At 37.1% G+C, this 72,089-nt stretch overlaps 1 long non-coding RNA gene and 2 pseudogenes across 1 annotated transcript; all 3 read right to left on the reverse strand.

Annotated features, from left to right (window-relative positions):
• Window positions 1–18,001: 18,001 nt before the first annotated feature.
• LOC118656637 lies at window positions 18,002–54,694 on the reverse strand. Its single transcript, XR_004967648.1, has 2 exons — window positions 54,487–54,694; window positions 18,002–18,097 (listed from the first exon to the last, which is right to left on the reverse strand). It is a non-coding gene; the product is annotated as an uncharacterized LOC118656637 (long non-coding RNA).
• LOC118657263 lies at window positions 24,359–24,526 on the reverse strand (annotated as a pseudogene).
• On the reverse strand, window positions 49,048–49,263 carry LOC118656636 (annotated as a pseudogene).
• Window positions 54,695–72,089: the final 17,395 nt, after the last annotated feature.

Here is a 72,089-nt window from a genome sequence, read left to right on the forward strand (position 1 = left end):
GGAGACTGGTGTGCAAACCCAGCCAGGAAGTTTAAGGCCCACAGTGAACTTTCATTCTGTAGTGGCAATAATTGCAAGATGCAAGAAGTATCCAGGTCAAGCTGTAAAATGTAGTGATTCTCAATAGTAGTGGTTCTCAGCCAACAAGTGTTATGTTATAATTTTTGCCACTGTTTTTTACTGCTTGAGACCCCTTCCCTCTGCCAAGAACAACAACAACAAACAAACAAACAACAAACCTTGTTCTCCGGTTCATGGTAGTATCTTCCCCAAAGAACCTTCTTGCCTCCATCAGACTTGTCTAGTAAAAGTAATTTGCTCTTTGCAGGCAAGTACACGCAGGTTCTGACCTCATCTTGCCCAGTTCTCTAAGCTCTATTATTAGGTTCTAATCAATCCAAGGACAAGTTTTCTATTTGTAAAACTGGATTCGTAATACAAGTCAGATTAGTTTACATACATAAAATACCTAGCATGTGTCAGGATAATATATTGAGATATTAACAGCTATTTTGTTATTAACTGCAGTTGAAGAATTACATTGCTATATTCATTCTGTGCTGTTTCTTTTTTCTTCCCTCTCCATTCGGTGATGATAGCCAGGCCTTTGTGCTTTCTTATCTCAAAGGAATCATTCAGGCTAAGGAGTAGAGGTTGCCTGAAGATGTTTCCCAATTGCCTTTACTCTTTGGAAGGTTGAGTTCATTAAAAGGGTTATTGCAAAAGAAGAGAATGAAGCAAGTGAAAGCAGGAAAAGAGAAGAAGGCTTCCCAAATAGGCAAAGAAGCCTGCCTCTGAGTTTCCTAGATTGGGGTGAACTCTCACCCACAGCCTGGGGAAATGGAATAGCTGCAGGGGGCAGTGCTTTCATTGCACACTGAGAGAAGGAAACCTATACCGGTCTCCACTTGGGAGCAGCAGAACTATTTGCCTGCAACGGACCATACAACTGTACTCAGTTTTGTTCCGTTGTGTTGCACAACCAGACCTCGCATATGTGTGCATACCCCAAGGAGGGGTAAAGACCTCACCGCTGATCATGAGTGAACTTGAGTTTCCTGGTAGCCCAACAGAATGAGCATTCAGTGTCACCTGCAGTTTGCTTTGAAAAAGATGACTTATGTTTTGCTTGCCTTTGTGGACTATGATCCTTTTGGCTGTAGACACTCAGCAGCACCTCAGAAAATGTCAGTTCTATTCCTTTTCGCCCTTTTTCCTCTTTCCTCCACCCCTTTCAATATTTTGAGGTATCTAGCCCACAGCCTGGCACACAAAAGAGTGTTAAGTAAATATTAGTTCTATGCTTCCCTTAAAGTTGCTAATTCTTAAACTTTTGCGATCATTTATAAACCTAATACATTAGGCATAGGCTTGGAAATGTAGTGCCTTGAAGGTAAATAAGCATTAAAATATGCTTTAGCATTTAAAAAAATTTTCACTGATTGTTTTAGGAGGAAGACGGGGCAGGCATTCCCATCACAGGCCCCACCGCTCCTTGTGGCCTTACACTGGGACCAGTTTATTAAGTTTTATTTCCTGCTACAAACTAAACTTATTTTATTTTATCCATCCTCTTTTATTCTGGGTAATAAGTAAATTCTTCTCAATTGATTGAAAGGTTGGACAAGTGAATACCTTTGTGGACAAAATAATCCAACAGACATGAAAAGAAGATGGGATAGAAACATCAAGGGCAACAAAATGTAAAGACAGAAGAGATAAATTGGAAACAAAGGAAGAAACAATGAACTGAACTTATATAGAGGGTGGGGCAAAATAGGTTTCCAGTTGTTCCTATGGAAAAGAATACAATAATTGCCCTAACCGGTATGGCTTAGTGGATAGAGCATCAGCCTATGGACTGAAGGGTCCCAGGTTCGATTCGGGTCAAGGGCATGTCCCTTGGTTGCGGGCACATCCCCAGTAGGGGGAGTGCAGGAGGCAGCTGATTGATGTGTCTCTCTCATCGATGTTTCTAACTCTCTATTCCTCTCCTTTCCTTTCTGTAAAAAATCAATAAAATATATTTTTTTAAAAAAGAAAATAATACAATAATTAATAAATAATAACACAAGAATAAACTGTGTTTTGTGTACTCACACCTGTAAACATAAAATACCAAATTCTCAGCAATCAAGATTCATAATGTGGATGAAAGGGGCCACACGCTGACCTGACAAGCTCAGGGAAGGCCTGCGTGGCAGCCTAGCAGACTCAGAGACCTAAAATAACCACAAAGGATGGTCTGAAATTAAACTTCAACTAAAAGCAGTTATGGTGGGCAGTTATGTCCTAGGCCGGTATCTTCACTGACAAGATCAACTTTGATCCTTACTGAGCCCATTTGCCTTTTTGCCTCTAAGATAACATACCCTTGAAATGTCTGGGTAACTTGTAACTTCCCTTTTTCTGGAGCCCCTGGAGCACAACCAAATGTTCTGGGTGCCAGGACATATACTACAAATTCCTTCATTATCATGTTAATTGATCCTGCACCCACCTTAGTATGTGTCCATCATTTTACTTTTTATCCTATCACAGAGTTTTCCCTGCTTCGCTTAATCCCACCTCCTTAAATCTGTCACCAATGAATTTCATGTATAAATACGGATGTAACCCTGCCATTCTCCGGAGCACTATCTCAATTCATTGAGGTTCTGCTTCCCGGCATATGTCGACAGTTTGGCTCAAATAAACTCACAAAAATTCTTTACAGGTTTCAATGGTTTTTTTTACGTTAACAATAATAAAGTCCACTGTTAGGCCTTGAGGTCTGCATTCATTATACCTTTGCAGTATATGCTTGGCTTTGCTAGTGAAACAGGAATTTTTAGGGGTGAAAAAGACAGGTTTAGGAAATTTCAGAAATTAAGGGGACCATGGAAGAAGCACAGGGCTGCAGAGCAGCAGAAGGTATATTTCCATAGAATAGGGGAGATGAAAAGCTGCAATAGGTACATTTCCATAGAATGAGGGAGCTGGGAACAGCAGAAGGTCTATATTTACAAAATAAAGGGAAGGAAGCCCTTCATCCAGAAGGAGAAGAAGAAAGCCCAAAGGGAATAGGAAAACTATAAGGAAGGAGGAGAGGAAAACCTCACAAGTCCCTTGTGAGGCTCGACCTTTGAGCTCAGAAGTTACTATAGTAACCAGTCTAAGGGAATAGTGACCAATCAGAAGGAATGTCAAGGCACAAAGATCTGCAGCCTTTATAAACCATGAAAACAGGGACTCGGTGGGACTCTTTCCCCTCCCCACGTGGGAGTCTGTGCTTGTTCTTCAATAAATTTCCACCTTTGCTATATCACCATCTGTCCGTGGATTCATTCTTAGACTCCGCCAGACAAAGAGCCTGGGAATCATTCTGCCCAGGGGAACACCGTGTGTTGTAGTCAAAAAATCCTGCTTCATTAGGAAATTGGGTAAAAGAAGCAAGATAGAGCACTTCGGCAAATCGCTGCCCAGTTGTACATTTGATCTATGGAACACAATTGTATTTGATGTGGCATCTGTATTCATAGCTAGGAAACCCATAATAACAGTGAGAGCCCCACAATTAGACATGCAACAAAACAAAAAATGGAGTAAGGACTGTGCAAGCAAATGAATAGCTACAAACAATAGCCAGTCCTGTGACTGAAAGGGTTTCCACATTAGAAAGGACACATTTTGTGCCCTGGCCTATGTGGCTCAGTCATCCCATTCACACAAGGGTCAAGGGTTTGATTCCTGGTCAGGACATATATCCAGGTTGTTGCAGGTCTGACCTAAGGTGTGGCGTGTGCAGAAGCAACTGATAGATTTTCTCTCTCTCTCTCTCTCTCTCTCTCTCTCTCTCTCTCTCTCTCCCCTCTCCCACCCCCTATCCCCTCTCTCTAAAAATCAATGAAAACATATTCTTGGGTGAGGCCAAAAAAAAAAAGAAAAAGAAAGAAAAGAAAGAAAGGACAAATTTGTAATATTTTACTCATTTAAGCATGGCTCAAGATGTGGCTGAGTATTATGAAATTCATAATTCAGTTTTCGGAATGGCCTTGAGTGTTGTTTGGTTTTATCAATGCTGGAAGTAACTAGGTTGTAAAGGCATACTCCAAAGGTTATACAGATATGTCTAGATATGAGACAAAGTCAAATTTTTGAACAAAACGAAAATAAATGGTGTTTAACTTCTTTTTCAATTGTTTCTAATATTTTTCTTTCAATATATCTTACTTTTTAAAAAATTGACTTTCTGTACAATCCTATATAATAAAAGCCTAATATGCTAAGTGTCTGGTCATCTTTTTGTCCATTCAACCAATCAAAGTGTAATATGCTAATGGTATGTTAAGGCCACTCAACCACTTGATATGACATGCACTGACCACCAGGGAGCAGATGCTCTGACCCGTAGGTTAGCTTGCTGCTGGGGTCTGGCCAATTGGGACTGAGTGAGATGGATCAGATATGCCCTGGAGCCCTCCCACGGTCCTTCCCCGGCTGGCCAACCTCCCGTGTCCCTCCCCAACCCCATTCGTGCACCAGTGGGGTCCCTCAGGCTGGCCTGCACCCTCTCACAATCTGGGACCCCTCAGAAGATGTTGGAGAGCTGGTTTTGGTCCCATCCTGCAGGCCAGGCCGAGGGACCCCACTGGTGCATGAATTCATGCACCAGGCCTCTAGTATAGTTATAATTAACTCTAGGGTGGGACTAATTCCATGAGTCCCCATCCTTCTTTTTGTAACACTAGGCATTTACATTCTTAAGTGAGATATAGAATTTAGCAGTTGACTTAGAAGTTCACTTAAAATGAGAGTAGAAAATAACAATTCACTTCAAGTTAGTGTTTTGGATCATGACGCTTCCTAGAAAACACTGTTGTGAATGAACCCAAAGATATCCTGAGCCCAATATTATGCCATATCAAATAAAAGATAAAAATAACAAGACAAATGACAAACTGTACTAGAGAACATGAGAAAGTATGATATAATCCTGCCAGACAGTGTACTAAAAGGAATGTGTTTAAATACATCATGCCCATCCCAAGAAAGCAAGAAAGTATCGTATCTGTCAAGCATTCAAGCTAAATGGGACCTTCTTCATCTAAGATATAAGGGCATTCATTTTTGTATTGCCTGCAAAGCTTTGATAGCCCCCCTCCCATTGTGCTCCTGGATTAGAAATACAATTAAATTAATTATTAGATGAACATATTGTTTATAACTCCAGATCATTTTCTTTTTAAATTAGAAGTTACTCTAAGAACTATTTATGCTGGGGGAGGGAGGGGGGAGACATATAAATATAGAAATATAACTTGGAGAGAATTAACTCATGGCTAAGGACTGGAGGCAAGTATTTTTCTTATTCCTGCAGACATATACAAGTCATTTTCAATCCACAAGATTCAGGTGTTGCTCAGACATTGGCGAACACCCACACATTTACCTCTGAGGTTCCTGTAGTAATTATTGCTCAGGTTAGCCTCCAATATGGGTTGGAATCATGTTTTTCTTTTCCAACTTTTGACTTCACTTTGTCTCCTCTCCCTCTATGTACACTAACATTAAGTCACCAATCTATAATTATGCACATGATTAAACTTTTTTCCCAAATTGAGGTCCCCATCGTGGACTCCACAAAGCATCTCCTGTCAAGACCAATGGTTAAGCATTTGCAGTAGTTTTCATTTGAAGAGTTATAGGTTTTCATTAACGCTAATTGTTCATCTGGGCAGAAAGTGTGTTCAACCCAGTGCTCCTTTGAATGGGATTTTTAGATCTCATTCAAACACAGCTGCTTTCAAGGTCGAGTAAGGCAGACAGTTTCTGCCAAAGTACAGTTTCATACAACCTAAGGTGAGGCTCTTGAAGTACGGACACATTTTCCAAAACTAGATATATTATTTATTTTGCTTTTGTGCATGTAGTAATTGGTAGACAAAAAATGATGGAGATTTATTCAGTCATCTCTCTGCCTTCTGGCTTGGCACTCACTGCAGTAGCTAATGAATACGGTGACGGGAGTTTATCTGCCGTCTTGCAGCTACTGGGGCTACTTGGCATTAGTTTTCACAGATGCCTAATTGTTGTTGCTGTCTGCCTCCAGGGACAAATAGGATCTCATCAACTCATCTAGAGACATGATTAGTCCAATGGAGCCCTTTAATAGTAGTTGGATATGTTATAAATTCAGTTTTATTTCTGAGTATGATATCAGATAATAATGTTCCTGATGCAAAAGTTTAGAAACCATGGTAATAAGAAAACCTAACATATTTTTAGCTTTTATTAAAAAAATCATATGTCCTGTAGCTGGAATTAATTGGAATTTTAAAGTTTCAAGTTCAAAAATATATATTCAAACCATTTTAAGCACTGAGGAAACATTGGTTTATGTAACATAAAAGTGAAAAGGTAGAATTGACTTTATGCATGGCTGGATCTAGAGCCTTGAACAATGTTATCTAGGTTGATTTTTCTTCAACTCTTGACTCTGCCTTGCTTAACCTTAGCTCTATTCTCAAGAAAGCTCACCTTTGGGTAGAAGTATGGATCTCAATAGTTTAGGCTTATGCCTATACAGGTTCAAGTCCAAACACAGAACAACAAAAGGAAGGAAGGAAAATGGTTTTTTTCTTCAATAATCTTAGAAAATATTATAATACTTTGCATTACTGGCCCTAAGTAGCTCATGTATTCTGCCTTGAACCAAGCACTGTGAACAGAGGCAAGGATACTCTGATTGGTCAGCTACAAATCCCATGGTTACTACTAGATTGAGGATGGAGTTAATACCATCAGACTATTTGATCTAAGAGTGTGTAGGGAAATTTTTGATGAAAATCAACATGTTTTACCTGCAGAAGGATGAATGAATGAGTAAATCAATGACTGAATTTTGCGACCCTCAACCCAACCCCCATCTTATCAGAAGAAACAAAAGACTTTTACTATCTAGTCATTATTCATATACTTATTGGCATTAAACTGTAGTCATTTTTTTAACACATTAGGTAGCCTTTAGGTTTCATCTGAAAGTTAAGCCTGGCACCATGGACAAATATGAGGGTCAGAGGCACTCTGAGGAGCTCCAGAAATTCCCAACTTCTCTTGTTTTTTTTTTAGTATCATATAGTGGAAACATGGAACCTGTGGATGGAGCTGGAAAAGTCCCATGTGGGGATAGACTCCTAGAAGTGCTTATTCTAATTCCTGTCCCTGGAGAAGAGCCCAGGTCCCATGAGCTCCAGAGACTTTTCACACATTTTTTTCTTACACAGGAGCCTCTCTCTGGCTTTGCCTCACCTGTAGCTTAAACCTTGGGATGTGCCACTATAACTAAGAAGCATGATACCCATTGGAAAGATTATAGAAAAGAAAGGAAAGTAACTAGAGCTAGGTTAAGGAATCCTATATAATAAAAGGGTAATATGTAAATAGACCGAATGGCAGAACAACCAATCAGAAGGTAATATACTAATGATATGCTAAGGATGCTCAAGCACTTGCTATGACATGCACTGACCACCAGGGGGAAGATGCTCCGACTGGTGGCCCAATCTCTGCAGGCCACCCAGAGGGACTCCACCTGCGCACAAATTTGTACACTGGGCCTCTAGTAATTTTTATATAATTCTGAGTTAGAACTGGTAAATAAAAAAATTATCATATATAATTTCACAGTTGTTTTTGCAGGTGGACAGTAGGGCACAGTGAATATATATCATGGAACTGAGATATTTTATGGATAATATTTTTGAATGAGGAAATGACATGAAGGGTGTGAAATTCATTCCTGATGACTTCAAGAGATTCTGCTGAAGAAACCACTGAGGCTCTTAGAGAGGAGTCCCAAACAGACAATCACCCACCAGTTATGACTGCTGCAACAGCTAGAAGCGTGGCAGGTAGACATATCATGAGAATAATTTTGAAACTGCTCATGGTATCTGAGAGAGTCAGCCTGAAGAAATGCATTAAGAAGCAAAATAGTCCACCTACATTTTTTTCTACATCAAAAATCTCACAAGTTAATTTATCATACTAATTGATCAAATGTGGATGATTCTCATAGAAATGAAAATTTACTCTCTAAGAATGTAGGTAGCTAATAAAATTTCCTTGGCAATAATAAATCAGAAATATGAGAGTATGTTTTTCATCTAATGTTTTGAATACAAAACTATTGATTTTTTCTTTATTAAAAATTTATATTTTCCTCTCATGAAAGGATTTTATTTTGAATACCATATTGCTTCAGAATAAATATGCTATTGGAGCTCAAGATGGACAGTATTTTCAACTCTGTAGGAAGCCACAGTTGGTAAGAAAAGATTTCAAACTGGCAGGTCAATTAGGAGTACAGAACCCCTGCTTCTAGGCAAATTTCCATGCTGACTCAGAGCAGCATGTCAATGGCTCTTCTCTGTTGGCAAGGTATGTGACCTTACCAAATTTACATTTTCATTTCAAAAAAAAAAAAGAGTACTGGAGAATTTTCCAACTCATTTTCTGAATGTAATTGTGGCTTCATAGATTACAAGAGTACTCAAATTTTAAAAATGGATTAATTTAGTAAATTCAATAATGGTTATTTGGAAGTATCTTAATTATTTTCATCTAAAAGTATTTTAGAAATATTTTGTAAATTAGAAATAGATACATACTTATTCAATAATAAGTGGGTAAGCACATTAACATTCCTGTTTGACATGTTGGAAATAGTCATTTCAACTTTTCCTGAATTAACCAGGGAGAAAATCCACACATTAAATAAGAGTCACATATCTTAGTCCCATGTATCCAGCCTAGAGCTATTGCTGTCTAGCTTGTATCAGCAAGAGGCCAGTACATATGGGGGAAAGTGTTGGGAGCATTTTTCTTCTTCATAATTCTGGTAGGCAATCTTAAAGACCATATATATATATGAAGTTTAATTTAATTATGGTCTACCTCATTTTAAGTAGTTACTCCTGGACAAATTAAAAGGTAAACTTAAATATGACAGAGTAAAGCTATTTTTTTCAAAGAACCTCATAGTGAATTATTTGTTTAAACCAAGAATTCTTTCACATATGTTCTTCAGTTTGCTTCAATCATTTATATGGAACAGAAACTCATTTGAAATACCACATGTAAGGGGCAGGTGGTTATGGAAGAGCATATGGAGAGCAACAATAGCAGCCAGGATTTCAGAATGAGAAGTGGAGTTGGTCTCATAGAAACTAGCACTGAATGCCTTCAGGAATGGGAATCCCGCAGATGTGGCTGCTTTTTACGCCCCTTTCTCCTGCATTTGTGTCTTTCCTTTGTACCTTCTGTTCTCCTTTCATTAAGGCCAGACTTCCTGCCTTTCCAACCTGTATGACATTTGTCTTTCAAGCTTCTTATTACTCAAAACTTTGGCTTCCCGGGAGACCTCAGGGCTCCCACTCTAGCTCATTGTCATCTTCCTGTCTCAGCTCCTGCAGCAAACTGTATCTCAGCAGTTCAAGGATAGAGTCTGATTGGCTCTCTCCATCTTTTGTCATGTAGATTTGCTGCCTGAAGGCAAGAGACCCATCCTAAGACCAATCAACTGCACAGGGCATGTTCCAGGGTATAAAACAGAACTAATTAAGGGCTATATTTCTGCATATTCTGAGTGTGGTACAGATCACCTCCAAAGGGAACTTTTGAGTGTGATAGACATTCTGAGGCTTGGTTTGACCAGTGAAATGTTTATAATTCTCTTAGATTTATTTGTTTTTGTTTTTAATAAAATATGGATTTTTAAGTGTGTGTGTGTGTGTGTGTGTGTGTGTGTGTGTGTGTGAGGGAGAGAGAGAGAGGGAACATTCTGGTTGCCTCTGAAGCTCCTACTCCTGTTCACTTGTCCAATTGTAGACGCTGTGGACTATGGGAGAAACTCACCATGTGATTCAAATGGTATTGACCTTGTCTTAACTTTCAGCTGTATACCTATTCCAAACCATTTAGTCCAACCCTTTGTTAAACAATTAGTAGTTTGACACCTAAGGCATTCAGTATTTCATTTTTCTCTCCCTCCCTCTGAGAGAGTGAGAGAGAGAGAGAGAGAGAGAGAGAGAGAGAGAGAGAGAGAGAGAGAGAGAGAGAAACATGATTATAAGAGAGACACATCGATTGGTTGTCTCCCACAAGAGCCCTGACTGGGGCCATGGATCGAATTTACAATGAGGTACATGCTTTTCACCAGGAATCTAACTGGTGTCCCTTAGGTGTGCAGGCTGACGCTCTAACGATTGGGAAACACCAGCCAGGGCTAGTGTATTTTTCTTAAATTAAATTTTATTGAATAAGGGGATTAAAATTATAGTTAGTATTAACTATACATGAGATAGGATGTTTCATGTAGGTATATTCAGTAACCTGTGTCTTCTGGAAGAGTAGACGTGAGTGAGAAGGGATTCAAGGAAGGTTGAGAAAACAGCAGGATAGGATGGTAGAATAAAGTCAGTTGCCATGAGTTCTGTGCAGCCTGGGTCAGAGTGTGAGCTTTTTTCAGCGTGCGATAATAGATCCATTAGTAGCTATTGCACCAAATAGGAGGACTGATTATGGGTTACATTTTCAGTTATAGCTGTTCCTTTTGAAGCTGTTCTGCTTGTTTGCAGCTTAACCATGTACTGACCTGTGGAAAGTTACCAAAGAGCTGCCTTTTTATATCCCTTTAGAATGGGATGTTCTTTCTCTTGCAGAGCTCAGATTCAGCACTGGCTAGGTGCAGGGTGGTTATAGGGGAGGGTCCCAGGCTCTATGCTCCTCACCAGAGCTTGAGTGGAACTGTAGATGCTGTGGACTGTGGGAGAATGTGCTGGACTGGGGCATGGTGTGAGCCCTGAGTAGAGGACAGGGAGCACACTTCAGGGAGAAGACCAGAGCAGAGGCAAGAAGAATGACTGTGGCCCATCCCTCCGGATGTCTGGAGCAACTTCAAGGCAATGGCTTTTGCGCAGGGAAAATTAGAGAGGGAGTGCCACATAGGATAAACCCTTCAACCAGGACCTTGAAGGTCAGGAAATACACTTTTGAAGAGAGAAGAGTTTTCAGGGAAACATTTTAAAACTAGGGGAATTTAGAGGTTAACAACTCTCAATGTGTGTCTTCTTGTATCTTGTATAATATTTCTTTGGCATATTAATAGATGCCACCCAAAAAGAGAGTTTGGAAGGAATTTTCTGGTTAAATATACTCAGGAAAGAATTTTCAAAACAGTATAAGACTTTTTTTTTTTTTTTTTTTTTACTACCAAAGTGCTCAGGGTCTCATTAATGTGCACTGTGCATCTGTTGATTTCTGTGTACTTTCTCTATACATCCTCAGGTCCTTTTCCTTTTTCCTTATTTTTTCGAAAAAATTTTTTCAGCCCTAGCTGGTTTGGCTCAGTGGATAGAGCATTGACCTGTGAACCGAAGGGTCCCAAGTTCGATTCCAAACAAGGGCACATGCCTAGGTTGCAGGTTCAATCCCTGGCCCTGGTTAGGGCATGCGTGGGAAGCAACCAATCTGATGTGTCTCTCTCACATCAATGTTTCTCTCTCTTCCTCCTCCCTTCCACTCTCTTAAAACCAATGGAAGAACATACTTGGGTAAGGATTAAAAAAGAAATAAGAAAGAAAAAATTATTTCATGGTTCCAGAGCTTATGAAATAGATCTTCGCAATGTTATCTGAGTTGAATCACAGTAAGTTACAGACAAGTAAACTGAGACCTAGGGGGATAACTTGAATCAACCAGCTCACACCAAAGTGTCAGTTAGTGGCACTGTTACAATTCAGATCTATAGCCCCATGCTCTACTTTCTTTCTACCCCACAACAGTTTACCTCTTCTTTAACATCTAACATGCACTGGTTTTCATATATTTTTATAAATATTCCTCCTCATTCATGTTGCCTGGTGTGTTTTTAAATGGAGTTGTCAATAACTGATGACTGGGCGGACACACTTTAAATTTCTAGAAGGTGGGCCCAAGTCAATGGATGTTTGATCCCTGGAAAATTATGTGGCTCATTTGTGTCACAGGGATGTCTAGCACAGCACTTATAAATGCTTTACAAAAGCATAGCATCTTCATTAAATAGGCTGAATGCTGTATAAACAGGAGCTCATGAAGACATCTATTTTACAGGGTATCTCATGGAAATGGAAGTGCCCTGTGTTCACATTAGCTTAGCCATCATTAAGAATGAAGTGCAGCTAGCTAGGACATGAAAATTGGTTTCTTACATAAGATAGATTCCATTTTTATATGTTTTTCTAAATATAGTCTTGACTGTAGAAGAATGTTGAAATTATATGAGAAGATTTCCTTATATCGCAGCTTTAAAAAGGAGTGGTATCAAACACTCCATAAATCCTACACACCTATCTATCTTCTTATCTCTAAAACATTTATAGTTACATCATGGTGTGTTGGAAGATTGGAATCTCAGTTTATATCTTAGTAAATATTGTACAATCCGTTTCAAATATTGAGTAGTTTACAGAGTTCAGTGAAGTGTGAGGCAATAAAAGGATGGACTATATATAAGAAGAATTGTTTAGTTAGTCAAAAGGAGAATATGAAAATATCATTGTTGGCATGCATAATTATAAACTGTGATTTTAAAATGGAAACTACTTAAATGGAAACTAAATAAAGACAATGACAATCCTGAATTTAAATCGGAGTGTTTCATGTAAGTGTTTGAATATAAAGTAAGGATGCCAAACTAGATTAAAACCTTGATTTGTTATAAAGTTTTGAGAAACAAATAGAATGAAGTTCAATCAACTGGTTAAACATTTCTTGGTTATATATAAATAAGAAAATCAAGTGCCTCAGGCAAAGAGTTGAATAGTGGTTTATTCATAATAGATCATAATAGACTAGAGTCACAAAAGTTATTTTAGTATAGGTGTAAATGAAACAATATAATCTTTCTGTAGGAATGATGACGGCTAATGACAAATGACCCTATCCCATGGCAAAGAGCAGAAATAAACATTCAGCATATTAAGCTCAGCTCACAAACAAAGGTTATTATAAACACAATTTGGGAACTAGGAGCATGAAAAACTGAACAGAGCTTGAAGAAGAGGAATTCAGATAAGGGCCCATCAAAGTAGAACAAGAAACTTGACTATTGCACTAGGTCCTGATAATCCAAGGGAAATGTTGTGAAGAGGTGAGGAGAAATCTGGAATGCACATTAGAGACCCTTCTTGTTGAGCTAACATCATGTTTAGGTCTGAGAAGCTTAGAGAAAGGCAACCGGGTGGAGACCCAGCAGTGACCTCTACAAACTGCAAAGTATTCTAGGGCCTCTCTAGCCTGGGGCCTTCAGCCACCATATTTATATGGCTTCAGGGGTTTGTAGTCTTCAAAGCTTTTTTCAAGATATACTTAAGGCAATTTTCAGTCAAGACCTATAAAGTAATCATTTCTATTTAAACTCAGAAGAGAATTAAACAGTCTTTTTTTTCCCCCTGCAGGAGTATGTTCTGTTCTAAATTCTTTAATACCTTTGTTTTGCCACCTAATAGGTGCAAGGACTCCTTAACCCATTATAGAAACATTCCTGTTGAAAAAGAGAGAGGTAAAATGATGGTACACATATTTTTAAAAACCTACAGTATATATCTATAGAAGATTTACTGTGAAGCCAATGATGCTAAAGTTCTAGGTCCCTCACATGGATGAGCCCCTTCGGAGACCTTGGAAAGAGGCTATGCTAAGTGAAATATTTATAAAAGTAATATATTTTGTTTCATTTCTCTTGAATAGAGCCTCTACAATCAAGAACTTTCCCTTACTGCTTCTCTGATATGGAAAGAAAACCGGACTCTTTATACTTTATATATCTGAGCTAATCTTAACTCCCCAATCATTGGGTAATAGATTTTTTTTAAGTGGCCAAATTATAGTATCACAATCCCTTCTGATTATGGATCTCCTTTTTGGGTAACTTCGTTGTCTCTCTTGAGTAAATGTTCAGTTTTCAGTGTTCTGGTCCCAACTCCAATACTTCTCCAGTCCAAGATGGAAGTCTGTCTCCTCCTCAACATTTATGGGGTAGCATTCATGACCTGTGGCGGCAGGGGGAGGGGTGTGACAATAAAATGTGTATGCTAATCTTTTCATTCTTTGTTGGTCTCTAGTGTTTTAGCTGGTTTAGAGCCAGAGGTCATATAAATTTTTTTTTCACTCAGTCAGGGCCTGATAGTTCTTTAATTTCTTATTGATGGTGCAGACCAGTGGGTGGTGGGTAAGCAATATCATCTATGGGATTTTTATTCAGAATGTTTAGCCCCAACTTCTTTAGCTTTCTCTTTGTTTTACGACTGCATAGCAGGTCTTGATTCTCAACTCTGTTATCACTCCCTTATCTCCAATAGTAAAGGAAGAGCTGGATACTGGAATCAAAGCCCCTCTTCTTGGCACCTCCTCCAGGGCATGAGGGCATGGGAACCCTGTGGCAGTCACTATCCACATTACCAAATGAGAGTCAGGCCAAGTTATTTTGACTTTGTCTTTTCTACCACCATGTCTAACACCTCCATAGGTAGGCAGGGTAGATTGCAAAAATAACCTCGATTCTCGATTCCTCATATGCTCATGCTCACTGCAATGTAAATGCACAGTTGTGCCCATCAGGTCTGTTCTCCACTCTGAATTTGGGTTGCCTGTGGTTTTCTTTAACCAATAGAACGTGGTGGCAGAAGTGATGCTGTACAAATGTCCACGCCTAGGCCTCAAGATGTGTTTTATAGTTTAATTCTATTTGGTCTTTTACCTTCATCATGAAAGCAAGCCTGAGAATTAATTCATCCCAGCCAAGATCACCCTATATCCGCAGGCACTGAAGACATCCCAGTTAACTGCACACACATGACCATGAGATCAGTATGGCTTCATATCAATCTGTGGACTCATAATGAATTATAACTAGTAAGCCACTAAGTTTTGGTATTTTTAGATAGCAATAGTTAACTAATAGGTGTTTTTTTGTGTTTTTTTTATATATATTTTATTGACTTATTATAGAGAGGAAGGGAGAGGGATAGAGAGCTAGAAACATTGATGAGAGAGAAACATCAATCAGCTGCTTCCTGCACACCCCCTATTGGGGATGTGCCCACAACCAAGGTACATGCCCTTGACCAGAATTGAACCTGGGACCCTTCAGTCCGCAGGCCGACGCTCTATCCACTGAGCCAAACCAGTCAGGGCCTAATAGATGTTTTTATTTTACTTCCCCTACAGAATATGCTGAGTTTTCTATACCCATGACTTATATTTGATGTGCTGATACCCAAACGTTGTTTTGTATATGTAGTGGGAGATTTTTAGAATTTGGAAACCCTTCTATCCTTTGCCCAAATTCTTCCTTTCAATATTATTTTCTCACTAGGTTATCAAGAAATAACCTTTGAGATTAAAGTAGAACAATGATCCCTTTGTGCTAGTTGTGCCTGCACTCTCTTGCAGGAGATATATGGCATTCATAGATTGTGTGGTAAACCACAAGCAATCTGATTTATAACACATGAAGGGATAACTGATAATACTTCAATATGACTACTGCTATTACCTATCCATGCTCAGATGGTATTAAAATAGAAATATGAAGAACTTTTCAAGGTAATTTTTATCTCTGAGTATAGCCAATATTAAACAAAATTTTGCAAGCTTTGAAGCTTAATGATTAATAATAAAAGTGATATGTATGAAGCTTCACAGATTTACATAATAATAATACAATGAGCAACATATCTCATTTAGATACTTAAAAAAACACTCTATAAGGCAGACAAGGTGTGCACTATGAACATTATTTTATGTAAAAGCAAATTAAGCCTTAAAAATATTTTTAGGTGTAAAACCTGGAATCCATTTCAACTTCTCAGACTCCTAATATATCACTCTTTGAATCACAAGAAAGAATAAAGTAGGAGAGACACATGCACTTATCTAGATGTAAACACAAGGCAGACTGTGCTAAAGTATATAAGAAAGGTAATATAGTGCTGTAGCGATTTAGAGGAGGGAGGAAAACATTATTTTGGCCGACAGATCAAAAGTGGTATTTGAATTGGGATTTATAGAAATGAAGGTTAGCTCAGGAATGTAACAATGAATTAACATCATAGACATTTATTAATGTAACATACTGAGCTGACTGAATAATGGATTAAAAAGACAAACATTTCAAATGATGCAGAAAAAGCAACTGTTTAAATTCAATATTAATTTAAAAAGTGAATAGCAACCTAGAAATGCAAGGCATTTCTCTCTCTCTCTCTCTCTCTCTCTCTCTCTCTCTCATCTCTCTCTCTTGTTAATCCTCACCTGAGCATATTTTTCATTGACTTTTAGAAAGAGCAGAAGGGAGGAGGAGAGACAGAGAGAGAGAAACATCGGAGAGAGACACATCAATTGCTCCTGCATGGGGCCCAGGCATTGAGCCTGCCAACAAGATTATGTGCACTTGACTGGAATTTAACCTGGAACCCTTTAGCCCAGCAGTTCTCAACCTGTGGGTCGCAACCCCTTTGGGGGTTGAACAACCCTTTCACGGGGTCGCCTAAGATCATCGGAAAACACATATATAATTACATATTGGTTTTGTGATTAATCACTATGCTTTAATTATATTCAGTTTGTAACAATGAAATTGGGGTCACCAAAACATGAGGAATTGTATTAAAGGGTCACGGCATTAGGAAGGTTGAGAACCTCTGCTTTAGCCCATGGGCTGATGCTCTATCCACTGAGCAAAACTGGCTAGGGCAAGGTACCTTTCTTAACTGAATAATGAATACCTTTCAAAAACCTATAGCAAACAGCATACATAATGGTAAAATTTCAAAAGCATTCTAATTAAATCAGGAGCATGTCAAGAATGTCCTCCAATGCCAGGAGTGGGGTGAGGCCAGGAAAAATAGGGTCAACATTTGCACAACCTTCTGAGTGACTTCCTAAAATTCACACCTGAGGCCTTAAAGACATATGATTAATAATATGACTATGAATAAGGCACATGAATAGAAAAGGAGACAAAACTATTTTTGTTTACAAACTAAGCAATGCTCATTCCACAAATGTCAAGTGGATATCAGCCTAGGTTTTGAAAGACACCATTAGAACCGCAGACCCATCATCTTTTCTTTGTAAAAGTGAAAATAAACAGACACTTTTGGTTTTCTTCTAGGAAGGCTCTTAGAGTTTTCTAGTAAAGCTCTTATCATTTTCATGACCTGAATAACAAAGCAAACAGTATTTCCTGGTCCTACAACAACCCATTTTTATCAGAACTTTAGCTCTGTTCAAAATATCTCTTAATTTTAAGGGAAGTCTCTGGTTGGGGGTAGGGTTACCACATGAATGAGGAACAGCTTTTTTCATCACCCACGTTAGTGTATACCCTTTTCCTCTCCGTAGTCTTCTGCTCTGGCCCTGTTTTCTAAAACCCACTACTTAATAGTCAAGGAGCTGCCTCAATAGCACTACAATTGAGAGTGTCTGTGAGGGATCTGCTTTCTGTGCCAAAGGACCCTATGAGATTCCAAAGTAGTTGATATCACCTGTCACCACTGACATTAATTCCTGCTGCTAACAAATAAGTAACAAACACCCCAAGCCACTACTATTGAGGTCCCCCTTCATTGAGTGAGGAATCTGTCCTCACAACGGAGCAATGAGTTCTGTTGCTGGTTCCAAATATATGTCCCCCAGTATGGCAAACCAGAACTATACACCTGGACATAATTTGTAGCAGTGGCACACTAAAGGTATGTTTACAAGTGCATTGTACCCTTTTCATTATGTCTGATGTCTTGTATCCTCTATACCTTATTAAGCATTTAGGGAAAATATTTTCCCCGGCTTTTACTTTAGCGCTAATATTTCTGGGGTTTAGTCTTAGCCCCATGGCATTTGGGTCAGAGGACAAATTTGAGTACCAGGTACCAGATGGCTGGGCTTGGCAAACCAGCAGAGAATGTAAAACATACCTTTAAGGACAGTTGAAATCAAACCCCTTTATCAGCAGACATCCCATGGAAACATATTTCTGGAGCTGGGTTCCCTGGCTCAGAGATTGCTTCGCCTGTATTCAAAATAAAGACGGAGATCATGCACATCAATTTCACGTAATTAGCTTTTTACATGACTTTCATTTCTGTTAAGTTAGCTAATTAACAACATGCTTTCAAATCAACTCTCCTACTCCTTTCTCTTGAGTTCACGGGCATTTTCACACTCATGCTCACTAAAATCAGCTCTGTCAGCATCTCTTCCTCTGCAATGACTCAGGCTTGAGGGTACTTCCCCATTGACAGACAGTAGCTGTACTATTAATTTTGTTCTATACTTTTCTCTCACCAGGAAACAGGCTATTTAATTCCTGAGATTGCTCCGAGGCAGCCTGTTTATGTTGTTGAGCAGATTTATGAAGCGCCTGTATTGAATAACTGAACATGCTGGCTGGAAATTACTATACTTGCCCCAGATATGAATTTTAAATAAAATTTTTCCATAGCCTATTTAAGTAAATTAAAAGAGCCCTCTCCATTATAAAAATGAACGTTATCTCATTTCCATAATTTTTCTCTTAAAAAGAGGTGTGATTATATCTTCATGACAGATCTTCCATAATTGTTAAGTGTGTCAAATATATTTTGGTTGATTAGGATATTGGTGAGAAATGACTGATAGCATTGGGCTTCTTAACTCCTTCCAAAACAATGACTAGGAAAAGTTTAAATGACTCCCAGATCACATGGATGCTTTAAATCTGTTGACTCAGCCACATCCTTAAATTCTTTGTGGAAGGGAGTCTCATTTCTCTGTCAGTTAATGATTTTTAGTTCTACATAAACTGGCATAAATACATACATCTCCTTTTTTTTTTTTTTTTTTTTTTTTTAGCACAACTGAGATCTCTTTAAATTACCAATTTCACTTTCAGTTTTATATCCAACATATGAATGAAATCATATGATGCTTAACTTTTCTTGTCTGACATTTCACTTCATGTGATATTCTCAAAATCCATCCATGTTGTCCCAAATGGCAATATTTAATCTTTTCTTATGGCTGAGTAGTATTCCATTGTATATACTAGTATGTACCACATCTTCTTTATCCAGACACAGACAACAATATGGTAAATATATTGTGTTGGAGGATTTGACTTTGGATGGTGGGCACACATTGCAATATACAGATGATGTATCATAGAATTGTATACCTGAAACCTATATAATTTTATTAACAAATGCCACCCCAATAAATTTAATTAAGTGAATTAATGAATGAATGAATAAATAAATAAAAGCTTAAGACAGTGCAAAACAAAACTAAACTAAAACAATAAATTACTCATTTTGAATAGGAATGGGTAATGTAAACTCCAAATATCTGGTACTAATATAGTCCTCTTATTTTGAATCACCACACTGAGTCTGAAGGATTTAGTAAAAGTTTGGCATTTTATCACAAAGCAATTACAAACTATACAATTTTAAGTACTAAATATTACACTTGACAGAAAAATGCCAAACATAGTCAAGATACCGGCCAGTACTGCTATGATTTTAAAATAAGTGCAATAAAATTTTCTATTGTAATTTATCTAAACCTTTGTATATTCTATATTCATACAATTAAAATAATTTCTTTCCTGAAATTACTTTAGCAAAAGGTTGCAAATAACATATTAATGCCATTAAGAAATCTGAATATATAGCTCACCAGAAAAAAAGTCATTAAAAATTGTCTAATAAAGTTGACAATAGGAAGTGTATTGATTAGGGTCATATTGATAATTCCATACATAATAACTCATTTATAATATCCATATTATGGAGGCTTTTGTGGATGAAATTTTCGATGCAACAGGTAACGCCTTAGCTAACCTTGGTGGTGACAATGATGCATGAATTGAAAGAAATGTTGAAATAGTGTTGATTCAAAACTTGATAGCAAGAAATTGCCTTCCCAACTTAAAAAATAACTGGATGCCAGTTCAGAGCATATAACAAAAACTCAATGTGCAAATATATGGAGTTTAACAATTTGATATTAATTAATATTTTTATTATTTGAAATTCAATTAAGTCTATGTCTCTAACTAGAGAGAATTGAATTAACTCAAATAACATTCAAAAAAATATGCATTCTTTACAAATATGCAGCCATTTTAGCAAAGCAGAAATACTAATAAAGCCTTAAAGCATTATGCAGTAACTTCTGGTGGAATCCTGTCCAAATTGTCTGGAGAAGGTAGTTTAGCATCGTGTTAAAACCCATGATTTTGGAATCAGACAGAGTTTCAAATTCCAACTCTGCCACTTACTCAATATACCATCATAGGCAAGATACCTAACCTCTTGGAATTTGATGGCTTCATTTGTAAAATAGGAATATTAGTATGTATTTCAAGACATTATGAAGGACTAAATAAGGTAGTCATTGCAAAGTACTTAGTTCAGCTCCAGGAAGAGAAAAGTATTCAATAAACTGGTATCTCAGATGAATTGTAACCTCATAGAAGGCAAGTGTCATGCCTTAATATTTTTTTTCTATAGCCTCCATAGGGCTTATCATACTATATAGCAAACAGCAGGCCTTTCTCTGCATACTTACAACTTTTCTTATGTAGTGACTGATTTCTGATGTGCTATTGCGGGCCTGCTTTCACATTAACTGTTGACTACATGTAACTACACTAAAAATGAAGAGTTATCATTTAGAAAATTACTTCTGTGTAAGTTTTTTTCTTACAGAATTAAACATAAGTTTGGCTTGTAGAGAACCCAAGAAGTATTGATAAGATTTCTCTGTCCTCTTCATTCAAGGAAGGCCAACTGCGTAATGAAAAACAAAATTGGGTTCAGGGTAAGCTACTCAGATTCAATTTCCTTTTCTTGAGGATAATATCTATTCAGAGATGATGGCATTTAACAATGGTTACCTAATTTTCTTCTTCCTTCAGCAGGTTTGTAAATCAGCTATCTGTGGAAAACATTTTGAAGGTTGCTCTCAAATCTTCTTGCAACTCATATGGTCATTAAATAAAACATATCCTGCCCATGATTGAGAGAGCAGCCCTAGAACTTTATTGAGAGCTAAATTCTGGAAGGATATATTTTATGTTTTTATAAGATGCTCATACACATTGTTCACCTCTGTGCTTATAGCAATTTTCATTTTTCTTTTAAGTAGGCCAAGTTGTAGAGAAAAGAGGGACATGATTATTTTACTATGTACATCTCATTGATGAGAAGTGATAAATTTGAATTTAATAACAGTTAAATGATGTGAGAAATTAATAAAAATAAACAAAGATGTTATCCTTAAAAATTAAAAACAATAATAAATTGCCTTATCATAGATTACTCTGTAGTTACATTATGCTCTTTGTTTTCTGTTTCTAGAATTCTTATAATTATGGTCAATTGTGTTCATCCTTTATCTCTCACAGCCATAAAGGATGAGGCTATCTTATTTAAACCATTTTATAATTATGGGTCTAAATAGTCTATTGAAATTACATTACTCCAGTTGAACATGCTCTGACTATGCACAAACTTGGATATTAGAAATTGCCCAAGAAAGAGCCATCTTCTCACTAGATTTTGTCTTTGTTTTTTACCAGGTTCTGAATAGAGTGTAGAAGCTTCCAGTGGAAGGAATATTTCTTCTGTGCCCCCAAAACTGGAATCTAGTAAATTTCAGTTTGACAGTTCATTGGTTCTAAGACAGTTAAGGGCCACTGGTTTCTTATCTTTTCTGAACTTCAGTTTTTTGTTTTATTTTATAAAATAAACGCAGAATAATAGTCAAAATAAACAAACTTGTTTTGTGTTTTAAAATTAAAAAGACCATTGAAAATGATACAGAACTGTGCAATTATGAGATATTGTTTTTGGCAATAATACACACACACAAAGGAACACACACAACCATATATATTCTTAATTCTTACTTTCGATATTACTTTACTCTACATATGAAAGTAAATACTACAGGTCACAGACTAATTCACAAGACGTTATTTTTTTGAAAATTTTAACAGAGCAGCATCTGGTCTTCTGGCAGAAAATTCAAACCATTTTGTTGGCAGCCTCAGGATTATCCCTTGGTGAGCCTGTAAATGGGGTGTTTGAGTTAATTGTACTCTTAACCACCAGCACCCTGTAGTGGATGTTCTCCTTTCCAGATTTTTTTCTGTGTAGGCTATACAGACTGGATTTTTAAAAAATAGTTTTACTACAACAACAAAAAAACACAACAACAACAAAAAAACCTAGTGAATTACATTTCATGGCTAGCTAATGTAAGTTATTTTATTCCAGTTGTATAAATGCCTTTGTCTTTTTAAAATATATTTTTATTGATTTGAGAGAGGAAGGGAGAAGGAGAGGGGGAGAGAGAGAAACATCAATGATGAGAGAGAGTCATTGATTGGCTGCCTCCTGCACTGCCCCTACTGGGGATCAAGTCCACAACCCAGGCATGTGCCTTTGACTGGAATAGAACCCAGGACCCTTCAGTCTGCAGACTGATGTTCTATCCACTGAGCCAAACCAGCTAGGGCTAGATGCCTTTATCTTATCATTGACTTTGTTTTCAACTTTTGCAATTTTTTCTGCAATTTTACACCTCCATTTATTCTCATAATACTGTTTATCATTTCTCTGTTGGTTATATTTCTTAGTTTGTCTTTCTACAATATTTGTATTTTAACTGTGTAAAGCTATTCCTCATGAAATTTTTAGGAAAAAAAGTATTAAGAAAAAGTATTAAGGAGCAATAATGTAGGCTTTTATGTTTTCTGAGTTTCTTTTATTATCATCATCATTTTATAATACACAAAATTTCATTCATATGTATGCAGGAAACAAAATTAATTTGTTAATAACAAGGTCTTATATAAAAGTGCAAGTCAGCATGGGGGGAAGTAAGTGAAAACTGGGAAATTCCTAAACCTGAGTTGAAACCTATTTAGAAAAGGATAAGTAAATGAAATGACTACTTACTAGGGCTTTATTATGGGACCCAATTCTATGTCTGGATGTCTTGCCATTAAAATAATTCACACTAATTGGGTTGGTCAGATATTATAATGAATCACATAAATAAGAGCTAAATGGAATAAAATATATAACTATAATAATCATTTAAAGCATATATAATAGTAATACTAGATTTATTAACTACAGTAAACTTCTAGGACACAATCTTTTATGTGTCCTTGCATTTCTTTGCTTCTTGCTAGCAGAGGTAGTAACTGCCTTTTTTATCTTGATTATCTTCTCAAAAATGTTTGTATAGGAAAATAGCCTTAGAAAATAGATGTTGTGTCTCCCTCCAGGACAAAGATTAAGCAGGTTTACTTGCAGAGGATTTTAAAAAATTGAAGTGTATTCTGCTCAGGGGTACTCCGTTATAACACAACACCACTATATGTGTAGTATCTACCTGAGCCCCTCCATGCCACCTAGTGAGATTTTGGTACAGCAAAAAGTGCAGGCGCCATGGATAAGTGCTGTGTCTCTGACCCAGGCATTTCTTATCTTAAACGCATCCATAAAATGCAATAGGGTAATTTGTTAGATCTAGTTCTTTAACACAGCTTTGTAAAGCAGGTTCTATTATGATACACATTTTAAAAATGAATAAACTAAGGCACTTTGAGCTTAAGTAGCTTTCCCAAGGCCATACATGTAGCAAAGAGAAGAGCTAAGATTCAAATCCAGACAGTTTGGCTCCAGAATCCATACTTTCAAACATGTTACTACACTGCTGGTCACATTTACTTCTGGTTTCCTTAGAGTTACATGGTTCAGATGACCTGACTATTTACTTACCAAATAGTAATTATAACTGAGATTAATTTTGATCTGAAACTTCCTCACACAGAAGACTTGAAATATTCTTCCCAAGGAATGACAGTTAGATTTTCAACTCTATTTTCTTAATTTTTTAATCAACTCTACTCTTTAGTTCTCTTCTTTGGCATCTTACAAATATCTGGCAATAATCATTCTGTAAGGATCTAATATTCTAAAGTTCTGTAATTTTTTGGCTTTCCAAATTTAAAATATCTCTTAAGATTATTTCCTCTTGGAACAAGAAAACCAGCAAGAAATTTATGGTGTTTAACTATTTAATTTTCAATTACACTTGGTCACAATATATAATATTTCATAATGAAGTACAAGATGTAAGATTAATTATGCAGGATAGTGAACTAGTGGAAGAATAGTCCCTGGTTGAAGTATTAATGGATGTGGTAAATTCCCTTATGTATTCAGCATAGAACATTTTCCTTTAAATAATATACTCTTGATCTGATTGTTTAGAAAACAATATAATAGATGAATTGATTGCATACTCAATTTTGCATTAACAAACATACAATGCTAACATTTCAATGTATTGCTTATAGTCTTGTTTCTCCTATTCAATCTTATATGAAAAAAAAACAATTGTACTACACTTGATCTTAGCCAAAAGGCCGAGAAGCGATAGAAAAAAAAACAATTGTAATACTTCTTCTTATCAATCCTCATTTTTCCCCCCTAGTGCCCAGAAGTGTTCATGCAGGTTATGTGCTTCTTATTTATCCCCCCAAAATTTCTCACATTTGGGAGCATATGTGAAGTTTCAAAAAGACTGTGTACAATCTCTCTTTTGACTGATATAACATTCTGTAACATAGATGGCAAACACACTAAAATCTCATTTGGCATCTGAAATAAATGTCAAGTAGAATATAGACCTTTACTTGCTTAGTTCAACACACCTATAACTGCAATGCAAACAGAAAAATAGTTAGGAGTTAGTAGATCAAACATGAATTTCCTCACATAAACATTAAATCTAACCCATTCCATGTACATAATTGTATCTTCAAAACATACAGCTTAGGACAGGGTCAGAGCTGCTATATTGTATTACTGGACAGGAAACAAAAATGCAGAGGACTCATTCATTATTGACTCCTCAAATACAGAGAGCATATTACTGCTTTAGAATGAATTCTCAGTGGTAATCAAGACTGACTTTGTTTTTTAAAGATCATCTTCTTTTCTATTTCTCTACCCTTATTATATCAACTAAAAAGGATCTATTCTGTTATTCATTTGTTCCTGATAGATGAGCTTAACTCAAAGACTTAGTTAACTAAGAAATAAAAGGGATCATATAGTACCTTGGATATGCATATTAATGTGTTCTAGAGTAAAATAAAACTTATAAAAATAATGTGTAAAGAGTGGCTACAGCATTTGGACAGGTTCAAGCCTCGGACTAATGAGAGGGCATGGCTGTAAGCTTGACCTTATGGTCCAGCCCTGTGGTCCCAGGTGACTATGTGAGGCATTTTGTGGGAGGTGTAGCAAGTGCTGCCCAAACCAAGCTTGATAGTTCAAGTGCATGTAATTGAGTAGATTTGAAACCCGAGAGAACGTTGTAAACATCTTGACCATGCCCTTACTTTGCCTCGTGGAATCTGGCTATAAAATAAAGACTCAGGTTGCAGGCTGTGGTACTGTCTCTCCATCCGAGAGCAGTCTCCCACTTAGCCTCAGCTTTATTCTCTTGTCTGTCTTCTTTAATCCTTCACTGCCCCTCCCCTACGCCCCTCCCACCCCGACCTCAGGTTCACCCCTGGCCATGCTGAGCGTGGCACAATAATACATAGTCTTGTTTGTATCCAAAGTCATATCAGGAACAAATAAACATACACAAATACGCACAAAAAAGCACACCATTTTCAGTGTTGAGGGCTTCCCAGGTGAACGCAGAGTTAGCCTCTCAGTGACAGACACAGTTAACCTAGCTGTTGAAGATTTGAGGCTGCTTATAAAGGTGAGGTAGGCACCATCTTTGTGCTTAATAATCAGAATAGGAACGGAGCATACGTAAGTATAAGTAACATATTAAAACCAAAATTTTCAAAAAAAAAAAGGGTCAGTTTGGAACTACAAACAAAGACTTGCTCCAACTATAGGCACTCAACCTTCCAAACGATGCCAATTATGTTCATCCTCCCTGCTGTGCTCTGAAAAGGAGAAGCACCATGGGAATCAAAATTAAAACACGTAATTACTTTATGTTTTAAATGCAAACTATCTGTGGAAATCAGCAGGCCAATCTTTTCCCTACCCACTCAACAGAAGTCCCTCTGGTGCCTGGACAACTCCACTAATCATTTGGGTTTAAATACTTTTCAACGGCCCTGCATTCTCACTACAAACGTCTTTCCTGGTCTTGGAAAGACCTACATACTTGGTTACTATTTAACCACTTACTTATCTATTGAAGTGCCTGCCTGAGAATTAAAGCTCCCCAGAGCTGGCTGATGAGCTTTCACATAGAGTAAGTATTGTAACACATCTGGAAATTAAAGGCTCAGGGGAACAGGAGGCTAGAATAAATTTCCAAAGGCACTCCTCGGTATTTGCAGAATCGCCATTATAGAATGAAGTGTTTTCAGAGGAATAAAATTTGTATTTTATTAACAATATTAAGATCCTCCTGAAATCTTGATCATCTATCCCAATGTCATTAGCAGAGAACCAAGGCTTAAATTAGACATTATAACTGTGGAAAACAACTGAGATAAAGCCCCAAATATTTTTATGGATTTTAAATATGATTATTTCAGTTGTTCCTTATTCTTTCATCTTTTTTTGTTTGTTTAAAGTTAAACCACAAACTTTTTTGTTTCTTGAGCATTTTGCCATTTATTTTATATGTTTTTAATACTTTGCTTTAAGTTAGGAAATAACAATTACATCAATTGTGCAAAGAAAAATGCACAAAACTCATTTTGGCATTCACAGGGGTCACACAATTAAACAGTGCAGAACAGAACTAGAATGCAGATTTTTATAGGTCCTAGCCTTAGACTTTTCCATTAGAGGGTGTGGCTTTTTGTACATTTATTTATATAATTATTCTAATATATATGTGTATGTGTGTGTGTGTATATATATAATGAAAATATGTAAAATATGTCTAGTTGCTGGGACTGGGGAAGGTTATTGCATGATCTTATAAGAGTCTTATGGGGAAGAAAATTTGTTCTGATTAGGAAAACCATATATATAAAATATATTTCTTTATTGATTTCAGAGAGGAAGGGAGAAGGAGAGAGAGATGGAACCATCAATGATGAGAGAGAATCATTGATCGGCTGCCTCCTGCACGCCCCCTACTGGGGATCAAGCCTGCAACCCAGGCATGTGCCCTTGGCAGGAATCGAACCTGGGACCCCTCAGTCCACAGGCTGACGCTCTATCCACTGAGCCAAATCGCCTAGGGCGAAAACCATATATATAAAATAAAATACATCAGCTACTCATCACCTTCATCAAACATAGTACATAGATGGTAGGAGTCCAGATTAGTTGGAAAGGCAAGACAAAAATGGAATGGTAGGGAACCTGGAAGACAATGTGCTCTTCAAAATTCCCAGACTTACTTTCTTTTCCAAATTGTCTCTAATCACTGTAATTTGTGGTGACAGGTCAGCAACAAAGCATCAAAGATCACAGCAGAAAGGTGACGTGATTCACCTTGCTCTTAAAATCTTAATGCAGAACTCTGAGGTCTTCTAATTAAAGAACCAAGATAGGCATCTATTCGACCTTCACTTTGACATCTTCAAATTTAAAGCAATTCAACTCTTACTCCCACATTTAGGTTAATTTTCACTAGAAAAATGATTTTGACAGTTCCAGAAAGTCAGGTTAAGCTCATATAAAGAAAAAAGATAAAATTTCCTTCTTTTGCTGATAGATATATCCTCCAAGATAATATTTCCTGAGAGCTCAAGGATGGAGACCAAAAAAAGAGAGTTTGAAGAGATCAAGTGATCAAACATTTCATAAACAAATTATAGTGTTGGTAATTGGAGGCAGGAATTGGGTACAGGTAAATTTTATAGGATGTTAAAATAGGTTTGACACTGTGGCACACAAAATTCTAAGCTGGCCCCCAAGATTCCTGTCTCTTCTTGCACACACTTGTATAATCCCAGTATGGGCGGGGACTGCTAATATAGTGAGATGTCACTCTTATGATTAGGCTACCTGGTATGGCAAAGGTAAATGGAGCTTGAAGATGTAATTAAAGTCCCAAATCAGTTGATTTTTAGTTAATCAAAAGAAACTACCTTTGGTGGGCCTAATTAATCAGATAAAAGCCCTTAAAATGAGCAACTGATCCTTTCTGAGGTTAGAGATTCCCTTGCAGTTCTTTTATTTTTTTAAATATATTTTTATTGATCTCAGGTTGGAAGGGAGAGGGAGAGAGAGATAGAAAAATCAATGATGAGAGAGAATCATTGATGGGCTGTCTCTTGCACACCCCCGACTGGGGATTGAGCCTGAAACCTGGGCATTTGTCCTTGATCGTAATTGAATCCTTCCCTAGACCGGAATTAAACCCGGGACCCTTCAGTCTGCAGGCCGATGCTCTATCCACTGAGCCAAACCAGCTAGGGACCCCTGCAGTTGTTTAGATGCAGCCCTGTTGTAACTTGCCTTTGGGGAAGGCCGTCGGGCGTGGTATTTTGGGTGGCCTCTATGAGTTGAGCATCACCCTGGCCAACAGCCAGTTTTAAAACAGGTTCCTCAATCCTGCAAATGTAAGGAAATAAATCTTGCCAACAACCTGGATAAGCATGGAAAGAAATTCTTCCCTGATCAGGCTTAGTGATAGGAAAGCAGCCAGGCATACACTTTGAATGTCGCTTTGTGAGGCTCTGGGCAGAGGATGCATCTCAGCTGTGCCTGGCCTCCGGATGCTCAGCAACTGTTAGAGAACAAATGTGTGTTGCTTTAAGACAGTAAATGATGTGTGGTGATTTGTAATGCAGCAATGAAAAACTAATACAGACATCTCTCAAAACCAATTATTTGTTGGAATATATAATTTCTATGAAAGAAGTGAACGCTATGCTAGTCTAGACCTTGGGGGTCTTACTGATAGTGCTGCACACTTAGGTTTTGCCACTTCTATTTTGTTCTTAGAAAATATCCATCCCAGCCCTGACAGGTTTGGCTCAGTGGATAGAGTGTCGGCCTGCGGACTGAAGGGTCCCGGGTTCGACTCCAGTCAAGGGCATGTACCTTGGTTGTGGGCACATCTCCAGTAGGGGGTGTGCAGGAGGCAGCTGGTCGATGTTTCTCTCATCGATGTTTCTAACTCTCTATCCCTCTCCCTTCCTCTCTGTAAAAAGTCAATAAAATATATTTTTTTAAAAATGAAAAAAAAAAAGAAAATATTCATCCCCTGACTTCATACCTGCATACGTCCTTCCACTCACTGTCATAGCACCTTCAACTACGAGCCACGAAGTCTGGTTATCTTCACACACAAAAAAACACAAATGAGTACACACATGAACACACATAAATATCCAAGCACAGAGAGACATACATGAACTTAGCACATGCGTACAGAAACATATTGTCAGTTCAGTCCAATAACATGTATGATGCCTTTTTTTTACCCGCATGAAAAGTAAAAAAGAACATGGTAGTTCTTGTTTTATTTTTATTTCTCTTTAGTACTTAAAATATACTTATGGCCAAATGTAGCCCTGCAGTTGTATAGTAATATACATAAAATAGCATAGTGATGGTAGTTTAATGATCAACTGCTGCATTATTAATAGGAGAGGTTTTGGCTTTCCAGAAGCATCTCGAATTTGTCGCGATCCACAACATATAGCCCAATAAACATGAGGTGGGTCAGATCAGAAATGCCAAAAAATTTGGTGATCTCTAAATGTATTAAGTGCACTTTGAACTATTTACTTCCATAATTGCAATAATAGTATTTTTTTTTAAAAGCATCTTAGGTCTTGAAAGCAAATCTTTTTATCACCGTAAATGGTTATCCTATTTGCATGAATACCCAATCTTGCAGTAAAAATAACATGTTTGTTAGCAAATGTTGTAAATTGTTAATTTCACATTTTTATTTTCCCAGTTCTAGTAGCTGAATACAGAAAGATATGGTTTGAGCATAGACTAATGATTAAAAGTTTATCATGTAAATGTGATTCAAAGTTTATTTATTTATGGCTTAGATAAACAAACTTATCAAGTTGATATCAAAATACTTCTTTCCTCTGGATGAAATTAATATTTTTAATTTTTGTATATATTGGGCTTATGCATTGCTTAATAAAGATAAATTAGTTTTGATTTGCAAATATATTGTACAAAGTATATTCACAAAGTGATTAAACAAAAACGTACATAATGCAAATAAGAGTAATGCAAATATAATTGTATAAAATATTTTCTAATCAATACATAAAATAATTTTTAGAATTACTGTTTACAAACAAAAGAAACCCAAGTGGAAGTAACTGTAAGCTATTAGGCGCTTAGAATTAAATTAGGAAATATTTTAAAGGATTACAAATTTTGTCATGGGAGTAATGAAATGGACAAGATATGTAGAAAGCAACTATCAATCTGTTTCAAAAACCTGGAAAATATAGTATAAACTTTTGACTTAGTTGTTACAATTTTTCAAGTGTAATTATTTCTAGAAGACAATGCAGTAAAGTTACAAAATCTTAAAAGCCATAAAAGACAGGGATGTGACATTTCTATAGCCATTTAGGAAAAATATTAGTAAACTATTTTAAATAGAACATATTCTAATATATACTATGTCATTCTTGACAAAGATAATTAGGAGGTAATATGTAAATATGTATATGCTATATAATAAAGAACTAATATGCTAATTATACCGAACAGCCGAATGACTGTCTGGACAACATTCTGGACGACCATCTGGATGACCTTCCAGATGAAGCCAGGGCTGCAAGGGCTGAGCCCCTTGCAAGAATTTCATGCATTGGGCCTCTAGTATTTAAATATAAGCACATGACATTTTACTATATGATTTTATACTTGATTCAGTTCATTTTCCCTTTTTATTAACATTTATCTTTACTTTTTCAAAGTATAAATATATGTTCATTGTAGAAAACTTTGAAAATACAGCTTCAGAGAAAAAATGTACAAAAAATAAAGTTGTTTTAATTTTTTTTGTTATTCATTTTTTATCTATCCACCCAATGAGCATCTATTGAACACTTATTGTGGACAAGGCATAGCCCTTGTGTTAGATATAATGTTATTTTTTGTTTAAATAAAAAGCACATTTCTACTTTTATAATGAAAATCTTAGTTTTAAATTACATAGTGAGAATATTCATATTTAATATGAATATGGAAAGGTAAATGTATAATATACCATTCTTCTAGGTTTGTCCATAAGAGGAAAAACATTTCCATGGGAAGTATTATGACAGGGGTCTACAAACTATCTGGTCCACACTTGTTTTTATAAATAAAGCTTTCTTGGAACATAGCTACATCCACTTGCTTACATATTGTCTGTGGCTGCTTTTGTGCTACAACATCAGGTTGAGTAGTTATGAAAGAGACCGTATAACCTACAGAGCTTAAAATACTATCTTCCCTTGCAAAAGAAGTTTGCTAATTCCTGACTTAAGGCCAACAATTAAAAGTTGTACTTCATGAATTGCTAGACTAATAATTATTAAATACTTTCTTGATGATTACTTAGTGTTAAATTCAAGACTTCCCACCTGTCTACTTATATTTATTATCTATATGATAATAATAGCTACATTTATTTGAGCACCGACTGTGTGCCAGGAAATATGTTAAACAGACATACATACACAGATACCCCATTTATTCTTACAGCACTATGAGAAAATACTGTTTTACAGGAAACTGGATTAAATAATCCAGGATTGCAGTTTAGGTTTGTCCGGTTCCAAAGCCCAAATTTGTACTATATGGCTCCTCCATTTCTTAGTATTACTTTCCATGAATATTATATTTTATTCAAAATGAACTCTCTCTTATTCTACCAATGTGTCTAGCTCTTTCCAATCCCTCTGCTTTTTTCTCACCCTACTTCCAACCTCCCCACCCATTTATTTATATCTAAATTCTGAAAGTTGTTTTAATTTTAAATGACCTTTGCACAAAGAAATTCATAAATATTTTTCTACTAATTTTGAGATATTTCCTTTTAAATTCTAACATTGAGTATATTATACTCTAACATTGAGTATATTATATGGATATTTCTAAATATATTGCACAGAGTCTCCTTAGGTAGAAAACATTTTGAAATCTTCCTGCTACTTGGACTGCTCAGGTAAATATTTGACTGATAACTCTAGACATCTTTGGCTATGATTTAGTGACTCAATCTTTTTCAATCTTTTCAAAGGATGATAGTCCTGGCTAGTATTTGCTGATAGATTGAAAGTAGAATTAGATCTCATGTTTCTATGTGTCTCCAGTACCCATCCAAATATATTAAATTTGAGGTGAATGATGTATTTTTTTTCTGAATTACAGTTTCTTCTGATCTCTCAACTATTGTTTATTCTTAAACTTTTATGAAGAAAAATTGAGCAGTCTATCCAAAACTGACCTTGAGAGGTTCTCCATGTAAAATTAATCCCCTTTCTCCTTCCTTCCCTCCCTCCCTCCCTCCTTCCCTCCCTCCCTCCTTCCCTCCCTCCCTCCCTCCCTCCCTCCCTCCTTGTTTCCCTTCCCATTTCTCTCTCCTCTCTCTAGCTCCTTCCCAACCTCTTTTTTTTTCAACCAGTATGTATTAGACATACCATGTGCCAACCACTGTGTTAGGCACAAGGATCTGAACTGAACAAAACAGCTTTGTATCTGACCTCCCAAAGTTTAGAATCAAGGAGTCAGATTTAAATTTAAAAACAAGTATTTATAATAAAGTGTGGTAATACAAGAAAGAACACAGAGTTAAGTAAATGCTTAGCAGTGGCTTCCAATACAGTTGTGGGGAGGGAGTATTACTCAGAAAACAGTTTCTAGAAAAAAATGGCAGTTAGGTTGTAACCTAAAGAATCATTAAACATTAGACAGATGTTTCTAAGCTAAATAATGGAGGCACATGTTTACTGAGGTTTCTATCTCATTACATTGTTGTCTCCCCCTTGTGTCCAGTATCCACTAAAGTGCCTGCCATACCAATGGCATTTAATAAATGTTTAATTAATATATATATGTATATATATAATTAATATATATATATTTCTGTAAATTGACAAAGCATAATTTAGCATGTGTTTGTAAATTATACAATTAAAAAATAGCATGGATCTCAAGAATATTAATACATCTCCCATGTCTCCACTGCTAATCTTAGTCTCTATTTTCTGTTTTGTTTATACTTTATTTGTTCTATTTCTCTTTTTATTCATTTTTAAGTTTATTAGTGTACTCAGATCAATATACATTTAGCTTAACCTTCATATAATATAATTTATTACAGCTTCAATACTTATTCAGAGTTTAATAACTTATGTTAGGTATAATTTTACAAAAAATAGCAATTTAAAAACCTTCTGAGTTAATATTTGCCATTTTCTTGTGCCTGTAGGAAATTAGTTTAATAAAAGTCAGAAAAACAATATAAACAAATTGCCAAAAATTTTGAGTACGAAATAATTATCTTGCATACTGCTTTAAAAATCCTGCATATTAAGTTTTGTGTGCATATGGAATATGCACAAATTTATGCTGTTTTCAGGAGAGATCCTTTAATTAAATAAAAAAATTAAAACATACTCAAATTAATATTGTAATGTGAGCATATAAAACACAAAAGACAGTGGACTCATACATTCACAAATAAAGTAAGTTAGAACACAGCAATGCTAATTGATATGAAACACTAAGTTAATGGGGCATCTAAACATGTCATTCAAAATTGCTGGAATATAGTTAAGAAAATGAGCTAAGTAAGATTATTAAGAACTGAGCCTGCAAGGTCTTACAAGTATTTTGGTGTTTAGGGTGAGTATTGAAAATTTGTTTATATTAACTCAAATTGGTCTCAAGTATCTCATTTTCTTTTATTGCATAGTCTCAATTATCTGACAATTTAAATGCCAAAGGTGGAAATGGGTCATAATTTAATAAATACTAGTAATTTAATAGTACTAGTATATATTGTTATTGGAAACCAAGTTATTTTTGAAAACTTTAGAGGCAAGAATATATAACTTAGATGAAAATTTGAAAAAGGAAGAATTTCATTTAGTTTCCTCCAAAAATCAGGGCTGAGTTTTCAAGAGAAACAAATTTATTTTCCAGGAAACTAAATATGTAACGCACACACAATATGTGGCACAACATATATTTTTTTAAAAATATATTTTTATTGATTTCAGAGGGGAAGAGAGAGGGAGAGATAGAAACATCGATGTGAGAGAGAATCATTGATCAGCTGCCCCTTGCGAGCCCTACAGTGGGGATCGAGCCCACAACCTGGGCATGTGCCCCGATCAGGAATCAAACTGTAACCTTCTGGTTTACAGGCCGATGCTCAACACTGAGCCATGCCAGCTGGACCTGGCACAACATATTACAGAAAATTAAAATAATCTCTGAATTATACATTTATTTTATCAAATTGTTGATCAAGACTTTTTTAGGAAAGGATTTTCTTTGGATATGTGAAATTTAACAGTTCTACTATATTGTTTTGTGCACTTGTGATTTAAATGGGATAGTGAACTGTAGGTTCCATGCTTTAAGTGCACAGATATTTCTAATAGGAACATGTAACCCTGGCACAGCCATCATAGTGCAAAAATAGTCAGGTAATCCCATGGTTTAGACTTTGTGCACTGATGGAAGAAAGAAGGGACAGGAGGAAGAAAAGCAGAGATTCTAATTGATCTGGTGGCATGTGGTTCAGCTATGCCTATTCTGAAAATGCAAGGGAAATAGGGTTTCTGTGGTTTTACTTGGATGGAGGAGTAGCAAATGAAATCAATATTAGTTTACAATTTTGCTCAATTATAAAAAGATTACAATACTTTATGCTGTTAATTTCTTATTAAAATAATAGTATACTGATTTCATTAATAATATTAAAAAGTGATTCTCTCTACATGGATTGTAACCTTGGATTTGAAGATTGACGAAATAATTATAACCAGGCAAAATATCCTATTTTTAATTGATATGAAAGTAGAAGTTTGGGGTATGAAATAAGGAAAAGGGAAGTATACATTGTTACTTTATTATTTCAAGTTTTTCTTCCTAAAAGAGAATTTTCCATGTCTGAATCTGTGCTATGAATATGGTTGGAAGTAAATGTCTCATTGTCACTAGAATGAGGATAAAAAAAATACTTCTTCATGGACTCTTTTTCTTCAAATTTTGATCAGAATAAAATGAAGATGATTTTTAATATGGAAACATCATATATAGATTCAACAACAAATGAAATCATTATTGCCATCTAAGCTGACATGATTATGGCCAAATACTAGTTAAAGGTTAAGGACAGAAAAATCAAAGGTGAACTTTCATTTTTGAGTCACTTCTGATAGATTTCTACACAATAAAATATATCCCTGAGGCATGCTAAGAAAAGCAGCACTTATTCTTTAAATATAAAGAGAAGACTTGGTACTTGGAGATTTCAATATAGTTTCTTTCATAATAATTTAATGCACTTACAACAAATTGAAGCAATTAGATTTTGACTTTAATTTGCCAGCCATAGCAATTTATAATTCTTAGTAGCAAGGTTCCTGTCATTGATATATATCAAAGTATCCTTCTGGTATCAGAGGAAAGGGCTGATGTTCTTGGTAAGAGTAATCATGCCATAAGGGACAGATCAAGTTACAACGATAACCTTGAATTAAAGGTGATTCAGCAAGAGAGTGGAACTGATGTCACTATAAAAAAGGACAGGGTGTGCAGTTGCAGGAGTCATACTTTTGTTGAACAACTGGTTAGCTTTACAGTTAGAAAAAGAGATAATTGTCAACTTTCTTTTGGTCAACCAAATTTGGCTCTGAATTCACTACTTCTGTTTGTATTTGCAGACTTGGCCCAAGGTTGATTAAGCATGTTATCTAATAATTATTACATTAAGCATATTTTTAATATGGCTAATGAAGTAACCATCTCATGAATTGTTGAAAATTAAATTTCGCTATAATTTAGTTCTTGATAGTTTTGAGCAATTATCATCTCTCCCTCCCCATTTTTCTGACACAGTATGTTTATCAGTGAAATATGACCATTGTCTTATGTTGAATTCTGATTAGGGCAAAAATGCAATTTATCTTCTAACAGAGGACAAGTAAGGTAAACAGGGTGCTATTAATAATTATACTAGAATATCAGACATAAGCCAGAACTATCTCTGACCCATAATTAGGGCCATAATAATTATAGCAAATCTATTTTCCATGAAAATATCTTATGGGGTGGTCAGGAGAATCACAATATAAACAAAACTTTGATGTGATTGTGAGTGTTAGTTTTCCTTTAGTTTTCAAATGAACCTCAATTCATGAAATAAATAACATCTTGAAAAGTGGTCCTAGATTTTAATTTATGGATGTCATATTTAATTTTCTATTGATCTCAGTTCTCTAAGTTCTTTCCAATTTTTATTGTAAAACCTTATACATTAAACTAGTGACTACATTTGATGTTTGATGACAATCATGTATACTTTACATTTAATAACCAATGAAGAATAAAAAGATTGCCAACATAAACATAACTTGGAGTATCAGTTGGTTATTTTGAGGGCATTAAAATTGATAAGATATTGTATAATGTACATTTAACTATACTCCTTAAATTGTGTAGAGATTGTTTTCTATAGAATCAAGATAATACCACTGTACTTTTCTCACAGGCAACTATATATGAGGCAGTGATTAGCTAATACATGTAAATGTCTCTGTAAACTTGAAAGCACCAGGAAACAGAGTAAATCCTCTACACACAGAAAACTATTCAATTATTTCTGTCACTTCTAATTTCACCTTGATCAGGAAGCCACATCTAACCTCCCTTCGATGACAGTAACATCGCCTCTGAATTTCCCTGGAAAGAGGCAGGTTGGTTTGCAGCAGGTAAAGTCTGCATGTGTCTGCATTCTGAGTGTGTCATTTACTACTTTTGGTGACTCAAATGCAGCCACAGCTCAGGACTTTTGACAGTTAGTGGGGATAGAAATTACTGCAATAATAATGACTTGAATATATAGACAAAATTTTTAACATCATCATGACTTATTGCTAGAAGACACTGAATAAATGCATTAGACACACATCATCTCTTTTAATTACCATTTTAAAGCTTCACTAGTTCTTTTATCCTTTATGTTTAATAAGCTATTAGAACAGTTTCATAGTATCTTCAAATTAAACTTTTCTTCCATTAAATATTAAACTTTAAAAATGATTGAAATAGTTTAGTACATAGTTGAAAACTGTTTCAAATAGAAAAAGTCCGAGATAATTCTCCTTTGCGGTTCTTTCATATATGTATGTACATAATAAGCTGGAAGAAACTCCTTAATGAAACCTATACCTTACAAAGCAAAAACTTGAAACCTGCCTTGGAAAGAGGGGAAAATGAAGTCCTACACCTTCCAAGGAGATCTGAGTAAAGGATCTGAGTTAATAAGAGATAAAATGTGTAGAATCATATACAATAGCATATCAGTCTCTAGGTCCCCTGAAAACAATATGCTTTTGTATTATTTTATATTCTGATACTCAAATGGATAATGATGAGTTAATTATGCTAATTCAGTTCATGGCACATTATCATCATGGTCCATGCAGTCTCTCTCTCTTGTTTTCTTTATTTATTCTCTTTTATTACCATATTAGAGGCCTGTTGCACGAAAAGATTCATGCAATAGGCCTTCCCTTCCCTTGGCTGCTGGCACCGGTTTGCCTCTGGCACCCGGGACCCAGGCCTTCGCTCTGGCCGCTGCTCCGGCCTCAGGCTGTCAGGCTTCACTGCCCCGGCCCCGGGGCCATCAGGCTTCCGCTCCGCCGCTTGGAGCCTATGTATGCAAATTAACCACCATCTTTGTGGGTTAATTTGCATACGCTCCTGATTGGCTGGTTAGCATAGCAAAGGTATGGTCAATTTACATGTTTGTTTATTATTAGGTAAGACTAGAGGCCTGGTGCACAAATTTAAACATTGGTGGGGTCCCTCAGCCTGGCTGGTGATCAGGGCAATCAGGGCCAGCTGGCTGGGGGGAGGGACCGTGGGAGGTTGGCTGTGGGAGTGCACTGACCAGCAGGGAGCAGCTCCAGCATTGAGCGTCTGCCCCCTGGTGGTCAGTGCGCATCATAGCATCCAATTGACAGGTCGTTTGGTTGAGTGGTCGTAATGGTCATTTGGTCGACCGGTCTTTGGTTGCCTAGGCTTTTATATATATAGACTAGAGGCCCAATGCACAAAATTCATGCACTTGGGGGGGGTCCCTCAGCACAGCCTGCGCCCTCTCATAGTCCAGGAGCCCCATGATCGATCACTCCAAAGAGGTAGGTCCTGCCCGACCAGCCACGGCTCTGTGATGGATCACCCCCGCAGAGGGAGGCCTCACCCACCTGCCACAGTCCACTGGTCAGTGGCCTGGGCCTCCCTCTGCAGGGCAATCATGGGGCAATGGCCAGGCCCCCAACCAATCACATCGCACCTGCCTTGGCTGGCCTGGCACCAGTGGGTGTCATAGAATGGTTGTCTGGAAGGTCGTCCGGACAGTTGTTCTGCTGTTCAATCATTTGGCTGACTTGCATATTATGCTTTTATTATAGATTCCACATCTATTTCTATTTTCCCAATAGTTAACATATTAATATGTTTAATGTGTATTTGGATGTTTAGGCAAAAGTGTGTCATTTTTGTGTGCATGTATTTTTTAAATATATTTTTATTGCATTTAGAGAGGAAGGGCAAGGGAGAGAGAGAATCATTGATCAGTTGCCTCCTGCATGCCCCTGACTGAGGATTGAGGATTGCAATCTGGGCATATGCCCTGGCCGGGAATTGAACCATGACCTCCTGGTTCAGAGGCTGATGTTCAACCCCTGAGCCACTCCAGCTGGGCTATGCGCATGTATTCTTTATGTATTGTGTTATATAAGACTATATCTACTATCTTTCTTTACTTTTCTTACTAAACATTTTTAAGAAGATTCATATTTCTGAATGTACCTCCAATCTATTGCTTAAACACTCAATCTTTCATTCACAATACTTCATGATGTGCATCAACTTCATTTTTATTTCTACCCTTCTAGCAATGCATTCTGAATTTTCCCCAAACTTCCTCTAACTATAAATATTGCTGCAATAAACACTGATGTATATATCTCTCTGAAGTGTGAGAATTTTTTAGAACTATGCACCAAAGAGTGGAATTCCAGGACAATATGACATACATAATTTTATTTTATTAGGAAATGACAGAATCTCTTCAGAATGATTATTACAACCTGTGTTCCTAGCAGTAGTAGATGGATATTCATATAGGTCATAATTATGCCAACACTTTGTATTATCCAGCTTTTTAATTGCTGCCATTTAGTAAATATAACATATTTCACTTTTACATTTATAAATCTCTCATTATTAATGATTGTGAGCACTTTTTTATGCTTATTAGCTTTTTTATATTTCTTAGCTTTTTTATGTTTCTTCATTATTTTTATTTCCACTGCTATAAAAAATATTCCTATTCACTTTGTCAATTTCAATTCCTTTGTCAATTTTTCTATTGGGGCAGACTTTATTTTGGGGAATTCTTTTGTTACTCTGCTATTTGTAGATCTCAAATATCTTTTCTAATTCTGTTTTATATATACTAAATTTCCTTGGAGTCCATATTGAACATAAATTATTGATTTTCTGTAATCTAATTAAACAAGATGTTTTCTCTATAGTCTGTGCTTTTGAAATTTTAAGAATTCCTTTTTTTATCACTGAAGGTACTTTCCAACATTTCCTACTGAAATTTTTATAGTTCTGCCCTTACCATTTAGTATCTAATTCTTTTGGAAACAATCTTATTTTTCTCCACATAATAAGATAGATTATCTAACACTATGTACTATACAACTTATCTTTTATTTATTGACCTGTAGTTTTCCTTTACTGTAAATTAAGTTTCTATATATTCTTTTTGTCTCTGAACTTTTCTATTCCACTGGACTATTGTCTGTGTGTCTGACACCATACCACAGTTATTATTATGGCTTTGTAATCCATCTAATTATCTGGTTAGTCAATTTTATAAATATGAAGGGATTGTAAGGTCATTTGGTCCAAATTTCCATCTAATGCCCAAATCTCTTATAACATCCCTGATGGATCATCTTTAACCTCTTTTTAAGCAACTCTGTTGATACTTTTCCAGAGAATTCATTCTGTTGTTGATTGGGTGTCTTCACACATGCTCTTTACAGTTTGAAATAGAATCTGCTATTCTCCCTTTCACCATTGCCAGTTCCTCTGGAGCAAAACAAAAGATTTACTTCATCTAATACTGACAATTCTTTCATTATTGTTGTGATCTTTATAGTCATTTTTTCTCTAGGTTTAATATCCTCAACTACTTTATCTGTCCTCATGTGCCTTGATATTCAGACGTCACAATCCATTTGACTTTTGATCCTTTTAAAACATTGTAAGTGTAACTGGGGGAAAATAATTCAGATGTGGTCTGGCAAACATATAGTATACTCAAATTATAGTCTCTCTTCATGTGGACCCTAAAATTCTATTGATGGGAGCTCTTTCCATGGCTCATCTAATGTCAATCTTAAAAATGTAGCACAGCTTGAAAAACAGGGAAACGTACCCAAGTCTACTAACTATCACCACAGGAATGAACCTTAATTATTTTAACAAAGAAAAATAAAGAAATATTTTTAGTGCAATTAAATTTATGATTTTCAAAATATTCCTCCCATGAATTAGTTCCCAGAGACATTTGACTTGCTACTTGTCAAGACATACACCAAGCTTGGTCATTTCTATGGTCACACATCCCAAAATTGCATTAGACCTGCTGTTTTACCTTACTTCACAGATCTAGTTTCTTTGGACCACTCCAAGTCAAATTGCTCAACATAATGTCCTAGAATGTTGTTTTACTATTTTTAGGCAGCAGTTCTCAACCTGTGGGTCGCGACCATCGGAAAACACATATAGCATATCAGATATTTACATTACGATTCATAACAGTAGCAAAATTACAGTTATGAAGTAGCAACGAAAATAATTTTACAGTTGGGCGTCACCACAACATGAGGAACTGTATTAAAGGGTTGCGGCATTAGGAATGTTCAGAACCATTTAGGCAAGATTTTCTCACACATCATTTGGCTCTCAGCATAGAAATATCTGGGAAAATATTAGAAGGATGATTTGTCCTCTTTAGATAGGAAGGGGGAGAAATTTAAGAACCAGTGACAAGTTCCACGTGACACATCCTGTCAACCATATGACACACTTCTGCAGGCCTGTCATCTCACTAGCAGTGTGCTATTAAAGGGTCAGTTGTGTCACATCCTCATGCAAATTCTAGTTGTGCCCTGAAGTCCAGACAAAAGGTCCAGCAACAGCATGGTGTATGGTGGGCATCAAAAAAGTTCATTGTAATAAATTCTCTTAGTTTTTTTCTACATAAATTTTTGCTTACACTGCTTGGAAAATAAATACTTTTGCAACTTTGAGCTTCAACATATTTCCCTAAGCAATTCCTAGCCTATTTTGACAAGCTGTCTTTAGGTTATGTTTGGACCCTAAGCAATTTAGCTGAATGCATTCAAGCCTAGAAAGCTGTTGAGCTTTGTCTGATTGTATGCTAGCATAATTTATCTCATCCCTCAAAATCCAAGTCAAAGGGCATTTCCTCAATGATGCCCTTCTCTCTGCTGGAATTAATGCTTTGTCTTTTTGTGCTCTCTTCAAAGACAGTTCACAACATGATTATAGTACACTTACGTTCTTTCAGAACACATTTGAGTGCCCATCAGAAATCAAGTTTTGTATTTTATACCAAAGGTACACAATTAAACAAAACTTAAAACCCTTTGGTTTAAAGATGCTTACAACCTAGTTATGGAGATAGACATATAAATGTAAAGTTGCAACACAATATGGTAAGTACAAGGATGAATGTATGCAGAAGAGATCAGGGTTTTTAAGCAGGAAGTGATCAAATTGACTTGAATTTGAGTCAGTTAAAGCTTGATAGATGAGACATTTGACTATAGTCTGAAAAAGAGTGTTCTTTTGCAATCTAGTTTACTTTGAATGGTTTAGCTTTCTCTGTTAGACTGTTGCCTTCCTTGGGCTAGAAAACACAAATTTCTTTTAATCTCTGAATTACCATTGACTAGCATAGAAAATATTGGATATAGGTGTGTATTTTTGTGTCAAGGACTATGTCTACTTTAAGTGTAAATATTGACTAGCTTACTTTCAATAAAAATTTTCTCCTTGTTATCCACATAGATTAAAAGAGATCATCCAAAGGACTTGTATGCATGCATATAAGCCTAACCAATGGACACAGACACTAGGGGGGTGAGGGCATGATTGTGGGGCTGGGGTGCCAATGGGGGAATGAGGACATGCATGTAATACCTTAATCAATAAAGAAAAAATATATATATAAATATATAGTTTATAAAAAATACCTCACTAAAATATGAAAACAAAGAAGTAGGAAAAATGCTGGAGGAAGTACCCAATACTTAGGATCAAGACCTATAGTAAGTAAAAAAAAGACCTAGTGTAAAGCCTTTTTCTACCAATCTGTCCCTGGCCTCTCTGCACATTGGTTTTTAGGAGGACCCCAAATTGCACAGAGTTCATGAAAGTTTTCTTGGTGGTCTTTATTTTCATGGGCAGCAAAAATTACACATGCAAATATTCATTTCTATGATGGCAGTCACCCCTTTATTTTTTCAGAGGTTTTGTTTTGTGTTCCAGGATTTGTGCCTATGAGGTCATGTTACTTCTTTACCGGGCTGGGGTTTCAGAGGGCCCTTGGAAAGCGGTCGCTCACCCTCTCTCTCCAGCACATTTTTTTTTTTACTGAATTGCTTGAGATCAGGACATCAGTATAGTGCTGAGACACTTATTCCAGGCAAGTTCCATTCACCTTACAGAAAGAATAAAGATACTTCACATGCTCCAATTAAACAAACAAACAACAACCTAAGCACCACTTCTCTAGCCATTGCTTTAAGTCTTCATTGATAAATCATTGTATTTCACATGGGCCTGTTAATTTTGTAACACATTTTAAAATAAATTTATTGGTAAATTTCTAGACCCTGCAAAAATTATTTACTTGGGAGAGACTCTGCTGGGCATCAGAATGAAAGGCTGGTGCTGTGTGTGCAGCTGCAGGACCCTCAGAAGCTGGAAGCTGGGGACCATTTTTCTGGGCCAGCAACTTAAACACATTATAACTAAGCAGGAGTTCAGCAGGAGTTGGCGGTACTGTAATAAGTTAAGCACATTCTAGGATGTCTCAAAAGTTTTTGTTATTGTTCCATAAAGGGATGGCTTATGACATTAAGTTTTTAATTCAAATTTGATTGGAATAAAATGCATGTTTAGTGTTGCCCAAATATGTTTCAAGATTACTATAATTGCTTGTATTATGCCTTTATTTGTATTTTATATCATTTTTATGTGTCCAGATGGGTGATAACAAGATTCACAGTACTTTTATTTTTTTTTTCTGGGTGAAAAAAAATGGTTTGATTAGAATATTGAAGCAGAAATAATAAAATCTGTGAAGTCAAGGTTAATGTCATGGGCAATCAGCAGCATGAAGACACTCAAAAGTGGATCACCAAGATGTCTCTGGCCCAAAGTGATACTGTGCATTGGGAATTTCTATGGGTTCTGTATTTCACCCTTATTCTATGAAGGACACACTGTGTGTCTAAGAACTGGACATGGAGTTTTAAAGCAGCAATACAGGTCAACCACAATCTTTCAGCCTGAAAAGCATACAGGGCCCTTTTCTGCTAAAGAATATTCCAAGAATCAAATGAGGTCGAAGTTCAGCTACCTAAAGCTTAGTCAAGGGCCATACAGATAAGCTTTGCTCTGGTCTAGGCCACAGTCCCACATGAACAGTGGTTTGAAAGAATTGTGTCATAGCTGAAACATCATCTTCTAGAGCCAAGTTTTTCTCATCAAATGTATAAGCAGATCAACTGCTTTAAGAGAAATAGCACTTAACTGTCAAAAACATATAGGCTATAATTTGCAGAATATTTATTAATTCTCTTGTTGCATGATATGGCTCCATGAAAATATATTTTAATATGTATCAATATTCATATTATAACTGCTTCAGGCACTAGTTTTATTTGCCTGGCTCCTGTAAGCATTTAAGTTTATAATACCTGGGTCAAAACAAGATCAGGTAGATAAAGAAGTCAAACTGATGTGAAGTACCAGTGAAGCAGTTGTGAATATTTGTTATTCCAAAACATGGAGAGCTCCAGGTCGAATGATTAAGTGTAGTGCAACAGCTAAGTTTATGAGTAATTTAGTTGTATGGATAGTGCATTCTAAGAAACATTGAAAATAAAAAAATGTTAAAGGTTGAAATACAGTGTACACTTACATATATTGGCCACTCCTAATTATCTTAACCAAAAAGATTTTTTTCTAATACAACAGAAAGTATCACTATCATCTAGCAACATGATCAAAAATTGATTTTAGAGGCACGGCTAAGCAAAGTTGTACTGTTGCTAGAATCCTGGAATGTTAGGAATAGGACATGTATTGGCCTGTGGGAAAAGGGTAGAGGGTTCATAATTTTTAAGGGAAAGCAGTCGATTCAATTAAATGTCACTTAAAGGCCTTTCTTTTGAGGCCAGCTTCTTTATCTTTAACCTGACCTTCTCTCTGAGTGTTTGTGTGTAAATTGTTTATTGATACCATGTATGATAAAGGTCATAGCTAGTAAATATGCCCTATTTCATATTATACATCACTCAGGTCTAATGTTTCTGATCAAACCCCAAAGGAATGATGTTAGTCACAGAGCTCAGCATTAGGAAAATAATTGAATTTGTCTGGCTCTGCAGTATAAAATGATTTGGAGGACAAAGAGGACTAACAGCCTGAAAGGCCAAGTCAAAAAGAGAGAAGTGTTTTGACAGTGTTTCTCCCCCACCCACTCTCTGCTCCCAGAGTATACCATGCCATCATATAATGTTTTTTGAAATATCTAGGTAAAGATCTTAAGCAAAGAAAAATCTTCACAGTTTGGTCTTAATTTCTTGGATATTTTACACACATTTATGTCAACAGGGGTGGGAAAGAGAAGAAGAAAGAGAAAATGGACTGACTTTCCTTAAATGAATGGGCTAGGGCAGTGGTCGGCAAACTCATTAGTCAACAGAGCCAAATATCAACAGTACAACGATTGAAATTTCTTTTGAGAGCCAAATTTTTTAAACTTAAACTATATAGGTAGGTACATGGTTATTAACTTAATTAGGGTACTCCTAAACTGGCCTTTGCTAAAAACATCCTCAATCTGATTGAGGTACATTCGCTGAGGTCGACCCCTTTCAACTCTTCCATCCACACTCATCTTGTATACTTGTTTCGTCTATCTCCTTTCGTTCATCCTCTCTATATGTCCACCCCCCACTTCCTCTAACGCCACTTTTTCAAAATAGACTCACCGAGGCGGAAAACCGACTTTTGTGCATGGGCCACGAAGTTTCAATCGCACTGTACGTGCGCACCCGCACATGGTATTTTGTGGAAGAGCCACATTCAAGGGGCCAAAAAGCAGCATGTGGCTCATGAGCTGCGTTTTGTTGACCACTGGGCTAGTGTAATACTTCTGGATCCATGGCCCTGTCTAAAGGATAAAAGGAGCAGCCTATTAGAATAAAGTTGAGTTGGGACTGTGTCACTTCATGGGAAAATAGAATTATGGTTGCAAACTTACCAAGTTAAAATCAGACAACCATTTGGTTTTCCAGAATATTACCAATGTGAACCATTTTCCAGCTCCTTACTGTTTTCAGTATGTACTATGCCTCAAGCACAATTCTAAACACCTTAGATGTGCTCTCTTAATCTGTCCAATAACCTGGTGAGAGAGGTATAATTACATTTAATGGAGGAGCTACCGAGGTCCAGTCTAAATAGCATGCCCAACATCACACAACTAGTAGTAGGACTAGGATTTAAATTTAGGATTTGGGTGTGGAGCCTCAGCCCAGGTGCCTTCCTCACTGGGTTTCTGATCCCTATGTGTAGTAATCATTTCCTCTGGGCAGCATCTAGAATGCCAAGGAAACACTTCCCTTCTCAAAAGTTATATAATTAATATCGGGAGAGCTACAGTCAGCCATTAGAAATACTTCTAAAGTGGTTCTCAACCTGTGGGTCGCGACCATCGGAAAACACATATAGCATATCAGATATTTACATTACGATTCATAACAGTAGCAAAATTACAGTTATGAAGTAGCAACGAAAATAATTTTATGGTTGGGGGTCACCACAACATGAGGAACTGTATTAAAGGGTCGCGGCATTAGGAAGGTTGAGAACCATAAAGGGAGGAATGAAGTCTGCTCCTCACTCTTTGCTTTACCATTGGAGAAACAAGCCCCACACTCACAGTCTCACCCTGAGGTCACAGCGAAGGAACTAGGATCCAGGATCCAACCCATGTCTCAGGACCCCCGGGGTCCCTGCACTACATCAACTGATTTTTCTTTGATATTTTTTGACTGGTTACTATTTTCCAGGCATTATGTCAATATAATTTGGTTCATCTCAACATATTTCCTCTTAGAACACCATGTATATCTTCAGACAAACTTTATGCACTTTAGTGCTTCAATCAATCTTTATCAAATAACAGGAGCCACATTTTAGACCTTTCTTTTTTTAGAGACATCATCAGAGTGACAGGTGCATGCTCAACATAGGTGGACTGAGTGAAAAGTCATTCAGAAAAAACACACAAGGCAGTCTGACACAAACATCTTTGTTCTTACTTTGCTCTGAAGAGTATAGTAATTTAGCTGAGATGCAACTTGATCCTTACCATTTCAATCAACGTTCTTGCCTTCTTCCTACTGCACCCTCATTTTCCCAAAAGCAGTACCCAGGGTGATTTTTTTCATGTTTTAAACATTTCTCTAAATATCCCTAATAACATAATCATTGTGGGGCCCCTAATGACCCAATTTGCTTGTGATTACTGTCTTTATTATATAATGTGACATGGTTTCCCTTGATACAGGGGTGGGGAACCTTTTTTCTGCCAAAGGCCATTTGAATGTTTATAATATCATTGGTGGGCCATACAAAATTATCATCTTAAAACATTTAATTAACTCACCCCTAATGCCTTGGCGGGGCCAGACCAAATGATTTACGGGTCTTATATGGCCCAAGGGTTGGACGTTCCCCACCCCTGCCTTAATAGAATAGAAACGCTCCAAAAAATTGTTGTGATAGGATTGCAGTATTTTATAAATATCCTATACAATTGAAAGGCTTAGATGGACTCATAGATTTTTGACAGTAAAATATCTATTTGTACTACTGACTTTTCTTAGACTTGTTTGTACCTTGAGGAATAATAGTCTGGTGGCTAGGACTAGAATGCACTCATTTTATTAACTAAAAATTACAATGAATACACTTTGATTTTAAAATATAAAGTAATAACAGCAATGTGAAAAAAGCATATCATCATCATTAGTGAAAAATTTATATTGATATAAGAATTAAAAGGTAAAATCCCTATATTTTCCACAAGATTTTCTTTTAAAGATCAACCTTTTTCAAAACAATGTGAAAAGTACCCTTTGAATTTTCTTTGTTATTCTCTTTGTTATCTTTACCAGGTTCTTTCAGAAAGTACCAATTTTATTTTAAAGTTATAATCAATATTTCACATGGTGAAATCTTTTTCTTTGACACATGAGTTATCAAAGCATTCTTTCCTTCCCCAGGCAGCCGCTTTGAGCTGGGACTAACAATAGATCTTGTGGATACTGACCTGTCCATGTAAAGAGTAGATCAGACACCATGGGGATTCCTTTCCATGTTTGTGACTCTTAAATCAGCATAAGCAACACACAGGTCCTTCCATTAAAAGGCAAGCTTTCCGCAGTGGTAGATATTGCTGATAGCATTTGGTTTTCATTATTTCAAAGACAACAGACAGTTGTATAGCTGGACATTGTTAACTGGATATACACTTATTAAGTTCTTTTTTTAATATTTTTTGGAAGTGATTGTTTCCAAAACACAGTACAATTTTCTCCTTTATATATTGCCTACCCTTTAAGTGGCATATGCAATTAAAACTTTCAGGTAAAAATTAATCTTCTTTCAACACAAACTTTTCTCTCTCTCTCTCTCTCTCTCTCTCTCTCTCTCTCTCTCTCTCTCTCTCTCTCTCTCCTGTCTTAGTTTCAAATTGAGGAATTTATTGTGGAAATATGAGAGACAGACACCCCAAGAGACTGAAGGAAATATCCCTTCAAGCCAAGTGGAAGCCTGGCCTTGACCTCCGCAGAAGGACAATAAATTGGTGGGTTAGCAACAACATTCTCTGGCAGCCACTTTGCCAGGGCATGAGTTTCTCAGCTGGGACAGTCTTCTATCCCTCAACAAAGGTGGGGAGGAGACAAAGGCTGCTTATAGCATCAATGAAGAGGCAATGGCAGCTGTAAGGCAAGTCTGAGAGAGAGAGAGAGAGAGAGAGAGAGAGAGAGAGAGAGAGAGAGAGAGAGGTGGGACAGACTTTTACAAAGAGTCCCAGGCTTTTGGCTCTGAGTGCCTCAAATACATTGACAAGTAGTTCTACAAAATGTCACTGAAAAGGTAAAATGCCTAATGCTTTCAAGAGTTCCCCTGGACTTCTCCCCAAATGTCAAATCCCACTGCCAGACATACACGGAAGAGCCCAAAGGCCACATTTTTGAAGAAAGAAAAACAGAAATAGGCCCTGTAGCTCTTTAAGGAGAAACGGAGTCAAAAGCTGCTGGAACCTTTCCCACGTAGGTGTGTGTTCTGGAAAGCAACTTCCTTCCCAGCAGCAGCTTGCACAGTTCTAGGTGAGGGTCTCGCCTTTTGTCACATGTGCTTCAATGCCCTCTATTCTCCATTCAAGGGCTTTCAATTTCTCATTTAGTGTTATGAGTCTTGAGCGACAAGCCATATAGAATGATTTTCTTGATGTTGTTGGTGATGACCTCAATGTACTCCAGGTTCACCAAGTCCTGGTGAATTTGCCCCTGCACAGGACAGGGTCATCTTGTCCCTCCATGGCTGCCACCTAAGCAACTAAACTTCATATATATATATATATATATATATATATATATATATATATATATATTCAAAGATGAGTTACCAGCTGCTCCTGGATACGGAAGTGGCAACTTGGGGTTGGGTTTACACCCCCAAAATAATTTCTCTTTCGGTATTACTAGCTGTTTTCTAGTTAGATTTGTGCCAACAGAAGGGTTTTTCTCCATTAAGACACTGAGAGAGTTGTGCTATAATGATTGAGTGCAGTCTGACCTCAGACTTCTGTGGGCTTCAATCTTGTCTCTAACACTTACTTGATGTGAAACCTTGGACAAGTCACTTAAGTTCTCTGAATCTGGTTTCATTACATGTATCATTGCTTGACATATTGGCTGGGTAGAAGGATTTAATGATGTAATCCTATTCTTGACACATAATAGGTGTTTTATACCTATTAGCACCATTATTGTGTAGTAAGTCTGATATACAGAGACAAACATTTACCTAAAAATGGCTAATGCTTATTTAACAAAAGAAGAATTTATTTTCAACACATTTCCCCAAAATTTATGTCTTTAAGCATCTTCTAGCTTATTTCTGATGAAGTCTAATTGGAAAAATAATATTATTTCCTAAGAATAGAAAGTCACTGGGGTATAACTAATACAGTCTTCTGGGGGATTACATTTAAACATGAGTTTTCTTAAGCAGTCACTATTCTTTCAATATTAGCTTCAGATTTTTATGATTTGCATGTGCTGCGACAAGCCGACCAGAAGGATTCTTAAAGAAAAATGCTGAAGTTGGGCTGAGAGGGAAATTTGCTTCTGATTCAGCTCATACACATTAGGCTCTGTAAGGGAGGCAGTGGCTGTCTCAGTTATTGATGACCATCTGGATGCTTCCCTGCTTTAGAAGAATTGGGTAAGTAGAAGATGAAGTCATTTTCTAAAGCTTGGCCCACTGCCCTGCATTCTCTTCACTCTGACCATTCAGATGGTGGGCACAGTATGAGCAAGAAAGGAAGTGTGATGCTGACATGAAAAATGGGGTAAATGAACCATGAAGATGTGTAATACAAACAAAACCATTTTAGCAAAGTAGTTTGCATATTTTGTTCCATAAACAATCAGCATACACTCCAGAAATTAGCCAGCTTTTAATATTTTAATTAATTTGAAATGTTAAGTGGATTGTAAGTATCTACTTCCTTGTTGAAGGCTGGAGGGAAGTTAATAATGGATAGAACTTCTGAATAATGAATAGAACTTCTGGGAAAGGGAATTTTTCTGCATCCAGGAAATTGTTACACATGAGACATTTTTATATATGATTTTACTACTTTTGACTAGGGTCTAAATCATTTCTTTACATAATTTTATAATTAAGCCATTCTATATCATAATTTTATGCACAGTGATTCAGAAAATATTCAGGAGATCTACTGAATGACAGCAATATATTTTTAAAGAGAAATGCATATAATGTAATTATTTGGAAAATTAAATGTTATGGAAAAAGACTGAAAGGATGTTTTAAGACCTCGTTCTTCCCCTTGACTAGAATTCTTTCCAGAATTTCTTTTCTGTGGGAATTATTATATCTAAAGTCACACTTTCAGTTTAGGAATAAAGACAGTTTTTTAAAGGATGTGCAAGTGGATTGAAGAATGACACTCTTTGCTCAGTAAAGGCCCCTAAAATGATGGCTTATTCCGAGCCTGCATAACCACTAGCAGGACTAGCAGGTGAAAAACAGCCATCTGTCCAGGTAGTGAATCTAAATCAGTTCCGCTCAAAGAGAAATTTTCTGTTGATTCTTAACAAATTACCTAAAGGCAAGCTCCTAAGAAAGTAGTAATCAGAAATTTGATTTAAAACAAACAAACAAACAAACAACAAGAGCTCTCTACTGGTTCACTTTCATCCTCATCTGTCTGAAGAGTGTTTCTAATTTTCTCAGCCTATGGTGAGCCAGCTGGTAGTCTTTCCCAGGGACCACTTGCACGTTTATGCCACAGGGTCAGACGTCCACAAAGGTGAACAATTGACCTCATTCTGTGATGATAAAATGTACCTGCCATTCTCCATCTGCAATTCCTCTGTCTCCCCGTGGTGCCTATTCTCACAGACATGTTCCTAAAGCTTGGAACCTAACTGCTTGTAAAAGGGCTGTCCTGGAATAAACTCAAAAGCTTTTTATCCTCCTCACTGCCAAGCATATCACCTTTTCTTAGTGTAGGACTAACTATCATTCAACCACAGCCCATCAGCTCCTAAACATGAAAAAAACTATATACTACCTATGGATTTATGTTATGTTATAAACCATGTCAGTAAAAATTTAAGAATCTCAGGTCTTCAGTCCAACAGGCTATTTTAAAAATATTTAGAATAAACTATTAAGATGAAACTATAAATGTATGAAATTGTCGAATATTCTTTTAGAGAGGGTATTATAATTTTATCGTTGAAAGAAAAGAAAACTTCAGAAATAAGATAGTAATTGATAAAGGAAAATTTTCCATGGATGGTTGTTAGGGGTTTCTGGGTTGAACAGGTGTATTGAAGCACTTGAGCAACTTCTCTGTGTACACGTATTGCTGTTTGTGTCAGATATGATGGATTGCTATAGTTTTGCAAAGTCACGCTTTATGTCTTCGTGAAATGAATCACAAGTCAAAACATCCATGACTTTTTTTTCTTACATATGCCTGAAATAATGGTGACATGTCTGAAATATGAGGATGTGTGATAACATGTTACATTAAAGGTATTTTGTATATTAAATAGTATTCAATAATCATACATAAAAGATTGAAGTTTGTAATGCGTGTAACTTGGTATCTTACCTTTCTCAAATTTTTAAGGCATGTGCACCTCTGAGTGTGTTTGCTAAAACTTCTAAAAATGCTAATGTCTGTATAAAGGAATGAGCCCAGATTATGTTGAGTTGGTTTGGAGATATTGGGCTTTTTTATTCCTTTATCTAAAACTGTGATCTGATGGCATTGCTCCTTCCTGGGTCCCCAATTCACTGGATTGCTTTTATGAAAACTGTCTACTAGGGAACAGACTGCTGTGTGCTGGTCCACTCACAGGCTTTCAGTGGCATTTGTAAACACATCCTATTTTGCATTATATTCAAGCTGAGGTTAGGGACAATGATCCCCTTGATTATCAGTTCATACCCTATATCAGGGGTCCTCAAACTACGGCCCGCGGGCCACATGCAAATACAAATATTGTATTTGTTCCCGTTTTGTTTTTTTACTTCAAAATAAGATATGTGCAGTGTGCATAGGAATTTGTTCATAGTTTTTTTTAAAACTGTAGTCCGGCCCTCCAACGGTCTGAGGGACAGTGAACTGGCCCCCTGTTTAAAAAGTTTGAGGACCCCTGCCATATATACTCACATCATTCCTGGCACAGAGTAGTTGCTCAAAGCTTATTTTGAGTGAACGAGAGAAGGAACAAGGACCACCTGGCAGCTGATCCCAACAGACCCTCAGGTCCACCGATTTATGCACAGGTTACAGAGATGAATTTCCTGCCAGCCTTGCAGTAGCCACATCTGCCAGATCTCAAGTTCCTCATTGATGACCAAGATGGAACCCTTCTGATTATCTCTCTTCTCCCATATTCTCAGCTGACCCAGTTTTATATTCTCTTTACCACACACATCCTTTTTCAGCTTTCCAGTTTCCGAAAAATATTCTATGTCTTCTGAAATCTACAGTCTATGATGAACTAGCATTCATATAATCACGATCACAGTCTAACAAAGACAGTTATCTTCACTCGTTTCCTTAACATACAATGCCTGTCCCTTTAAACCAGTGGTTCTCAACCTTGGCTGCACATTAGAATCACCTGGGAATCTTTTTAAAATCCTGATTTCTGGGCCTCATCCTCCAGAAAATCTGTTTCTTTGTTACTAATGTTGTGGCCCCACCCCATAACAAAGAAACAGAATTTCCAGAGGATGGGGCCCAGAAATCAGGATTTTAAAAAGATTCTCAGGTGATTCTAATGTGCAGCCAAGGTTGAGAACCACTGCTTTAAACCATTGTTTTTCCTTTTAGGTGGAAGACTGCAATATCCTACAACCCACTTTTCTCACTGTTGAGGCATGAATTTGACATTCTCCTCATTTCCCACTTTCAGATAGTACTCCTTTCTCATCGAAAAACCTGGCATCTGTGATTGCAGACATATTGTAAAAGATTACGCAAATATATTCAGGGTGGAAATCCCCACATAATTAGATTTTTCTCTGTAAATTTCTACATTGTTTGAATTTATAATAATATGCATGTATTATTTTTCCCTGAAAAAGCTATTTTTTCATCTTTTTTCAGTTTCATTGAGGTGTAATTACACATATAGCATTGTATAAATTTGAGGTATATATATTGAATTGATACATATATATTGCAAAATGAGTACCCAATTTTGTTAACTAACACCTTCACCATGTTACACAATTAGTATTTTTTTTTTTTGTGGTGAGAACATTTAAAATCTCCCTTCTAGACTTGTCAGTTTATAATATAGTATTATTAACCATAATCACTATACTGTACAGTAGATCTTCATATTATAATTGGAAGTTTGTGCCTTTAAGCAATAACTCCCCACTTCTCTACCCGCCAGCCCCCAGTGGCCACCACTCCACCCTGTTCCTATGCATTCAACTCTTTAGATTCTACTTGTCAGAGAAATCATACAGTACTTGCCTCTCTGTGTGACTTACTTCACTTAGCATAATCCTCTGGGGCTGTGTAATCTCCCCCATGTGTGCCCACTGCAGTGCAGCTGATGGGTGACAGGGTTCGGTTGGGCTGGGGTATGCAGGTGCACAGCTGAGAGTTGGGGTGGCTACATTTGAGTGCGGTGGTATATGCCAGTGACAGAAGACAGGGCCTGATCTGGGGCCACAGCAGCTGCGGGGTTTTGGCGTTTGGCCTGCTTCCCCGTGGCTGCACGGTCTCCCCTGGGCCTGTGCAATGCAGAGGTGGCCAGCGTAGAGGGCCGTGCTAGAGGCATGCGAGTGCACAGCTCGGGGGCTAGCCCGGAGTGTGCACATGACAGTGGGGGTTCTAGGTGGCTTCTCACACTGGTGCAGCCACAGAGGTAGGTCTCAGCTAGCTGCCAGGGTGGTTTCTGGGGTTCCCAAGGGTGCAGGGAAGAGGAAGTGGGCGGGGACTTAGGGGGCTGGCACCAGTGAATGTGCATACCTGTGGAGCAGAGGCTGGGGAAATCTGCAGGGTAGCTTGGCATCTGTGTGGCCCATGGTTTCTTCTTCAGTGGTGAGGCTGCTGTGTTTGTCTGTAGACCAGGTCCGAGTGAACCACATTCTCACTGCGCGGCTTCTATTAATAGCCCCTGCTTTTTTCTCTTCCTTGTTTCTAGCTCTCTTTACAAGTTTCAGCTGTGTTTTGGTGTTTATTTTTTCCTGGTGTTAAAAGTAACACATTGGTTTTATTCATTCAAAATCCCATATATATAGGCAGGGCATCCAGTGGTGACCATGACAGAAAAAAACTGTTAGTCTCATATAAGTTACCTTCTAGTGGAGATCAAATAATAAACAAATAAAATTCTAAATATATAATGTCAGATAATGATAGGTGGTAGGAAGAAAAATAAAGCAAGACAAGGTGATAGAGAAAGGATGCTGTTTTACATTAGGAAGATCATGAAAAGGGTTCTTTGATGGAGCAGAGAGGTTAATAATAAAGTTTTTTCAGAAACAGGTGAATACATAAGAAAGATAAGTGAGCAGGAGAAATGTCCTTGAAACAGCTTTTACTTTTGTAGCTTCTTAGGGCTGTTGTGGACAAGCATACAACAAATAACCCTCCTCCCTGCAAAACATAGAAAAATATGATAGATGTTACATTATTTTGTTTAACATTCAAAATTAGATTTTATAAGAATAGGTCTGTGAGCAAGTGTAATTATTTATATAGCCTTTCAATTGTCTCTAGTTTGCAGCATTTAGCTACAGAAATATAATGCCCTCTCTGGTTAGACATTACTGCATTTTAAGATTTTTCCCTCTTACCACCACTACAAAAAACCCCATATGCTTTACTATGATCAGTTATAATTTTCATTTAAAAAGTCATTTCTATGTTCTAAAATGGCGGTATATATTTGAATGCTTGATTCACCAAAAGAGGTACTTATTCATTCACAGGCAGTAATTCTAACTTACTTTTTAGTTATTGTATTCGAACAGCATGAGTATCTTAGGACAAAATAACAGAGAAATCAGCAAACCAGAAAATAAACTCTTTCTAATACAGAGGGGGAAATAATAGACATTGTTGGATTTTTTCATTTAATACAGATTATAATTTGACTTCAGAGAGCCTCATTAATAAAATATTTTGCAGACAAGTTGAAAAGGTGACTTTCTGTAAATCACTGGAGAGAAGAAAAAAAAGAGTGCTGTAAGTATAGCTCCCATCCATGCATTACATCATCTATATGCCTGGAGAAGCAAGAACTGATCAGGGCGCCTCTGAACGGGTCATTAGTTAAACAGAAGGCATGTGGCTAGGAAAGTCATTTACTATTTTTTCCAGTAGAATGTTTTCCTAATGCATGATACAGCTTAGGCGACACAATGAGAGCAATTTAGGCTTTCATTTTATTTTATTTTTTTAAAGGTAAAAAGCAAGGCTTTAAGAGCTATCATTTAAAAAAAAATAAGCCCACGGTTATTCAGAGATAGTCTTTACCATAATTATTAAACAGAAAGAAGAAATCTATTAGTTAACAAAGAGATGGACTAAATCCAAACTGATTACTTCACAAACACAATATACCTGAAATCTCAAACAAACAAAGGCAATTTTGTTAGGTGAAGTGTTCTTTTTCGCAGGACTACTTTTTTAATTGCTTCTGGTTTGACAAATAAATAGGGTAAAAAAACCACATTGCTGGTTTTGTTTGCTAGACCTTCTGATAATTGCAAAACAGTGATAAATGTTTGAAACTGAATCATAGTTGCTGTATTAAAGTTCGGTGTACGCCACTTACAGAAAAGTGTATAGTAGGTTACCAGGGTATATATTTTTTTTTCTAACTTTTAGGTAAAAATACTTTTAGCATAGTTCTAGTCAACTCAGTCCAAGCCAGAGCAATAAGCCTGCATTAAGTACTTACTCTTTATAAAGCAGGTGCTCCGTGAAAGGTGGGATATGAAGATACTACGATTTGACAGGTGGCCTCTAAGGGTTCAGAATTTAGTGTGGGAGAAAGGGGTTTAAAGCAATTAACCATAAAGTAAGAGATAATGTATTAAGTGCTGTAATATAGATACTACATGACAGGAGAGTAGAGAAAAGGGAAGAATTCGTTCTGACGAGAAAAGGAAAAAGATTCCTAAAAGTGGCTTTTGAGCTAATTCTGTTGGAAAACTTCAGAGTTTGATCGGTATTTGACTTCCTTCCCTGTGTCTCTGACTATTCTTTTCACATATTTGACCAATGAGTCCAATCAGTAATGTGCCAGGAATTATTTAAGAAATTGGGAATAAAAAAGCCTGAGACGTAACTGTTGCTTCTTTGAAATGTCTGTGCAATGATCACATTTCATGTCGTTATGCTAACTCTTAAATTATGTCTGTAGTCCAGATATTGCCTAGTTTGCATCACTGCATCTCCCACTTGCTTTCTAGATGTCTCATCCTGGATGCTGTGCTCCACCACAAACTCCAGATTTCTAAATTAAAGTTTACTTTCCCTCCAGATCTACATCTCTAATTTTTACAAATATGAAGTGAGCATCTAACATACGTCTTGTTCATGCAAAACCATTCATTTACTCATTTAAATTTGACTTCCAGAGTCAAGTTTGCCTGTGACCTCTGATGCGATTCTCACCTAGGCTCTCCATGGTCGCATGTGCAGCACAAGATCATTGCCAATTAACGTTTCCCCAGGTTCTCTCAAAGGTAGCAAGATCCTCAGTTCAGGACTGCTTTCATCTTTTTATTTTTTCATTTCTCACTCCACCACACATACACAGACAGCTAAACTGGCAGGATTGTTCTCTAGTCTGCAGGGTTGTGTGTGTGTGTGTGGGGGGGGGGGGGTCCCTTTACATCCTAATTGCCATATTTCCCCTTAAAGGTAAATTTCTAATTTGCTATTTTCAATACTACATTACTAGACTTGGGTTTGCGAGTGCACAAAAGCCAGAGTCTGGGTATTTCTTTCTCAAATCCCATTGGATGATGATGAACACACTTCTGGGTTTGCAAGATTAAGGTGGAAATTACAGGAAGGAAAAAAATCCTGCTAATAACATTGCACTCTTCCCAGCTGTATGTTAGTCTCTTCGTGCTTACTTCCTCATTAATAAAATAAGAATAGTTATCTCTGTCATGGTTATTATGAAGATTAAATAAGAAAAATGAATAAACAGCACTTATTAACTATATTATTATTATTATTATTATTATTATTATTATTATTGTTTTAATGGTCTATGATTTCACCTTTGGCATCTACTTAACAGTTGGCAGTTTGTCGCAAAAAGAATCAGGCAGGAAATATAAATGTTTAGGGGGGAAAATCATTTATGAGTAGAGTTACGTGGGGGTCATCCCCAAAATGCATCTCCTGCAGTATTAGTAAATATGACTCCCTTTGGGGCTGAGGGGCAGGTGATTCAGGGCAACAAGATGTTCCATAGCTGTCCTGGAAGGCTGGTCAGATGTCTTGATTAATTGCTGCTTTTGAGGCAGAAGTAAGGGCACACAAAACCGTGAACAAACACCAGAGTTCTAAATAAGCTCGCATCCCACACAGCTCCCAACCATCAGAGGTACTCCTTGCTATAAACGGGAGGTACTTACTTGTCTTAAGCCATCAAAGAGCTTAGCCAGCCAGCAAATGATAACAATAAACAGCTAACCACCCATGAAACAAGAAATCAGAATTTGCTACTTGTATGCATGCTTAAGCTAGGAGAGATGCCAGTCAATGAGCTTAAAACAAGAAAAAAAGAGGGGGGAAAGGCTGAGGCAACTGCACGACGGCATTTAGAATCTCCATTAAGACCCAGGGAAATGTGCCCAGTGTGTACACAGCGGAGGGGAGCATAGCTCTTGGGGGCTCTGGGAAATGAGCTTTCTGCAATAAAGCAGGGCAATTAACCTAAAGCAGATTCTGGCTGCTAAGTGGGGTAGAAGTGCCTTTGTTTGGTCAGGCAGAGACTTCCCTGGTGGGCTCCTGCTGGCATTGTTCCAACAAATTTGAGTTGCCTGGGTTCCACAGTCCCCAGCCCCCTTCCGCCCAACCTCCACTCCACAAAAGGCTTCTGAAGGCCTCGTTTGCGTCCTTGTGAGCGGGAGGCTGCATGGAGGACCTCAGAGCTTGTGGGAGTGGCCTGGAGAAGAGAGAAGGCGCAACTCCATCACCTGAAGAGGGAGGGTAGGGGTGTGGTTCTTAGCCCCTCCAGATTCTGCGTTTAGCTCACAGTTCGATTACTTACTGAAAATGAGAAAGAGAATCATGTGTTTTAGCCCTTGATTAAAGAGAAGGTAATGTTTTTGTTAGGAAAGTCAGCTGCGAGATTCCGTCTGAATGTGTCTGGGCTGCCGCTGAAAGGTTTTGATTTGGCTAATCACAGAGGTCTTTCTTGAATACTAACTAAGGAGGCCAAGCAGAACAAATTCATTCCTGATGAAGTCTTGCAGCCGACAACGTGGCATAATTTGAATCACAACCTGTAAAATTTGATCAGGATGGAATTAAAGGACTCTCTCAAAGTGATTTGGCAAGTCTATTTTCACCGTCATTACAGCGAAAGTGGGCAGCCCATGAAGGGCCATGCTCATCTGCCATCTCACTCAGTCCTGCTGCCAACAGGGATTCTGAGGGTGGTGCCATGGGAATGTTTGCTAGCCTGGATCAGACGTAAAGATATGGTCCAACACTCACACCATGGCTTCATTACTACTTGTCTCCGTCATTTTCAGAGGTGTTCAGATCTATTTAGGGTCCATTAATGCTAGGACCACCTTTTGAGGGTGATGTTACTTTTACATTTACTGTCATCTGTATTAAATATAATTTCTTCCTATTTCTCCTAGACTTTATACCTCATACAGTTTAAAGAATACAGTGTACATGGAGAAAAAATTGGAAATTAGCATAAAAACATCAACTCCAACCTTGAACTACACTGACCCCAAGGTAGAAATTATTTTTAAGTGGCCTTGATGCAAAACATTGAATAATTCACTTCTTTTCTCAAAGCTTCCTGGTCAGGCAACATCACCTTGGCTTTCTGAGGTCAGGGCAAGGGTTATGGGATGGAGCCAAACAGGGGACAGAGACTCCTCAAGCTCCAGTGTAGAAGCTGTGAATTCTGCTGTTGAAGCAATTTGTACCATGGTAATAAAAGTGTTTCTTTAACATTTGCAAGAATATGTTAAAAAATCAGTATTATAACTGAAACATCTGAAAAGATTTATTTTAATGTTATGGTCTGCAACTTGGTCTCTTGGATACAATGCTAGATGAGGGAAGTTTCTGAAAATGTGTATGGCATTGCTAATCCAATTTCAGAGACAGGTGCGATGGTAAAGGAAGGGCTCAGAATGCAGTTGTTTACAAAGGAAAGATGGAAAAGAGAAAAAAGGGGTATGCAAGATACATACCATAACAAAAACTAACGAGACTCAGAGAAATGGGGCGAATAGGAGATTTAAGAAGACTAGAGAGGAGGTGATCAAAGAAAACCCAGTATAAAAACTATTGCATTTTGGCAACAAACATAATATTTTATTGATTCATCTTAAAATTTGCTAAATACCTGGTAACTAAGGAAATATCATTGCAAGAGCCAGGATTTAAGCTCTTGACTTCTCATAGCATGGAACAGCCTCTCAATTCGAGTTACTTCTCCAGCGGAATTGTTTCTGTGGGTTCGCTGAGGCATGCAGGGCATGCTAAGGAGAGGCCAAGGGAACTGAAGACTGAAAGTTATATTTACTTACAAGTGCATATGACAATGGCCATGCTTACCATTTAAAACATTCTCTAAATTCGAAGAGAATTCTTTTAAAATTGGTCTTTACTGTTCTAAAATACTGCAAAAATTTCCAGGATAGAAGAAAGTCCACCCACTCCCACCCGGCCACCGCCATTGGCAACATTCATTCAGAGATAAGGATAGCGATAAGGAAATTGGGTCAATTTGTGTGGCATATGTACTTTTCAGATTCATACCTATGTTAGTAACATTTTTTGGCTGATGCAATGGTCTAAGTAATGAAGTTCAGGCTTTTCCCTATCACCTGCCCATAACTTAAACTATTTTTTAAACTCATGCTTGAATATTATTTTATATACACACATATACATATAAATTTTATATATATAAATTATATATATATGCATATATATATATACATATATATATATCTTGCATCTCATACAAGAGATGCTGAAAGAAGAAATATTTATTCTGAGTCATGTAGTACTAGAATACAAAAGAACTTTGTCTCCTCTGCAGAATCCTATGTCAGCATTGATTTGAGGGAGAAAGAATGATTTTAATAAGTTTGAAAGCATTTTTTTACATGTTGTTACACTTAACAAATCACAGTACTTATTTGCTACAATTTATTAATTGTGGAAAAATGTACTGAAAATGAAAATCTTCTTTTAGGCAAATTGGAGGGCATTCTAAGTGCTATTCAGATAAAATGATAGGCCCATTTTGTCTTTGATTTACTGGAACAAATGCCATATGTCACTTGCTATCTCCTTGGCCTTAGAATATTCAGTTGGAAATGGTGCTATTAGTTTTGAAGTAATTCAGAGATTGGTAAAATCTGTAACTAATATCATATGTGGTTATGACATTTTCATTTATCTATTTTAATGGCAGCATTAAAAAGAGAATATTTTGCCCTGGCTGATTTGGCTCAGTAGATAGAGCATTGGCCTGTGGATTTAAGTGTCCTGGGTTTGATTCCAGTCAGGGGCACATACCAGGGTTGCAGGCTCGATCCCCAGTAGAGGGCATGCAGGAGGCAGCCAATCAATGATTCTCTATCATCATTGATGTTTCTATCTCTCTCTCCCTCTCTAAAATCAATAAATATTTTAAAAATATTTTAAAAAGAGAATATTTTGTTTTTCTGATATCCTCATATTGAACCCAGAGATAAAGAAATATTGAATATGAGAAAGATTTGGATCCTTTGGAAAACAGTCAGCAAATATTTTGAGAAGTATCTTCACACTTTGCAAATCCCTGGCAAATTCTTGTCTTCAGTCAAGATAAAATTGCCTTTTTGATGGGGTATATCTCTTCCCTTTCGTTTCTCTGTGGTGCTTGTAATGGTTCACAGGCCCTTTCTTATGATTCTCCCTTCAGTTCCTGTGAAGTTGCATTTAGTTTGTCTCCCACCGACATGCCTTCTTCATTTCCTGTTTCAGCTCCCTGTCCCTCTACTGCCATCTAAATGGACCCTCTGCCAAGTGTCTCTTCTCTTTCTGCGCTTTGTCCCTCACACTTTTCATATACTCCTATAGCTTCAAATTTTACTGCTAAGTTGAAAAATCTTAATCTATTCCTTTAGAAGCAGACCAAGCTCTGCTACTGGACTGAGGGGGTCCATTTGCCTGGACTCATCAAAGTCCAATAAGACATGAACATAAGTTTGCAGCAAAGAAAGTAAGAATTTATTAAAGAGATGGCACCATGCCCAGCACCACAGGTGAGCTCATGCTCAAAGACCTGGCTCCCCAATGGCTTCCAGGGGATGGATTATATAGAGGAAAAATCATTAATCATGGTGAATAATGGAATTTGGGTCCTGGTTTCTACTGATTGGTTGGTGTTAGGGTAGTGGGTGATTGATCACCGCACTGATCATGACTTCAGCCATGGAGTTGCTCTGTCCAATTTTGCAAGGATTTGTCTGTGGGATTGTTCTGATTTCCTGGGTCCAGAGCTAAAACATAGCTGAAGCCACAATATTATGTTTAACTCTGTCTCAGTAGTCAGTCAATATACACGGTATCTTGTTCCCAAGACTACTGTTGATGAGTACCTCATTGTCCCCAGGGCTTAATGATTAAGTAAGAGAGAAGGAGGTGGGTGAGTCAGGGCACTAAGTGAGGCCAATTTGAGTCAAAGGAAAAAAATCAAAATAAAAAGGCCAGATTAAAGAAAATAAAGTTTCTGTGTGGTTACAGCTCCATATATGTACCCTATGTAATTTTTCTGACTTCCAGTTCTTTCTGATCATCTGGGCTTGAGCAATATCTCTTCATTGATGCATTTGCTTCTAGATTCCTCTCTTTAATATGAATCACCTCTCTAATTGAAACCTTTAGGCTCCAGAAAAATAAATTAAATATATTGAACTGACTCCTTCATAGCTCTATGTTAAAAACAAACAAACAAACAAAAAAACTATAGCAATTTAATTTATCCTACACACATTTCTTGATTTACCACTCTCCCTATCTGATCATTTTCTGAAGTTCTTTGCCTCAATGAATTGTATCACTCTCCATCTTGTTTCACAAACCGAAAACATGGGAGTTATCTTTGATTTACCCTCGTATGCAATAAGCCTAATTACCATTGCTGTTTTAATAAAAGTTGCCATTGTCTTTCCCCATACTTCCACAATAAGCACCTTACTATTTTCTTCCCATAAGCACATTTTCTTCTCTACCCTGTTCTCTTTATTGAAACTAGAATCAAGCCTCACTTCCATTCTCTTTATTTGAAATTTTAGTTATTCTTAAAATCTCAGCTTATCATCCTCTTAAAAATTCTTCCATGATCCCTACCAACTCTCAAATTTTTAGTTTTGAAGTGGCCATGTCAGGTTGAGCTATGTGCTTTGATAACACCTATTTCACAGATGTGGAATCTAAGGCTTAAAAAGAGTCACCTAAATAGTCACTAACAAAATAGGATTTTGAAACCTGGTTTATGTGACTTAAAATTTATCTTTGTCTGCAATGCTGCATTCCTCAGTGTTCAGTCTTGTCCCTAGTACATCAGTTACTAATATGACATTACTCTTGTGCTTTCAATCTTTCATATTCACATCTGGAGTAGAAAGTCCTAGAGAGAGGAACCATTGACAACACTAGAGGCCCGGTGCACAAAATCTGTGCACGGGGTGGGGGGAGGGATGTCCCCTCAGCCACCCTGTAACCTCTCCAATCCCGTAACCCTCGGGGGATGTCTGACTGCCAGTTTAGTCCTGGTTACCAATTCGGGATCCCAGACTCTGGGGTGCATTGGAGGTGTAGCCTTGAAAGGGTAGGAGACATTCTGCCACTTACTGTGTTTTCACACAATGCAACCCTTGAGCATGTCCCTTCACAGAAAGAGACCGAGACTGGAAGACTCAGTTGCCTTTTGCTGTCCTCTCAGAAGTGAACAAAGAAGAGTTAGATTTTGAATTTTCTAACTTGAATGAACAATATGTCACCTGGCTCCAAAGCTACCATATGCTACACACTTTCCAATTGCCTTTAGACTTGCTAAGTGCATTTATGGACTGAGAACAGTGGGGGAAATGTGGTAGATGAAATGAAGCCTTTTCACACTGCCCCTTTTATTATTGCAGTATATATATATATATATAAAAGGCTCCAAGAGATTGAGGTAGATGTATCTTTTAATGAGAATCGCCAGGAGGTTTGAAGTCAAATATTCTTATCTTTCTCTCAGGTCTCCTGTGCAGGACTCGTTTGCCATGCTGACCTTGCAGCATGGTCCTAGAGGGAGCTTCAATAGGCTTATGGACTGACTTCCTTCAGAAGGGACTTTTAAAAGTGACAATGAAGCCAGCATGCCTCCTTTCAGGCGCCATTGTGCAAGGTTGTACATGTCAGCTTTTCTGGAAAGCAAAAGGCAGAAAAGTTCAGTGACATCATAGGAAGCTGGTCTCAGCCACTCAAACCCGTCTGTGGAGCTTACAAGCTTCAGTGCTCACCTGACTGCAGGTTGGAGGGGAGGTGGGTTTATACCTCTGGGTCCTTTCATACAGCCCCACTGACAGGCACTGACCAGAGCAGCTATGGAGGAAGGAACTGTCCTGGCTCCTCCCCACACAGCAATGCAAATGCCTCTTCCTGTTGTCATGGCAGCCTCATGACACCTGAAATGGGCTCTCAGAAACCTGTTTGTGTGACGGTGACTTTACCAATTGTTCTTTGTCTTGGCTTTTCATCTTACATAAACCAGTGGGGAAATAACTTTACCCTTTGTTTTGTTTTTAGTTCCTTCCTGCATGAATTTCAAAATCCATAACACAGAAGAGGTTGGTGCTGGGGAGACTGAAGGCAGAGGGAAGAAGAAAAAGTAGGCAAGCGAATGGCATTTAAGGAAAAATTGCTGTCAGTCAGGATTCAACAAATATCTGTAAAAAGATCACACTGGAGAAATACAGTAATGAGAATTTAATGTCAAAATAATTGTAATTTTATGCCTAAATACACGCAACATGACAAAGAATTCTCTTGATCTTAATTAGAAATAGGTGGGGGCATTTTAATTTTATTCCACAAACTGCATAGCTCCTGGAACTAACCGCCTCCCAGAGCAATAGATGACAGAAAAACATGACTGAATCAGATGTACCCGAGAACATCAATAGCATCACACTGATTTCTTAGCTCCCCACACTGGAGCTGCATCTCAGTCTAGCTGGTAGTAATTATAATGCCATATATCTATCTTTCAACTGGAAGGTTTGACATTTTACGTCTGTTACTGTACAGTCATCTTACTGTGAATGAATTCCATGTACAAAGGCAAAGAAAAGTTGAAGAGCTGATGTGGATACTTTTTAATCTGTTACTCCTGAATGAATATCTCAAAGAAATTGTGTGCGGCTTAACATTTTAAGAATTTTTGTAAACTGGCGAAACAAATATACCTTTATATTGATATGTTTGTCAGACATTTACTTATTGTAGTAAAGTATCACTCAACCCTACTCCTGCCCTCCTTTTTAATGATCCACAGAGCCACTTAGCATCCAGCCAAGGAGAGCTGAACAAGCTTGATTAAATTTTAACCTTTTTCCACTCACCTGAAACTGGCAACCCCTACGGGAGCCTTCCTGAAACTAAGCATTGGCCAAAGAAAATCAGGTTTCTTGAAAAAGATAAAAAATTACTTTTCCTCCTCAGACTTTATCTTCCCCTATTCTAAGACACACTCTAACTTAAATTCAATGGTGCCTTGAAAACTATGTTAACAGCTGGTTCTAGTTGAAAAAAAAAAATCCTTTTATCCATATTACTTAAAAATATATGATCTTTTCATAATGGAGACTTAAAATCTAGAATAATAAAATTAAAACTAGAAAAGAAACACACCCAAAGTTTCGGGGGGGGGGGGGGCACAGGTTTTCATTCATGTGTAAGTTGGTGTGAGATCCAGCCCCTCTCCCAGGTCTGGGAAGCCTGCCTATCTTCTACCCTGTAGGAGAAGGCCTATTGAAAAAGTGAGAAGACCCCGTGTCTTAGATAGACTTATGGAAACATATCTGACATTAGGAATGAAAAAAACATAGGCACTGCTAAGGTAACATACCTTATTGTCTTATTTGCATCATGAAATTTTATAGCTAAGATCAGAAAGTCTAGATTTACTGATTGTTTTTTTTGTTTTAAAAGGTGACACATGATAAGCCAAATTGAGGTTGTTGACAATGTTTGACACAGAGGAGGCATTTTATAACCCATTTAAGAAGTGTAAATAGTGAATGAATGATTCCTCAGAAATTAATTTATGATTATGGTACGAGAAATTTATGAAAATATGAAAGGTGAGCTCCACAGTTTTAAATTTACAACTTTAGATTTTTTAAATCAATACTCAATGTTACGCTGAATTCCAATGTACAAAATTGAATTAAATAAATGCTATTTTCCCACTTTAATCTTTTCATTGGCAATCAAAATTACAGACTTTGATAACATGGTAACCTTGGGGCTTCATATATTTTGAATGTTTCCTTCCCGCAAAAACTATTTTTTGAGGGCTACCATGTCCCAGACACAGCTTTAAATGTTGAGAATAGAGGGTTGAATAATGGAAGCAAGACTGTCTGCCTTCTCAAAGCTAACTTTCTAGTAAAGGGAAATAGACAATAACTAGTTAAATATGTAGATATCAGGTAGTGATGAGTAGTTAGGAGAAAAACAAAGCTGGAAAGACCCACTGAGAATGTGATATTAGGAAATAGAACAGAAGATGAAAAGAAAACGAGGTATGAACATATGCAGAGGTGGAGGGAGCCCTAGGAAGTGGGTACAGCAGAGCAAAGGCCCTGAGCCATGCATGAATATATGTCAGAGAATAGCAAGGAGGCTAGTGTGGCTGGAGTGGAGTGAAGGATGGGAATCGTCGTCTGAGAGTGGTTTGGTGTTGCAGATCATGTAGGGCCACTGTTAGGACTGACTTTATGTTTGAGTGAGATGAGAAGATTAGTAGTTTCACACCCAAATTTTTCACTACTTGAATACATAAATTTTATTTTAGCATCAAGATTTATTTGACAGTTATTCTTTTCAGTTCAAAACATGGCTAATACCCATGACTTCAGCTTTCTCCCTGAGTCAGGAAAGAGGGTTGTATTGCATTTTGTCACATAACTATTCATACTGTCAAATCCTACAGGAGTATGAACATTTGATGAAGGACACTGGAATTAAAGCAATGTAAAGGAGGTCTAAATTGCACCCAGAAAATCTAGATATGTTTCTCATCCTGAAAATCTCTATCTAGATGGGCCCTTTGGGGAAGTAGGTGGGGTAAAGAAGAGGGTGGGAGCCTATGTTTGTGTCCAGTCCTTCTTCCCAGAACTAGAATCAGGGCTGGCTATCTGGTGTCTGATCCTTCAGGAAAGCCTGGGGACCAAGGGGCGGGAGTATGTGCTTGGCAGTGACAATTTAGGACAAGGAGACCAGCTTCCTGCCTGCTGATCCCTGAAGGTCTGGACTTTAGAACAAGGCTCTGCCGTGGGCCCTGTCTTGTCACAACTATGAGGTCCATATGGAATCATTATTCTCTTCCAAATGATCCCAAAGCACCTCCTCTTCAGATGAAATGCTACCCATTCTGCATCATTGGCAGACAGTTTCTATTTTTTTACTCATAATTACAAATACAGGAGCTTAGATTGAAATACATGATGAAATGTGTTCTGTCTTTCCACACAGAAAGGACACAGTGTTTGTGGGTGTGGCCAATGCTAGATTACTCAATAGGAAGACAGACAGCCTGATGGAGTCGCAATTTTTTTTTTTAAGAATGGATCTTGAGAATATTATGCTAAGTGAAATAAATTAGACAGAAAAAAATATAAACTGACTTTGGAGACTTATTTTACTTCTTACAATTATTTTACTACAGAATAGTTCTTACTTTTTATTTTTTTCTATATGGAAGGACACTAAACTTTTAGGGTTAAGTTCTATAAGGAATTTACTTCCTAACTCACTAGAGTTAACCTATGTCCCTCTTTCAAGCTGAATAGATGTTCGTTGTGGATAGCATAATGATATGTCATAAAATACTTATCAACAATGTATTTTGAGGATCCTGCTGATCAAATTTTGGGTTGCAGCAATTTGTGTATGAGAACAAGCTAATGCTGCATGAAAGAAATAGTTCAGAAACTTCTCTTAAGACTACAAATGTGACAGAAAATATCTAGTCAACATTAATTGATGGCTAATAATTAATTCATGTTCATGTTGATAGTATATTTACTATTAATTAAATGTCAAACTCTACAGTGTGGAGATAATTTGAAACTTCAAGCATTTTCATCATAAATTACCATGTTTTTATAAAATCAAATGCATCCTCAGTTATAAGGCTCAATTATTTTGGTAAAATTAAAACCAAACAATCTATAAGCACCACACATTTTAAACAGCACTCTGACTTTAGAGATGTTAGAATATTAAAATATGTGCACCTTTGGATCAATGAGATACCATAAAATTAAATAATACATTCAACTAAAAGTATCATTGATCTACTAGGTAATAGGTACTTTAAGAGGCACTGTAGTCATAACAGATAGAACTAATACATATAAACTCTGTCCTTAAACTTTAACCAGTTTTTCAAAGTAGATAAAAATTCAAGTCAAGGGCTTGTACCTGGGTTGCAGGTTTGATCCCTGGTTGGGGAGATGTGACTTCCTCACATTGATGTTTCAAGTACATACCTTAATAAAGAAAGTTGCACAGTGCTTTGATATGGAAAATATAGATTGATGTTTACTAGTAAGTTGAAACCCAACTGATAAATAGATGCTAGCCAGATAGCATCAGGAAAGGTGTTCTAGCTAAAAGGATTAGACCAGAGGGAAAAGAAATAGAGTGTTTCTGAAAAACTTTAACATGGCCAGAACATACTGTTTGGCCCATAAAGTTCAACTGCCAATAAATGCAATTAAAGAGACAAAAAGATACAAGTTGCTGATGAGGGTTGATAAGAAAAAGTAATGAAAAACTACATTTAGATCTATAATAGCTATCATTTAGTACAGTCAGGGTCTAGTCACTCAGAGTGCATCTTATTCTTGAGATAACCTGTTTCTTTTGCAGTGAATGGAATTAAATGCTGTGGTAAGGAAAATGTCTACCTGAATGATCAATCAGTAATTAACAGAACTTTTTGACTTACGATACAGGTATGCCCTTGGAGTACATCTTGACACATGCAGAGGACCTTCGACTTTGCATCTGGAATGCTGGAGGCCGGATGTTGTCTGAAATCATTATTTCATCTGAGTATTCTAACAGACATTTATTTAAAAAATTTACATTTATACAACAAAAACCTAAATTGTAGGGAAAACAAATCAAGTACTGCTACATGCATCAACATTAATATAGGCCAGGGGTAGGCAACCCCTGGCACGCGTGCCAAACATGGCACACCAGTAACTTTTGCTGGCACACGAAACCCTCTCTTATAATCTTCCATTTACAATTTTTTTCTTAATATCGACTTTTTTGTTTTTCAGATAAATTCAGTGTAGGTGCATCTTAGATAAATAAATAATTTTACATAACAAGTTATCTTAAAGACCATAGACATGGATTGACAAGAGAGGGGGAAAAGCAATTTCTATGCCTCTGCCTTAACTCTCCCTGCCGTCCTAGATCCGACCAGTGTTTTGGTTTCATCCACATACACTTGTGAATCTTTGCTCTCAGTGATGAATTTTGTTAAGTCTCGTAATAGGAGTAGCCTGACGGATGAAAATAGTAGCTCATGCATATCTTTGAAGGTCACCAAATATAAACCTGATGTAAAAGCTGTCATCAGTGATGCAGCAGCAAAAGTCCCACTGATAATATCAAATGGAGTCATAAAGTTTTCTGTCGGGCTATCAGTGTACATGTATACATTAAAAAATAAATGCGTTTTTCATCATCATATACTGTGTTTTTGTCGCTCGAATGAATTTTATTATTTCTTCACGGTTCTTCACATACATACACCTTAAGAGATATACAGTAGGCATAACATGCTCTCAAACAATTAGGGTTGGCACGCAGAAGAATTTTGAGTCAGAGATTTTGCTGGTTTTGGCATGCACTCACAAAAAAAGTTGCCCACCCCTGATATAGGCCATACATACACTAACAGAAAAATCCAGTGTTAAAATGATACATAGATTATGAGTCTGTTTTTATTGAGCTTAAACCATTCATAATAAACTAAATAGTATTTAATTATATAAACTTATGATGAAATTACCATGGAAAATCAAGGATTCTATGTTCTAGTTAGTTAGGTATATGTGTTAAGTTTTCTATAATTTATTTGTAATGAGAAACTGGTTCTTTTGCAACTTTTGTAATATCCTCAGTCCACAGTACATCACAAATTCTTCTCACCATTAAAATTAGTTTCTATCAACGATCACATCTTAGCATATCTAAATGTCAGGCTCTAAGAGGGTTTTATTTGCTTCAGTTAACAGATAATTTGAAAATCAGAGCTTTCACAGCAAATAAGTGAGGGAGCCAATACTAGGCCAAGCCTTTTTGTCTATAGCCCTGGACTCCTTCCTGAATAGACATAATCTGATTATTGACTGAATGTCTTCCCATAATCTATCAAAGGAGGAATGTCTTGAGCTTCATTGCCCAAGTCAATAGTCATTAGCTTTATGTTGCTATTGAACACTTTACAGGTAGTTTAGGACAATCTAGGAATTCAATATTTTGGGAGCTGTCAACCTATGTGTACCTGATTTTTTCTTCCCAACAAGGCCCTGATTTTGATAAATTAAGCTTTCTTGGTTTAGAGTTTCACCTTCTTTGAAGCTGGACTATTCAGATGATTATGTATTGGGATTGGTCCTTAGCCTGCTCTGCCTTCCCATTTCAGAGGAAGAATGGGAGAGCTTCCAAGGAGGTGTTTTTTTCTTTATCTTTCATATTGCTTTTCTTTTTGTAATTTAAATTAAAAAAATTACAATTGGCATTCAGTATTATATTAGCTTCAGGAATACAGCATAGTGTTAGGCATTTATATAACTTATGAAATGATCCACTGGTAAGTCTGGTACTCACTTGACACCATACATAGTTATTACAATAATATTGACTCTATTCCCTATCCTGTACTTTACATCCCCATGACTATTTTGTAGCTGCCAATTTTGTACTTCTTAATCTCTTCACCTTTCACCCATCCCCACAGCCCCCTCCCATCTGACAAGCATCAATTTGTTCTCTGTATCATATTGCTTTCCAATTGCCTGTTAGTTAGCAATAGCTATTTATTATATTTTTCTAGGGCATCATTTATGGTGCTTAACAATAGCCATTCAAATCAATTGTCCTTAAAATGGCTACTTCTCCTATACCTGTTATATGGCACCAGTATACCATCTGAATTCACTGGGTGACACTGGGACTATGTCATTCTGGGATGCATACATAAGTTACAAAAACACATGGCCCAAATTCCATGCCAATGACTTCTATCGGACCACTGTTTATCCCTCAGTTCCCATCTATGTCCTTGTTCCATAGCAACAAGTGACAGTGTGGGATAATTCAGGTCTGGTTCTCAAATGGGTCAACTTAATAAGTTGATGTGAGCTGAAAATGTTCACCTGCTGTACTTCAGCCCCATCCAGGTGTGATCCTATAGGATCTTGGTGAGAGCAAATCCTTCCGGTGAGCAGAATTGAGAGTAGTATTTTTGGTCACTCACTTTGTATCAAAGTGGCAAGTGATTTGACTAGTTGAATTGGGGCCTACACAGGTACAGACTGGGAACTAGAAAAAAGGAAATCTGGAGTATTATACGCAAACTGGTTTGGGAGAAGGCACAAAGTTTATGGATTATTGTGCCTCACATTAAGGTCTGACAGAGACAAAAGCCTCCATTATAGAAGAGAATTTCAAACACTTAGGGGGACAAGATGGCCCTTCCTACTGATGCCAGTCAGCTCATTTCTCAGCCAGCACCATGTTTTGTACAGCAGGCTCAAAAACAGGTTGTCCATGGAGGCCAAGATGGAACTATCTATGGGTCCAACAGTGCGGGTTCCCTCTCCCTAAGGCTCGATTAGGTATTGCCAAGGCTGAATGTACATCCTGTCAATGACAGCAACCAATGTAGGCCCTCAGTATGGTATGGATTCAAGTTGAACAATGTGGAAGCACATTGAAATGATACAAGGTGAAATTCCTGGACCTTTTAGAATTACATCCTTTCAACCCTGGAGGAGGCAACAATTTAACCTTATCAGAACTGACATAGTTCTGGATATGGATTTGAT

The sequence above is a fragment of the Myotis myotis genome, unplaced genomic scaffold (genome assembly GCF_014108235.1).
Source record: "Myotis myotis isolate mMyoMyo1 unplaced genomic scaffold, mMyoMyo1.p scaffold_m19_p_5, whole genome shotgun sequence".
Classification (NCBI taxonomy): Eukaryota; Metazoa; Chordata; class Mammalia; order Chiroptera; family Vespertilionidae; genus Myotis; species Myotis myotis.